This window comes from Pseudopipra pipra, chromosome 26 (genome assembly GCF_036250125.1).
Source record: "Pseudopipra pipra isolate bDixPip1 chromosome 26, bDixPip1.hap1, whole genome shotgun sequence".
Lineage (NCBI taxonomy): Eukaryota > Metazoa > Chordata > Aves > Passeriformes > Pipridae > Pseudopipra > Pseudopipra pipra.
This window is the reverse complement of record NC_087574.1, coordinates 2820186-2871965: the sequence shown is the minus strand read 5'-3', so window position 1 is coordinate 2871965 and position 51780 is coordinate 2820186. Positions and strand designations below refer to the sequence as shown.

The window sequence follows — 51780 nt, the reverse complement described above, 5'->3', positions numbered from 1 at the left end:
CCACTCCCTCTCACTTGTCCCGGGGCATCGAGACCACCCGGGATGCGGAGGGAGCCGCGTGGGCGCTCTGCGGAGGGAGCCAGCCCATCCCGGAGGGGCTGCAGGGATGCCCTGGCCAGGCTGGGCACCGCTCCTGCCACTCCCACACTTCATGCCCGGGTCCCCCTCCATCCCCAAACCCCCTCGCCCTCCCCAGGGGACTGGCACCGGCCAGTCTGGACTCTGCTTTTGCCACCCTCCGCGTTTCACCCTCAAACGCTCCCGCCCTCCTCGGGGGCCTGCAGGGATGCCCTGGCCAGGCTGGGCAACCCCCCGGCTTCACCCCCGGACCCCCCCTTCAGCCCCGGACCCCACCACCCTTCCCGAGGGTCTGCAGGGCTGCCCCGGCCAGGCTGGGCACCGCTTTTCCCACTCCCGCGGCTTCACCCCCGGACCCCCCGCCCTCCGGACGCGCTGCCGCGGGCGGAGCCCCCCCTGTCCCGGCACCCCCCGGCCGCCGCCCCCCGGTCCCGCCGTGGGCCGGGCCCCGCTGACGCAGTGTCTGAGCCCGGCCGCGCACGCTTATTTTATTTTCTTTAACTTTTCCCCCCCCTCCATCCTCCCCTCCCTCTCCCGCTCGCGTCCCTCCTCCTCCTCCTCCCCCATCCCCCGGTCCCCTCCCCGCCCCCGGCCCGGCAGGAGCGGCGCGGCCCGAGCGGAGCGGGCAGGGATGGGGATGGGGCGCGGCTCGGCGGGACCGCGGCCCCTCTGCCCCCCCCCGCGCCCCCCCCTCCGCGCCCCCCTCTGCTGCCTCCTCGGCCTCCAGCTGCTGCTCGGCGCCGCGCACCCAGGTGGGACCGCGCTCCCCTCCCTCCGCACCCCCCGAGCTCCGTTCCCGGGGGGGAAAAGGGTGGGGAGGGCTGGGGGGACCCCCCCGGCCGGGCGGGGGGCGGCGGGACCCCGGCGGGGGCGCGCAGGGCGGGGATGGGGTGGGGGGGGGTTCGCCTCGCTCCATCGCCGGTGGAATCGCTCCGGTTTGTTTCCTCGCGGGATGTTTTATTTGCTCCTGCCACGGTTCGTTTTGCTCCATCCCCCTCCGCTCGCCGTTCGCTCCGCCGCGTTTTGTTTTCTCCGCTCCGGCCGCGCCGCGTTTGTTTTCTCGCCGCGTATTTCGCTCGCTTTTTATCGCTCCGAGTGTGTAAAACTCCCCGCGCTCGGCGCCCGCCGAGCCCCGCGGAAACGCTTCCGCGGCCGCGGGAGGGGTCCGGGGAGGGCTCCGCCGACCCCCAGCCCCGCTCCGGCCCTTTGTCTCCCCGGGGAGAGCTGTTCGCGGAGCGAGAGGTCGGGAAAGGGCCGAAGGGGTTTGTTGGAGGTCTCCTCCCTCTCCCATCCTGACCCCCCTCCCCTCTCCCGACGTGTTAATCCTATGGAAAAGTGCCCCCCCGGGGCCCGAGTGCGTTTTTCCAAACTTTTCTTTCTGTAACTTCTCACGCTAAAGTCAACGGGTTGTATTTTTTTTTTTTTTAACCTTCTGAAGACACCGTGAACCAGACACCCGAGGCTCCTTAGGACTGCCCCTGGAATTGCCATTTGAGACACTTTTTATCCCGGGATAGTCTAGCCCTGAAGCAAGGAGCTGCTTTTGGGGCTTCCTTGAATTATTTCGGCCCTACTGAGAAAACTTTTAAAAATGCAAAAAAAGGCAGCAGAATTGGCTACTTCTGCCTGAAAATAACCACAGTAAACCCTTGGCCTATTTTATTAGAGCACATTTAGCAAATCCAAAGCAGATTTGGAAGCGGCAGCACAGGAGGGCACTGCTCCTCTCCTCCCCCCTTGCCCTCCCTTTCCCCTCTCCCCCCAGTCCCGCAGCGCCTGGGGCTGGAGCATCCCGAGGGGAAAACGAGGAGTCATGGACACGGTGCCGGTGGGCGGCAATCCCATGCCAGGCGAGGGATCTGTCCTGGGATCAGAGGAGAAACTGCTGGTCTGGGAGGTGGAGAAAGGAGGAGGTGATGAGGAGACCCCCATCCCCCGAGGTGCTTGGAGGAGCCGTCGACTTCCCGCAGCTGAATTCCTGTTAAACCTCCCCATAATTTACTTGAGGGCCATGAATTCCTCCTTCTGTGGGTTTTAAGGGGGCTGCTTGATTTCAGCAGGGCTTTGCTACCTCTAAGGGGCGGTTCTGGCTGTTTCATCCTAAAAAATGTCGGTGGGATCCAGGTCTGGCGATCCCGAGGACAGAGGCACCTCTGTCCTGGAGGTGAGACGGGAGAACCGACCCCGTGCAGGGGCTGGGAGAGGAACAAGGCGGCTTTCAGAGGCCTCCAGCCACGGGGCCAAGTCACTCGTGCCTCGCTGGTGCTGAGCACCCTCAGCTCGTCCCCCTCCCCATCCCCGTCCCCGCTTTTGGCTGCTCCCCCCACCATCAGCCCTGGCTCAGCCCCAGTGAGTGAAGGGGTCAGGGATGGCACCAATGGAAGTGCCACATCCAGTGCACCAAGGCTGGGTTTGCAGCTCGGGAAGGATCCTCACAGGGATTTTGGGATGGGGATGGAGTAGTCCCAAGAGTCCCTTGTTTGCAAGGACACCCCCGGCAGTGTCGGGCCCGGCCGGGCAGCGCTGCTTCCCCTGGGGAGCTCTTGCTTCCTCCAGGGGTTTGTGCCAAACTCCTGCCTCTGGGGAAAAAACTCCTCCACCAGGAGAGCTGGAGTGGTTCTTTTGGCAGGAGGTTTGGGGCTCCTTGCTGGGATATCACCTCCCACTGCCCCATCTCTGCAGCATCGTGTGGGCACCGCGGGCCTGTCCCGGGGAAACCGAGGCAGCAGCTCCTGTCCCGACGTGGCTGCAGGCAGGGCAAGGTCCCTGTGTGGATGCTGGGATTTGGTGCTGGATCATCTTCCCACCTGTCCAGTGCCCAGTGTGGGAGCTGCTGTGTGGGCTTTGCATCGAGGGAGGGGACAAAAGGGACCCGGGAAGAATTTACAACAGACAGAGCAGCCCTTGCGGGAATGTCCCTCCTCCCCGTTTTCCCCTTTCTGATGGAAATAGATTGTTGCACGGCAAATGCAGCCCCAAGAAATTATAACTCGGTCTTCTTTGGATTATTTGGGAGCAGGAAAGAGGAACAGAGGTGGTGGCTGTGCTGCTCAGAGCCTGGCAGGGGGCAGGGGACAGCGGGGACCTCGCCGGCGCCTGCAGCAGCAGCCGGGAAGCGGCAGCGGGGCCAGGGATGGTTCTTGCGCAAGAGTGACAAGAGCGAAAAGCAAAAGAGATTTATTTTAACCTTCAGTGCAAAGCTGTCCCCTTCCCCCAAAGCCACCCCGCTGGTGTGGGGGCCCTGGGAGGTTTCCCATGGGAAGGTGCTCCTGGTGGGCTCGTGCGGAGGCGTTTTCAGGCGTGAGGTCCCGGTGGTGGTTAAAGCCACGTTGCAGGTTTTTCTCTCCCTGGCTTTATTCCTGGCTGGATTTTGCACCTTTCCCTGCAGGGCAGAGGCACTCTGCTGCATTCCCTCTGCTGCATTCCCTCTTCCTTAAGTGTTTTCCAGGGAAACTTTTTGCCCCCAGATCAAAGCAAATGTCTGCTGAGGGGTATAATTCCTGTCTGCTAAAGCATCTTTTCCAGCTGATAAATCCATCACGGGAGACTCTGATCCCGGTGCCTCGGTGGGTGCTCGGAGCAGGAAGGGAAGGGTTTTGCCCAGCTCTGCTGGAGGTCCCAGCGTTGCCCAGGGGATCACTGTGCCCTGCTCAGCTCCACCAGTGTGGATGGATCTCTGGTGGGAGTGGAAGCAATGCCCTCCCACCCACCCATCCACTCACCCACTCCAGCCCATCCCGACCCAGCCTTTCTCCAAGGTTGTTTAAGCAATTTGTAGGATTTGGTTCCTCACGTGCAGCTGAGGAGCAGGATTTTAATTAATTTGAACCGTGTGGAGCCCGCGGAGCATCGACATTTTTGTCATTCCTAAGATTGCTCGGAGCCCAAAAGAGCCACACAGATGCTCTTGTTCTTAAAGGACCCATCTTTAGTTAATTAAGGATTAAAAAATGATTAGTGGATTGCCTTGCAGATTCCTGGGAGCACTGCTTAGCCCAGGAGTGCAGGGTTGGCTCTTTGCAGGGGGCACAGGGTATTTTCCAGCACCATCCCCATCCCACTGCTCAGTCCTGCACTGCTCCTTGGGATGGAAATGGGACTTTCCATGTTTGCAGGATGGTGCTGAGATGGGAGTGGGGAGATTGAGCCTTTCCCTTTCCTCCCCCCAAATCCAGACTTGGGTTCTGCAGTAACGCCCCATTTCCCCCAGTAATGCCTGGTCTGGGAGTGCTGGGCATGAGGCAAAGGATACCCAGGGGGGATTTTCATGGGAAATATCATTTCAATTAACAAACAAAGCTGTGGGACACCAAGGGCTGCCCCCTGTGGTGTGGATGTGCTTGGGTTTGGTGAAATTTGGGATCCCACTCCGGAGCAATGGCACTGCTTAGGGAAGTAATACTGGGAATGGTGCTGGAGAAACAAGGGAAGAGAAATCTATGGATCTTTTATCTGTTTTTTGCAGGGAGTTTCTTTAGTAGTTTTGAAAAATTTGGTGAGTCTTCAGCCAACTGTGCTGGAAGCACCGTGTGTATGGGGACATGTCAGGGGTGTCCTGCACCTCACCTCACACCCCTGGAGGTGGCCACCACACCAGTTTGCTGGCCAGGGGGTCTGTGGTTCTGTGGATGAGCAGATGGGGGTGGTCAGAGGAGCCAGGGCCAGAGCAGTGCCCGGTCATGGCACTGCCAGGGGTGGGTGTTTGGCCACTGTGTCCTGGGAGGGGGCCTTCACTCCTCCCCCTGTGCCCTCAGTGGGTCTGTCACACTCCTCCATCCCACCTGGAGCCTGTTGGATGCTGCTGCCTTCCTCTGCATTCCTGGGAAGTCAGCACCTCTGGATGTGTGCAGCCACCACGGGCCAAGTCTGGGGAGAAATGGGAGAAAGTTTCCATCCTTCCCCTCTTTGCTGGGTATCAGAGGGATGCTGAGCCTCCCATCTCCCTCGTCCCTGGGTGAGTCCCTTGAGCTGCCCTGGCTGAGCATCCCTCATGGAATGCATTTATCTGTGTGTGTCCCGGGCAGGGTGCAGGGAGAATGGACTTCTCAGTGTCTGCAGAGAGGCTGAAGTGAAGGCTGTGGCCCTCCTCCAAGCCCTTCCCAAGGCAGAGGGTGGTAGGTAGCCGGCGGTGGTGCAGCCAAGTGAGGAGCTCGTCTCGTCCAGCTCCCACCATATAAACAGCAGCTCCTCTCCTCGAGCCAAGAGGAGTTCCTCAGCTCCAAGTGCACATCCTGCTGCTCCATACCCCCAACCAGGCCATCAGGAGCTTCGCTTTCTTCCCCCTAACAAGAGATCTGCTCCTTATTCCTGCAGGTTTATTTTTAAAAAAACAAAAAAACAACCACCCTCCTTTATTCTGGAGCTTGGCTTGGAGCACCCAGAGCTGCCTCTGGAGGAGTCTGGCCCCAGCTGAGCCCCGGGGATGTGCTGGGCTGGGTGAATCTGTGGGATGTCAGGCAGCATCTGGTGCAAACTTCTAATTTCGGAGTGTTGGAGGTGGGAGGTTGTGTCTGCCCCGGGCTCTGGAGCAGACGGGAGCGTGGCCGGTGCCCTTCCTGAGCCAGAGGCTGCCGGCGTGTCTGGGGCTGCTGGTACAGCTGTATTTCCTTCCCTTTTATTTTCTGTTCAGTCTGAAGTTCCTCTTTAAGCAGTTCCATGGAGATACTGATGCCAAAAGCAGCTCAGGAGGGAGGTAGAGCCGTGACACCCTTCCCACGGGTGGGGATGCTCTCGTGTCCTGCGGTCCATGGCAGCAGGGGATGCTCCAGCTCTGCTGTTGGGAGCTCCCACGAGCACAGCTGCTGCTTTTGTCACTTCCCAGCCCTCAGGGGGATGCACAGGCTCCTTCCTGGGGCCAAAACTTGCTGCCCTTCATGGCAATGGCCGTGCTTTTGCTCTTCTCCACAAGGGGATGGTGTCAGCTGGACTGACAGCTGGGGGTGACACCAGGGCTTTGCTGGGAACCTCTTTCCAGAACAGGGGTTTTCATCTAGAGGAATATTTCATCCAGTAATATGGAATTGAAGATGGAGCTGGGGCTTGGTCTCTCCCCATCCCAGCAGATCTCTCCTCTCCTCAGGGCTGTGCAGGCTGGGCCTGGCAGGGGCTCTCTCAGGCAAAACCCTCCTGTGTTCAGTGAGCAACAATTATTGGTTCTTCACAGAATCCCAGAGTGGTTTGGGTTGGAAGGGACCTTAAAGACCATCCACTTCCTGCCATGGGCAGGGGCACCTCCCACCAGCCCAGGTTGCTCCAAGTCCCGTCCAACCTGGCCTTGGACACTTCCAGGGATCCAGGGGCAGCCACAGCTTCTCTGGGCAACCTGTGCCAGGGCCTCCCCACCCTCACAGGGAACAATTTCTTCCCAATATTTTTTCTAAATGTGCCCTCTGTCAGGAGAAAGGAGGAAGCCATTCCCCCTTTTCTTGTCACTCCAAGCCCTTGTCCCAAGTCCCTCTCCAGCTCTCTTGGAGCCCCTTTAGGCACTGGAAGGGGCTCTGAGGTTTTCCTGAAGCCTTTTCTGATCCAGGCTGAACAACCCCAACTCTCTCAGCCTATCTGTGGGGGTTTTTTTTTGTCTTCATTTTCTGTTGTTTTTTTATTCCAGGGGGGTTTTGCTTCTCTGTTGCTGATCATCCCCCACACTTGGTCCATCCCCATCTTGTTTACTGTGTAATGAGCTCTCACTTCCCACAGCTTTTCCTCCATCAGTGCCATGTGGGTTTTGGAGCCCTTCCTTACCCTTGGGCAGCAATAATGGGCTGAAAAGCTGGTGTTTTGGAGCAGGTGAACCTGCCCCACCTCAGTGGGGCTGAGGTGCCCTGTTTTCTGGTGGGTGAGAGCACGTGGCATGAGGAGGTTTGGGCTGAACAGGGGTTTGTTTCTGCACCATGTGAGTGAAGGGACCTGATGGGTACAACTTTTGCCTGGGCTCCCAAGTCTTTGTGGAGGTGTTATTGCTTTGCACTTCTTTCTCCACAGCTACTAATCAAACTAAAGACAAAAACCAATACAGACTATTTCCTTGAATGTTGCTCAGGGGTCTGCAGGCCCTGAGGGAGCTCCTGGAGGAGGGAGCTCGTGGGTCTTGGAGCCCTGATGGATCTGGGGCACCACGTGGGCTTTGAGGCTTTGCTGCCTGTGCTGGGTGGTTTGGAGCAAACCACATCCATGGTGTGTCTGCAGCACAGGGACCTCCAAGGAGGGGATCAGCCCCGAGGAGGGGATCACACCCCTGGGCTCTGTGTGTCCTCAGCCTCCTGCACAAGTGCCACGAGCTCCCCAAATAAAGGAGAACCCTGAGTGGAACAAGGGCAGGGAGCACCTTCTCTGGGGTGGGTACAGGAGGGGGCTGAGCCCCAGAGCTGCTCAAGGGGCTCTGCTATCACTTGGGAGCCCAGGAGCTGGCAGGGGTGTGGGCACAGAGCCTCACAACACTGCTGTGCTGGAACCAGCATTCCCCCTGGGCTGCCATGAGCCAGAGCCCTGGAGCTGCTCCAGCCTGGGATAACCAGGGCTGGGAGCCAGTCCTCTCTTAAATTTGCTGCCTGCATTTGTTGCTGGTGATGGGAGGGTGACAGATGCCCTGGGTGTCCTGGGGTGGGTGGCCAGGCTGGGAGGTGCTGGTGCTGAGGGTGCCCATCCCTGTTGTGCTGCAGGGCTTTCTATGTTTACCACCACCTCTGCCCCCTGGAGCCTCCCCAGCCCCGTGGCCTCTCTCATCTGGTGCTGCCCACATTCCCCAAAATTGCAGGTTGTGAAGCTTTCCTTATTTGCTGGGGACTGTTGTGGGGAGGGTTGAGCTGAGTTCCCTCAGTTCAGGCTTCCTGCTGGCTGAGAACTTGCTTTTTTTTGATTAAGGAGAAAGAACCCGCAGCCAGGTGTGGGGGGTAAAAGCTGCCTTGAGGGCTGCCCCAAAGGGTGGCAGCTTCTTCATCCCTGCAGCCTCCAGCCAGCAGTGCCAAGGCCAGTTTCTCCTGCTGATTTCCCACATGGAGAGTGTTCCTGCAGGCAGAGCTGGTGTCCAGCTCTTACCTCAGCTCCCCCCTGTCCCCACCATCACTCTGCCTTGTAGCACTGACTGGTTTCCATGGTCCCACCAGTAAGCCAGAAGCAGCATCCCAGTGGCTGCATGGCTGGGACAAGACCCTGTCCTTGCTGGAAGCACGTGGGTTTTCCCTTTGTTTATATTGTTCCTCCCCAGAGGAGGAAAAGGAGGAGGAGGAGGAGCAGGATGTGATGGAGCAGAGCTGCTCTGAGCAGGCCCTGCTGGAAAGATGAAGGATATAGGAGGGAGAGGCAGAGGATGCACAGGGTGCCCACCCCAGCCCTGGGAGTGATTCCAGGCAGAGCATCCAGCAGGATTGCATTTTCCAGTGCTCTCTGAACCATTCCAGAGGGCAGCTCCTATTTGGGAAGGATCTGGGGTTGCTGTGGGTGGGTTTCTGTGACTGGAGGGTGGTTGGGAAGCTCTGCCTGTGGGATTTCAGGTCTGCTGGTGGGTGCCAAAACCTGAGGAGCTGTACCATGGCTGTGGAGGGCAGGCCCTAGAAGGGATGGGGACATTCCCAGCCCCTTTGGGATGCTCCTCTGGAGCTGCCTCCTGCAAGGGTTGGGTTTGCTCTGCAGGATACCAGGTTGGACAAAGGGATTCATAAAGGGATTTACTTTATAGTAAAAGCATTTTATATTAATTTTAGCACATTTTTTAGTTATACATAGAAGGGAGATGTATATTAAAAAAACCCCACAACAACAAAAAAAGCCTGCCAAACTTGCTTCTATTATTTGTACAGCAAGAAATGGACAATTTATATCCATGTTGTATGGCATTATTACTTTTTTTCAGCCATATGTCCATCTATTTAAAAATTGCTGGCAGTGATTGCTGGCTATGAAAAATCAGAGAGCATAATTACAGTTATAAACTCATCCCATCCCCCCCAGCTCCACATCCATCCCGGGGGTCAGGGAGGCTGAACACTCCTCTCAGTGCATCAGGGACCTGTCCAAGCATCCCTGCCAATGTCGTGGACAACAGTGGGGGTCAATCAGCCCCAAATTCCCTCTAAGGAAAAGGGAAGTGTGTTTTGGGTGAAGCCCAGCTTTGCTGCCCAGTGCTGAGCTCGTGCTGGTCACCCCCCAGCTCCCCCCTGGCAGTGCACAGTGGTTTTGCAGGGGTAGAAGCTGGAAGTGCTGAGGGGGTGGATCTTTCCCATTCCTCCGTGGCCCAGGGGAGGTTGGGGACACGCTGGGTGGCCTCTGCTGCCTTCTTTGAGCCGGGGGGGGCTCGTGTTGTGCTGTGCTGAGCTGCCTGCAGCGGGCGGGGGCAGCCCGGAACCCTCACCCTGTAATTTCCTACCTCCAGCTCTTCTCTTTTTAGAGTAAAATGATATTTTGTGCCTTTCTGGCCCTGGGCCTGCCCCCTCCAGTCTGGACAGCTTCCTCTGAGCAGCGTGAGCATGGCCCTTGCCCTTGCAGGGTGCTGCCAGCCCTGACATGGCACTGGGCACCCCAGCACCATTCCTGGGCTGGCTCCAGGGCTTTTCCAAGCTGATGTTAATTTTTCTTGCAAAGCCAGGCTCACAGATAACAGAGGAGGGTGTCCCATAGCTGACCCTGGCCGTGGTGATGTTCACAGTGCTGCTGTTTGGCTCCTTGCAGAGCTCTGTGGCATCAACCTGTGCCCCAGGGAGGCCTCATCCTGCCCCAGTGCTGCTACTTGGGTCCAGTGGGTCATGGCAGTGATACTGCTTAAAGACCCCCACACACCATGTCCCCAGTGCTGGGGGGAGCTGCACCCCCCTTGCTGCAGGTGGGAAGGGGAGAGAGCTGGGCTGGGAATGCCATGGATGGTGCTGGGGAGGGGATGAGCTGCTCTCCTGCTGTCCAAGTCAGGATCAGGCCAGTTCCAGCTGGGAAAACACCAGCACCAGTTTAAGGGACCTGAGCTTCTGCCAACCAGAACCAGCCCTGCCTGCATTTTTGCTTGTTTTCCCACTTGTCCTGGTTTGAAAAATATTTTCAGTGAAATTAAATGTTTCCCTTGAATTAAATGAAGCCCTGCAAAGGGGCTTCATTGTTTGTTTATTTGACATCATCACCAATATCATCTGGGCTGGGGAAGGAGCCTTTGACATCATTCTGTCCTGGAGCCAGGTGGATGCTGGAGCTCCCAACTGCAATGGGGGTGTCTGTTTTCCTCCATTTATTTTTCCCTTTCAGACAAGGCAAGGAAGTTCTCTGAGCTGAGATGTTTGTCGCTCCAATGTGCAGGAGCCTCCTGTAACAACAGAGCTGGGGCAGGGTGAGGCTGGGGTGGGAAGTAGGAAATGAAAACCTTTTCAGCCCAAAAAATTCCTACAATGGCAAAAAACCAAAGCAAACCAGAGCTAAATATAGCGGGGCCCGTGAGCTCGCTTGGACTTCTGGTGAACGCTTGTGGTGGAAAAAAATGGGTCGTTTTAAAACAAAAAAAAAGAACAACAGAAGTGGTGGTGTTGATGTGGTGCTTTGGGCAGCTTCTTGCTGGGGCACTAGGGGAGGTCGAGGTGGTGAGGAGCCCTGGGGCAGCTTTTTACCTTAGAAACGTTCACTGGAATAAATAAAGTATCCCTTAAAAATGGCAGGTCAGCTGGAGCAGCGAGTCCCAGTGTGACGTCCGGGATTTACTGGTTTATACAGGTTTTGGGATGGGGCCTCGTGGTGGGGTGGGACAAAGGTGATGCTGGGATCAGGGAATTGCCGTGGGGATGCAGGGTTGGCCCGTGGCAGGGCCGTGGGATGTGTGTGGAGCTGGGGTTGAGCTCAGCCTGTCTCCCCTCCGTGGCTGTGTTTTATCTGCTGACAGTGATTCCCCTCGCTCAGCTCCCGCCTCCCAACGCCTGGGCTGGGATTCCAGAGGGTCCTGATGCCACGTTCTGTATGGGCTGGGGCTGTACAGGCATTTTCCAGCACAGCAAGGGAGACCTTCTCCCAGCATTGCTGTCTGCTCTGCAGCTTTCAGCAGGTCCCCAGACACGCCCGGCACTGACGGACGCGCTCCCCATGTCCCTGCTCTGTTTTCCTCAGCCTGGAGCAGATGGCTGGTGCTGAAGCCATTGGCTCCTCCAGCACTGGCACAGGCTCCTTGCAATGCCTGGGAATGCTGTGGCCAAGTGCTGCCCGTGGCAGCTCAGTTTTGAACCACTCCAATGACGTGGTGAGCGCGGGTGAGTTCTCTGCTCCGGCTCTGAGGCCCAATAGCCACACCTGGTGATGCCACCCTGGGTGCAGACACCCACCCGTGTCACCCTGCTTGGAGTCCCTCACCCAGGGACAGGCGTCAGGACAAACTCTGTGTCAGTGCTGCAGGAAGCAGGTCCCAGGGATGCACCCAAACCTTGCTGGGCGTGGAGCCAGGATGTCCTGTCGGGGCTGGAGGTGATGCCTGGCACGTGCTGAGTCCCCAACGATGCTTCATCCCTTCCCATTTGTTTCTTCCCCAGACTCCAAGGTCTTCCTCATCTACAACACGGGCTCCCAGGGCTGCCTGGAGACCAAGGACTCGCTGGTGCGACTGGCCAAGGGCTGCAACGGCAGCGCCCCGGCCCAGCAGTGGAAATGGGTCTCCCGAAACCGCCTCTTCAACGTGGGGGCCATGCAGTGCCTGGGGGTGTCGTGGCACGGGGGGAACAGCACGGTGGGGCTGCACCCCTTGGCCACCTACGAGTGCGACCGCGAGTCGGTGAACATGCGCTGGAGCTGCCGCGGGCTCGGCGAGCAGCTCTCGCAGCACCTCGGCGCCCGCCCCGCCAACGCCTCCCTGGACAGGGGGGACCAGGCACGTGGCTCGCAGTGGAGGACCTATGGCACCGAGGAGGACCTGTGCTCCGTGCCCTACTCTGGTAATGCCCCCTGGGCGCCGTGTTGTGCCGTAACCCAACCCCAAACGTGAGCGGAGGCCATGGTGCTGTGGCGGGCGGGTCCAGCTCGGTCCCGGCTCGCTGGGGCTGCAGAACCGGGCAGGGTTGGGCTGGTGGGAGCGGGGCAGCCCCCCCGGGCACCCCCTGCCCCCCACACCACCCCTCACCCCAAACCTCCCTCCAGCCCTGTAGACACGGCCTCAAGCAAGGCTCCTCTTCTCCCCCCAGAGATTTACACCATCCAGGGCAACTCCCACGGGAAGCCCTGCACCATCCCCTTCAAGTACGACAACCAGTGGTTCCATGAGTGCACCAGCACGGGGAGGGAGGACGGGCACCTCTGGTGTGCCACCACCCAGGACTATGGCAAGGACGAGCGGTGGGGCTTCTGCCCCATAAAGAGTGAGTAGGGGGGAACATTCCATGGGGAAAAGCAGGAACTCCGTGCCCATCCCTCCTGGGGGTTTTTCTTCCTCTCTCTGGACGTCCTGCCTCGTCCCTCCTCCTGCCAGCAGCCTGCAGTGCTGGAGCAGCAGGTTGTGGGGTTCATGGGGTTATTGGGGGATTTTGGGGGTGTTGGGTGCTCACCCTGCTTGTCTCCACAGGCAACGACTGCGAGACCTTTTGGGACAAGGACCATCTCACCAACAGCTGCTACCAGTTCAACTTCCAGTCGACGCTGTCGTGGCGGGAGGCCTGGAATAGCTGTGAGCAGCAAGGGGCCAACCTGCTGAGCATCACCGAGATCCACGAGCAGACCTACATCAACGGTGAGGTCGTGGCAGCCTGGCTGTGCCCTCCTCACCTGGGCAGAGCTGGTGGCACCGTGGGCATTGCCACTGCCAGGTTGCTCTGCCTGCCCCGGGTGGTTGGTTTTGAGGGGGTGACAGGCTGGGGACTGGGCTGGGGTTGGGGGGACTGATCCTGCCCCTCTGGCTGTGTCGGCTCAGGGCTCCTGACTGGGTACAGCTCCACACTCTGGATTGGGCTCAACGACCTGGACATCAATGGAGGCTGGCAGTGGTCAGACAACTCGCCCCTCAAGTACCTCAACTGGGAGAGTGGTGAGATGGGGGGTCGTGGTGGTGATGGGGGGCTGGGGAACAACCTGTGACCACCAGAGATGGCCACGTGGCAGGGGAGGTGGCCTGGGCTGCTGCAGGGTGTCCCCTCACTGCCTGAGGACAGAGAGCCCTAGGGGGCATTAGAGCAAGCTGGGACATCTGTGGAGCTGGAGGGGTGACACAGGGTGCTGAGGGGGAATTGGCCATGTGCAAACCCTTGGTGGTCCCACTGATAACCTGGGTTGACATTCCCTGTTTGGAGGGTTGCATCCCTGCTTAGTGCTGGAGTGGGGTCCCCAGCTGCAGACACCCCTCCCTAAACCTGAGGTGCTCAGGGAGCAGAAGGACCCAGAAACACCCCTGGGGACAGTGATGCCCTCGCAGGAGGTTTAGGGACAGGCAGGAGCAGTTCAGGTCTGGTATCGTGACCCCCAACTGCCACCTGGGCACGCGGGGTCACATCTTATCATAAAAAATAATGAAATAAATGGGGTTTTACTGGTACTGGAGCGGGGAGAGCTGCGTTGGTGGCTCCTCAGCAGCCTGTCCCCCCTCACCCTGCTCTCCAGACCAGCCTGACAACCCCAGCGAGGAGAACTGCGGGGTGATCCGCACCGAGTCCTCGGGGGGGTGGCAGAACCGCGACTGCGGCATCGCCCTCCCCTACGTGTGCAAGAAGAAGCCCAACGCCACGGCCGACCCCTTCCTGACGGGTGAGCAGGGCAGGAGCAGCACCGGGAACGGGCACACCGGGCGTGCTCCCACCCCGCCACGGCCAGGGGATGCTGCCCACGGAGGTGCCCGTGGTGTCCCCGGCCTGCCCTGGGTGTGCGGAGCAGGGGTTGAGCTCCTCAGGGTTCCCAAGGTTTGGGAAAAGTCATCTCTGAGAAGCACTCGGTGCCATTCCAGGTTGGGTGGTGAGGGAGGGACAGAGAGCAGCGGGTCCCCAGGGGAGGGGGTGCTCTGTGCTCTGCTCTGCCCTCACTCCTCTGCAGACAGGAGGGATTTGGTTTGTCCCCGGAGCTCTGAAGCCGCCGTTCCCTCACCTTGCCACCGCCTGTTACATTTTGGCCGTGGCTTTCCCACCGCGGCTTTGGCTTGTGCTGAGCACCCCGTGGGACTGCGGCCCCTTCCCTGCCAAGGACGGGGCTGGAGGGTTGGCAGGAGCCCTCAGGCTGCCTTGTGTCCTGCCAGACTCGTGGTCGGAGGTGAAGGTGGACTGCGAGCCCAGCTGGCAGCCCTTCCAGTCCAACTGCTACCGGCTGGTGGGAGAGAAGAAGAGCTGGCAGGAGGCAAAGAAGACCTGCCTGCGGAGTGGGGGGGACCTGGTCAGCATCCACACCCTCTCCGAGCTGGAATTCGTCACCAAGCAGATCAAGCAAGGTGAGGAGGAGCCCGCTGTGCCAGCAGCCCCCTTCCCCATCCGGTTGTGGGGCCCATGGGAATGTCTCTGGGTGTGCTGGAGGCTGCAGAGTTGACTTTGTGGCTGTGCAGGGAGTGGAGGCCCCAGGCTGGGAGGTGATGTATTCCTTGGAGGAACCCGTAACCCGGGTGCATCCCCCATCCAGCAAATGTGAAAGCTGTTCCCAGGAGCCTGCAGTGCTGAGGAAAAACTGCACAGCTGCAGCTGGGAATGGTGCTGGTCCCAGCTGGTTAGTGTAGGAAAAGATGGGGAAACAAAGTCCTGCTGGACTCGCTGGAGGAGACCAGCGATGAGCCATAGGAGGGTGGAGCAAGGAGGGGAAATGCTGGAGCCTCCAAGCTGGGAGCAGATTGGGACGGGATGGAAGGGAATGGTTGAAAACCAGTAGCTCACTGGACCTGAGCCTGCAGGTCTGGACTTTCACATTCTGCTGCTGCCAGCTGCTCTCTGAAAGCTGCTGGCAAATGTCCCTGTATTTCCCACTCTGGGGGTCCGTGTCCTTGTGTTTCCCACTCTGGGGGTCCACCCTTGCAGGCAGGAGCTGCCTTGCTGTGCCCTTTCCTGCCCGGGGTCAGAGCTGAGCCCTGCAGGGCTCGTGTCACTGGTGGGTTCTGCACAGTGTCAGCCAGGAGGAGGAACTTTCACGACTTCCCCTCCTGTCCTGGCAGATGTGGAGGAGCTCTGGATTGGCCTAAATGACCTCAAGCTGCAGATGAACTTCGAGTGGTCGGACGGGACGCCCGTGAGGTTCACGTACTGGCACCCCTTCGAGCCCAACAACTTCCGTGACAGCCTGGAGGACTGTGTCACCATCTGGGGACCGGTGAGAGCCCGGGGGGCAGGGGGCCCCAGGGGGTGTAACAGGGGGGATTCAGAGGAATTCAGGAGGGTTTTGGGGTCCCAGACGGGAAATAGGAGGGTCCTGAGGGGGGAAAGGGAGCACTGCACTATCCTCATGCCTGAGGAAAGCATTCCTCAGGGAGCACCTCCAGCTGGGTTGAACCTGGCTCATCCCAGCTGTTGGGATGGGAGGGATCCAGCACATCATCCTTAGGGATTTGGTGTAGGGAAGGAAAGTCTGTGGACCCGAGGTGGGGGTGGGTGGGCTGGGGAATTCCCCAGGCTGTCGGGATAGGCTGATTCCTGCTCCTCTCCCACCGTGCAGGAAGGGAGGTGGAATGACAGCCCCTGCAACCAGACCCTGCCGTCCATCTGCAAAAAGCCGGGTCGGGTGAGCCAGGAGAAGGAGGAGGATGACCATGGATGCCGAAAGGTGAGGGGCCCCTGGGGCTGGAGGCGGCTGCATCTCTCCAGGGCTCTCCCTGAAACCATTTTGGGGAGCCCTGATGGGCAGCACCCGGAGCTGTGGGGTCTGTGCCCGGGAGCTGCTGGTGCAGCAGAGACCCTGGGGCTGCCGAGCCCTTCGCTGCCTCCGTGGCTCCGGGAGGTCACGGGAAGAAACTGGGACACGACACACATGTGTCTGTGAACATCATCCAAGAGCCTCCTCCTCGGGCTGCCTTGGCTGCCAGCAGGGATGTTCATTTTTTTCCCTTTGCCTCTCTCCGTGCCAAAACACGGCAGCAAAGCTGCCGCACGTGGGAGCCTGGCGGGACAGAGGCGGCTGCCGGCCCCGTGCCTGGGCCTGCTGGCAGGCTGCCCTCCCTGGGCGGGGCACAGGCCTTCTGGGGACACCAAGCTGGCAGATTCTCACCCAGCCCATGCTCTGCCTCAGTTTCCCCAGCTGCCACGGGGGGCTGAGGCCGCCCCGTTCCCACGCTTTGCTGGGAAGTGGCTTTTGTGGCTCTGCGAAGTCTCCAGTTGCTGAGCCTGGCAGTGCTGCCACTCTTGAACCTCTCCCAATGTTTCAGAGCAGGCTCTCACGCTCAGACTACCAAGCAGCCACGCTGGGCCAGCTCCCAGAGGTGCTGCTGGGCTCCTCCTTGGGTCCTCATCCCGTTGCCAAACCCCAGCAGCCACTCGGCTCTGCCAGAGCTCAGGGCAGCACAGCAAGCTGCCACACCAGGCCAGATATGGGGGCTGCCAGCTGTAGCCAGAGGAGCCCCAGTGTCAACAGGTGCTGGGGATGAGGCACTTGGTGGGCAAAATTCCATCACCACCCATTTGCATGTCCCCAGAACAGTCCTGAGCTCATAGGACGTCCTGACACATAAGATGTCCCCACGGAGATTTAACTCCTCCTGCCTCCCCAGCCACAGTTTTACCCTGGCCCCGGGTGCCCAGCAGAGATGCACCCACTGAGAAACAAACTGGGAGTGGTAAATCAACCAGGGAAAGACCTTTCCCCATCCTTCTTCCCCTTCCTCATCCTCAGTGATGCCTTTTGCCACCCAGATCATCATCTTGCTCGGGGGATTTGGCCCCAGTCCTCTCCAGCCACCATGCTGGTTTTTCATGATGGCTTTGCTGCTTTTTTTTCCCTTCTCTAAACCTTCTTTAATTTTGGAACAACCTTAAAGGAACCAGTGAAGGCTGGAGGTCTGGGCAGTGGGAATGGCAGAGCTGGAGAGGGATGTGGGGACACACTGGCATTAGGAGCTGGAGGCAGCAGTTGGGATTGAGGATCCCATCCTGGCCCTCTTTTGGATCACAGGGACTGCCTGTGGTGGCCAGTGTGTGGGAGAGCATCCATGGGGTTTTTGGGGTGCTGAGGCATGGAGCTGGTTGGGGACCCTTCCAGGGACATCCAGATCCTTCTGGGGGCATCAGGAACCCACACTGTCCCAGGATGGGCCCTTTCTTTGCTGCTCAGGGGCATCCATGTTGTTCCAGAGGGACCCAGCTGGTGGGTCTGGACCTGGCTTTGCCAACTTTGGGGAAAGACTGTAGGAGCAGGAACTTGTAGGGCAAAAATGGGATTTGGGGTTGTTTTCATCTCCTAAAGCTAATCCTGCTTCCCTCCTTGCCATGCTGATGACACTACGTATGGCACGTGTCCCCCACTGTCCTTCCAGTGCCCAGGGGACCCAGAAGTAGAATCCCAGTGATACTTCCCCTTCCAGGGTGTCCCTGAGCCTGAGGCCACTTGCTGCCCCAGCTGCTCCACCCTTGGGAAGGGCGTGTGTTCCCTCTCATGGATGAGCCCCCGTGTCCCTCCCCGCTTCGCCGAGGGGCCACTGCCAGCCCCGGGGCCGCCCTGCTCCCTGCTCTGGCAGAAAACAGGCACTATTGTGTCTCCAGCCCCGGAGAGGCTCCAACATCAACAAGGCGGGGGATTAAAGCCGGCTGTGGTGGGACTCGCTCTGGACTCGGCCCCGCGGCGTGAAGAGGAGGATTGTGTTCCCCTCCCCGCGCCCCGGCCGGGCCGGACCCTGGCAGGGAGAGCCTTTTCCCCGGCTTTGAAGCTGCCTGGGTGTTTGTTTTCCCTGCAGCCCCGTCCCCTGGGGCCAGGGGCTTGTTGGATCTCAAAGCTGAGCAGGGTCAAGCTGGGGCGGCCGAGGGCAGGAGACCTCCCGGGAGAAGGCAGAGGTGGTGGCAGGGGACGTGGGACGTTGCTCCCGCGCCCTGGGATTGCTCCCATCCTTTGGGGAGGTCTGGGCGGGCAGTGCTGGATGTCCCCTGTCACCCATCCCCAGGGCTGGAAGTGGCACAGCCCATCCTGCTTCTGGCTGGGCGAGGACCGTGTCCCCTACAGCGACGCCCGCAAGATGTGCTCCGACTACGGCTCCACGCTGGTCACCATCACCAACAGGTCAGTGCCATCACCAACAGGTCAGTGCCATCACCAACAGGTCAGTGCCACACCAGCGCTGGGTTTGAGCCCCCTGAGGTGGGGAGTGACCCCACAAGGGCTGGGGCATCACAGGCCGTGTCAGCTCACAGCATCACCCCCTCTGGCCGCCCCCCAGGTTCGAGCAGGCCTATGTGAGCAGCCTCATCTACGGCTGGGACGGGGAGTATTTCTGGACAGCCCTGCAGGACATCAACGAGACGGGCGCGTTCCGCTGGCTGAGCGGGGACGAGGTGATGTACACGCACTGGAACCGTGACCAGCCCGGTAAGGGGGGCAGGGGTGGCCCGGGGACACCCCCTCCAACAGGGCGGGTGCTGGCTCTGCCCCCTGGCACAGCCCCACCCTAAGGCTGCGTCCCCTCCACTCCCGTGAGCGCTCCAGGTTACAACAAGGGCGGCTGCGTGGCCCTGGCCACCGGCAGCTCCATGGGGCTGTGGGAGGTGAAGAACTGCAGCACCTTCAAGGCCAAGTACATCTGCCGGCAGAACCTGGGCACGCCGGTGAACCCCGAGCTGCCCGGGCCCTACCCCACGCCCAGCCTCACCGCCACCTGCCCCCCGGGCTGGAGCTCCGACCCCAAACTCCGGCACTGCTACAAGGTGAGAGGTGTTCCCGTGGCTGTTTGGGGGGTGCCTGTGCCTCCTGTGGTGCAGGGGGTGAAGGAACATATTCTGGTGCAAGAGGCAGCCCAGAGCACACAAGCCTGGTTGGGGCTGGGTGTGGGGATGATGCTCTGCTCCTCTCCTGCTTCTGAGCCCCCCACGCCGCGGGTTCCTCCTCCCCCAGGTGTTCACCTTCGAAAAGCTGCACGAGAAGAAGACGTGGATCGCGGCGCAGGAGTTCTGCCGGGAGCTGGGGGCCCAGCTGCTCAGCCTGGGCAGCTACGAGGAGGAGCACTTTGTCGCCAACACCCTCAACAAGATTTTTGGGTGAGGAGCTGGTGGCACCAGCACATCCCGCTGCCAGAGGGTGCTTGGCACGAGCCTGCAGCCCTCACAGCGCTCTGGCACATGTGGATGGGGGGTTGAGGCGTGAATGGGACTCTCTGAGCGCTAACTGGTGTGCAGAAGGTGCATCAGTAGGTGTGGCTGATGTGGGAAATGTGCAGGAAAGACGGGGTGTGGGAGAAGTGCAGGAAGTTCAGTGTAATTAGAGGATGGAGCTTGGGTTTCAAACGCCTCCAGCCTTGAGCCTGTTATCCCAGCTCCTGCCTTCCAGTGTGTGGGGATGGCAGGCTTTGAAAACAAACAGAAAAAGGCCAGATTATTAATATATATTTGTGTATAAATGTAATACATATCTGTGTATATATAAATAATATATAATCGTGTATAAACAAATATATAAAATAACAATTGTATACTATATATTTGTGTATAAATATATAATTTTTTATATATATATATATATGCAATTTAATAATAGATATTTGTGTATAAATGTAAACCCTTCTGGTTTGGAGGAGGGTTGTGTTCTCACCCATCCCCCTGGCTTCCCCCAGGGAGTCGGAGCCGGAGCTCCACGAGCAGCACTGGTTCTGGATCGGCCTGAACCGGCGGGACCCTGCAGGGGACCGGAGCTGGAGGTGGAGTGATGGGCTGGGGGTGAGTCTTGGGGCGTTTGAGGTGCAGGGGGGGGCAAATCTGGTGCTGGTGGAAGTGCCCAACACCGCCCATCTCTCTCGACCCCCAGTTCTTCTACCACAACTTTGACCGCAGCAACTACGACGACGACGACATCCGGCCGTGCGCGGTGCTGGACCTGGCCTCCCTGCAGTGGATGCCGATGCAGTGCGAAGCCCAGCTGGACTGGATCTGCAAACTGCCCAAAGGTACCAGCAAAGGGGCCCCCAAGCCCCCCAGCTGTGACTGACCTGGAGGAGGATGGGCTGTGGGGCTGCAGAGCAGGTGCAGGGGAATCCTTGGGAGGTGGGAGGATGATTCCCAGTTCCGGGTCAGAGAGAGGTGCTGTTCCTCCTGGGGGGATTCGGGAGGGCATCCCAGCCTTGGAGCCCACAGGTGGTTTGCAGGGAAGCATTAGTGGGAGCATCCTAGCCCTGCATCCCGCTGACAGCCTCTCCTTGCCCTTTCTCCAGGTGCTGACGTGAAGGAGCCGGAGATCACGACCCAAGGTGTGTTGACCATGGCTGTGTGTTCGTCGGGCATAAACTGTCCTCTCTGGGCCTCTGCTGCCCCATCACAAGCACCATCCCTTCAGAGCATCCAGGCAGTGTTACCCAGAGAGGGATGGATCCTGGGCAGGGCAGTGGGAGGGCGGGGAGCCCAGGCATCCCCCCCTGCTGCACCACATGGCTGTAGGGACTGCGGCAGGGACTGGGCAGAATCAGTCCTGCCCACTGCAGGAGAGGCTCAAAACACGCGGGGACCAAGGGACAGGGTGGCCCTGGCAGGGGTGTCACGGCCTCAGCGTGACCCCAGTCCCTGCCTGCAGGCAGCAAAGAGTGGGTGAAGTACCAGGAGGCCGAGTACAAGTTCTTCGAGCACCACTCGACGTGGCTGCAGGCCCAGCGCATCTGCAGCTGGTTCCAGGCCGAGCTGGCGTCGGTGCACGGCGAGGCCGAGCTGCGCTTCCTGGGCCAGAACCTGAAGAAGGTACCAGGGGGATGGGACCCCCTGGGCTGCTCTTCCCTCTCTTCTTTCACCCTTTGCTGGAGGGATGGGGGCACGTTGTTTGGGGGCGCTGGGCTCTGCTGGGGTCACAGTGGGCTTGTGCAGTGCCTGTGAGTGGGTTTGGGGCTCAGTGAGGTGATGTGTTATGTCCTGGTGCAAGCTGAGGGCGGGGAGGGGAGGGCTGATCCCTGTGACAGCCTCTGTTGTCCCCAAATACGCCCAGTCCCTGCAGGGCACTGACATGTCCTCTTTGGGTGTGCAGTTCTCCAGGGGCCAGGAGCAGCACTGGTGGATTGGGCTGAACACCTACGAGAACGATGGGAGGTTCAAGTAAGTCACAGACAGAGCCACCATGGCCCTGCTCATCTCCACACCACCATCCCCAGCACATTCCCACACCACCATGGCCCTGCTCATCTCCACACCACCATCCCCAGCACATTCCCACACCACCATCCCCAGCACATTCCCACACCACCATCCCCAGCACATTCCCACACCACCATCCCCAGCACATTCCCACACCACCATGGCCCTGCTCGTCCCTCCACCACCATCCCCAGCTATGAGCACTGTGGCTCAGCACTTGCCATCCTGAGGTGCTGGGATGGAGATCCTCACCCAGGAGGGCAGTGGTGGGACACGCTCCCCAGTTAGGGCACACAGCTGGTCCCATTTGCCACTCAGCTCTTTTTTTGTGCTCCCACCGCTGCTTTTCCAGGTGGTCTGATGGGTCCCTCCTCAACTTCATCTCCTGGGCACCGGGCAAGCCCCGGCCCATCGGCAAGGACAGGAAGTGTGTGTACATGACGGCCAGCAGAGGTGAGGGCAGGGCCAGCCCAGGTGAGGGCAGGGCCATGAGGGGCTCGGTGAGGATTGGGGTCATGCCCAGCCTGTCCCTCCCCACAGAGGACTGGGGGGACCAGAAGTGCATGACGGCTCTGCCCTACATCTGCAAGCGGAGCAACGCGACGGCCGTGAAGCCCTCGCTCCCTCCGGCACCTGCCCCCACAGCCGGGGGCTGTCCCCGAGGATGGATGCAATTCCTCAGCAAGGTACGGCCAGAGGGAGAGGGGATGGAAGGATGGAGAGGGGAGGGCAGGAGGGAGAGGGGATGGCAGGGTGGAGAAGGGGGTGGCAGGAGAAAGAGGGGAGGGCTGGAAGGAAGAGATGGCAGGAGGGAAAGGGGGTGGCAGGAGGGAGAGAGGATGGCAGGATGGGAGAGGGAATGGTCGGATGGAGAGGGGAGAGCAGGATGGAGAGGGGATGGCAGGATGAAGAACAGGAGGGAGAGAGGGTGGCAGGAAGGACAGGAGTCAGCAGGATGGGGAGGGGATGGCAGGAGGGAGAGGTGATGGTCACCTCCTGGTCTTCCACCAGCCCTGTGGAGGCAGAGTGGGTGGCTGCGGAATGGCAGGATGAAGAGGGATTCCTGCACGTGTTTTTTAGGGAATGCTGGGGGTGCATTAACAGGGATGCTGGGAGAGGTGTGCTGTGGGGTGGGGGTGCAGGAGGGGGTGGTGAGGTGTGTGTACAGGGATGCCAGGAGAGCGGTGGGAGTGCAGGAGTGGCTGGGGGCTGGTAGATGTGAGGGCGCAAAGGGGAGAAGAGCCACCAGGACAGAGTGGGGCTGCAGAGGGTGGTTGGATGGGGAGGGTGCAGAGCTCAGGGTGGGGGGCAGCTGCCCCCCGTGGACCATCCTGTGCCGCTGCCTGTGCAGTGTTTCAGCTTCAATGGCCACAACAAAGGCGAGATAGTGAAGTGGCCGGAGGCGAAGCAGGCGTGCGAGAGCCAGGGCGCCGTCCTGGCCACCATCTCCAGCCCCCTGGAGCAGGGTAGGTCCCCGCTGCCCCCACCAACCCCACCAGCCCTGCTGACTGGGGACCTGCCAGGGGTGGTTCTCAGCCCCTCCCCTGTCCCTCGCAGCCTTCATCACGTCCATGCTGCCCAACATCTCCTTCGACCTCTGGATCGGCCTCCACGACGGGCAGAGGGAGTTCCAGTGGGTGGAGGGGGAGCCCCTGCGGCACGTGAGCTGGGCCCCCGGGGAGCCCTCGGGCTGCAGCGCCTCCAGCCCCCGCGACAAGCCGGTGAGAGAGACCCCCACAGCACCCCCAGCCCCTGGGAAGGTCTCAGTCCCCTGTGCCACCATGGGAAGGGAAGGTTTTAGCAGGGGTGGCTCTCCAAGGGCACACCAGGATCCGGCCCTGCAGGGTGGGGACCTGCCCACCAGGGGACACCCCTGGTGTGGGGGTGCCCACAGGGTGGGATGACGGTGCTAAGGGCAGTGCTGACCCCGTGGCTTGGCTCTGCAGACCAACTGTGTGGTGGTGTGGCACGGCTCACCCCCTCTCTTCACGGGACGCTGGGACGACCGGAGCTGCCTGGAGGAGAAGCACGGCTACATCTGCCAGCGGAGCATAGGTAGGGGGGGCATGAGGGGACAGCCCCCACTCTGCTGGCTGGGGACCTGCCACTGCCACCCTGGTGCCCCATGAGTGGTGGGGCCGGGAAGCTCCAAGCCGTCGACTCAGCTTGGGAGGAGCTTCTGGTGCTGGAGGAGCTCAGGGAGACAGGCTTGACTTGGGGGGTGGTCCCCCATCACAGCCATCTGTGGGACAGCCCCAAACCTGTACGTCAGCCTGGCTCAGCATGTTCCATAGGGATGTGAATCCTAGTGGACAGGCTCCAAGGTGGGGATGGTGCCAGGGTGTCACTGCTCTCATCCCTGGGGACGTCCCTCTGCCCTCCCTGGTTGCACCAGTGCAGCACTTACAGGGACAGCCGGGCCTGGGTAGGGATGGACAAGGGGGTGACCCCTCCTGGGATGCAGGAGTGCCCTCTGTGCTCTCTGACTGTGTCTCTTTGCTCCCCCAGACCCGGCCCTGAGCCCCGCGCGGACGCCGTACCCGCCCTCGCCCACCGGCGCCCTCTTTTACCACAACAGCACTTACCGCATCCTGCAGAAACCCCTCAGGTGGCACGAGGCCCTGCTGCTCTGCGAGACCCTCAATGCCACCCTGGCCACCATCCCCGACCCCTACAGCCAGGCCTTCCTCACCCAGGCCGTCAGCAGCCTGCGGGCCCCGCTCTGGATCGGCTTGGCCGACGAGGTGAGGGAAGGGGGCAGGCGCCTGGGGCAGGGTGACCCTAAGGGGGTCATGGCAGCCCCCTCAGCGTCTCCTCCCCTTGGTTCTCCTCCAGGGAGGCCGGAGCTACTCGTGGCTGACGGAGGAGAACGTGGTGTACACCAACTGGCAGGATGGGGAGCCCCAGCAGATCACGGGCTGCTCCTACATGGATGCGGACGGGAGCTGGCGCACGGCCGGCTGCGACACCAAGCTCCAGGGGGGCATCTGCCAGCTCCGAGCAGGTGCTGGCCAAGGGGGGCACAGGGTGGTCAGGTGGGGTGCCACCAATGGTTGGAGATGGCATCCCACCCAGATAGGGCTCTCTGCATGTCCCTGTGGGTCTGAGTGCCCCGACGTGCCGTGGGACCTCGGTGCCCTGTGCCCCTTCACCCCCCTCAGTGTGCCGTGTGCTCCCCAGGTGCCCCCCGCACGCACAAGTGGAGCTACAGTGGCAGCTGTCCCAAATCGCTGGAGGACTCGTCCTGGATCCCCTTCCGGGACCACTGCTACACCTTCCACATGGAGATCACCCTGGGGCAGAAGGACGCCATGAGGAGGTGCCAGAAAGGTATGAGGGGGCTGAGGTGGTAGGGGGTGAGATGCCCAGGATGTCTGTGGGTGCAGCAGAGCTCCCCTGTCCCTCTGCCCATGCCTGGCTTTGGTCAATCATCGTCTCCTTGCTGTTCCATGTGAGGGTTGCCCAACCATCAGGTGGCTCATGGGTGGTTCCTCAGCTTTGCTGCTCCTCCAGCTCCATCCTTTGAGTTCTGGGCTCTTCCATGTCGCTGTTCCCTCCACAGTTGGTGGCACAGTGTTGTCCATCCAGGACGAGATGGAGAATGTCTTCGTGTGGGAGCATCTCCAGTCGTACGAGGGCCCTTCCAAGGGGGCCTGGCTGGGCATGACCTTCAACCCCAAAGGTACAAAGGAAGGAGTGAGGTTTGAGATATTCCCCCAGGCACCCCCATGAATTCCCACCGGGTCTGCAGTGAGCAGAGGAAGCCCTTGCTGGTGGCACCAGTGAGGGGAGCTCATGCCATGGTGTGACAGGAACACCAGTTCTTCAGGCCATGCTGGACATGCCATGTATGTCCTCCTCTGGCTTGGTGGGATGGGAAGCCCAGAGCCTTCTCCAAGACACTGGAACCTGCAGATGCAGGAATGAGCCCTGTGGCCCCTGGTCCTCCCCATCACCCCATCAGACCTCCCCATCACAGAATCACAGAATCATGGGATGGTTTGGGTTGGAAGGGACCTTAAACACCATCCAGTTCCAACCCCCTGCCATGGGCAGAAACACCTTCCACTAGCCCAGGTTGCTCCAAATCCCATTGCCCCATCACACCTGCCTGTGCTTCCTGAAGTGGGACAGAGATGGGGTGTCCCCTTCAGCCTCCCCAGGCCTAACTGTCCCATTTCCCAGGTGGCACCTTGGTCTGGCATGACAACACTGCTGTGAACTACTCCAACTGGGGCCAGCACGACACGGGGCCCAGCATGCTCAGCCAGAACAGCTGCTACTGGATCCAGAGCAGCAACGGCGTGTGGCGCCTGGGCTCCTGCACCAACGTCACCATGGGGGTCATCTGCAAGATCCCCCGAGGTAGGACCCCTCTGCTGCCTGGTGGGGTGAGCTGAGGGTCTGAGCAGAGTGCTGGGGGGCAGAGCTCTGTCCTGCTGGCAGCACCAGCCATGTGTTTTGGGTAATTCCAGTGCAGGTGCTGGTGTCAGGGTTTTAGGTCCCCGCTGGGCTCAGTGGTGGGCTGTGCGTGTCTCAGTAGCTGGGTTGGCCTCTTGGGGCAGGATGAGGCTGGTGGGGCATGGGTGGAGCAGAGCAGAGGACCCCCCCAGCTGTGCAGCACCCGGTGTCCGTGGTGTGGTGCTGGGAGCAGTGGAGGGGGTGGAACCACTGGTGCTGGCACTGGGGAGAGGGGAGGGTGGCGTGGCCATGCACTCACCTGTCTGTGTTGCTGTTGCAGTGGAGGAGAGCAGCTTTTCCAGGGCAGGTGAGTGGCACTGTCAGCCTGGGCACAGTCCTGGCACTGGGAACCAGTGCTGGAGACCTGTGCTGCAGCCTGGATTGCGCAAATAACCAAAGAATGGGGTTTGTGGGTGGGAAATCCCATTCCCAAGTGGCTTTGGCCCTGGACTAGGACTCCCCAGCAGCAGGAGCCATCCTTCCATGGAGGTGTGTGTCTGGCCAGCCCCTTGCCAGGCTCTCCTGCCCTTGCCCACAGTGCCTGGCCAAGCTGGGGGATGGACACCACATCTGCTGGTGGGATCCCCAGCTTCCATCCCAGGCAGCTGCCAGATGTTCCTGCATATGACCCAGAGTGTCTGCCCAGCCCCAGGAGCTCTGCCAGGGGCAGGATGTCCCCAGAACAACAAAGCAGGTTCCTATGCTGACCCATCCTTGGGGGAACAGCAGTGAACAGGCTCCCCGGGGCAGTGGTCACAGCCCCAAGGCTCCAGAGCTCAAGGAGCGTTTGGACAACGGGGACGTGGTGCAGGGCCAGGAACTGGACTGGATGATCCTTGTGGGTCCCTTCCAGCTCAGGATATCCCCCAATTCCATGATCCTGCCCAAAACCGCGGTCTGACTGAGGCTGTGGGAGCCACCCAGCTGCCTCTCACCGGCCTCTCCTCCCGCAGCCCTGCCGGAGAACACGACGGCCATCGCGGTGGTGGTGGTGTCGGCGCTGGCGCTCTGTGCCGTGCTGGGGGTCGTGGTGTTCCTGTACCGGCGCCGGCGCAGCGCCGAGCGCGGCGCCTTCGAGAGCGCCCGCTACAGCCGCACCACCTCCAACCCCGGCGAGGCCGCCGAGAAGAACATCCTGGTGTCGGACATGGAGATGAACGAGCAGCAGGACTAACGGCAGGGGGGACGCTGGGGACGGGGCCTGGGGAGGGGGGAGGACGGGCAGCGCGGCACACGCAGCCCCCCCGGCGCGGGGCAGGGGCGGTGGGGCAGGGAGAGGGGCCGGGCTCGGGGTCGGTGGGCACGAGGAGGGAGCTGGGGTCCCTCCTGCCCCACAGGTCACCTCCGGGCTTGTCCCCAGCTGCCGTGGAGGCACTTTCAGGGCTAAAGGGTTTCAAGGAAGGTTGCCCCCCTCCAAGGTCAAGAGCTTTCCAGGCTCTGAGACACCTTCCGCTTGGGATAAGGCAAGGGCAGGTGTTCAGGGCTCTTCCCCCCAGGAACCGAGCTGGTGTCCCAGAAGACATCCATCCTCCCTGGCAAGAGGTCTCCGAAGCCGATCTACCTCCCCTCCATGTGCAGTAGCGAGGGTCCTGCCACCCCCGTCCCCACCACCGTGCCGCTCCTCTCCCCCTCCTCGGCCTCGTCCCCCCCCTCCAGCAGAAAGCAGCGGAGACGCCGCCGCAGAGATCCAAGCGTGGACCCCCCGGGATCAGCGATGGGATCCTTTCTGCTCCCTGGGATGGGATCTCCTCTCCTCTGGCCGGCAGCCACAGCTTGTCCCGTTTTCTTTGGTGTGTTCCCTGTCTCCCCAAATAAGTGCAGGGGGCAGCACCGGAGCAAACTGCTGGCCAGGGCCCTCCAGTGGGAGCACCCTCGGCATCCCCAGCAGCCCAGGCCCCGCGGGAGGAGCTGGGTGCTGTGGAACAGGGCGCTGCCAGAGAGCCGGGGCCACCCTCTGTCCCTCGCCGGGCAGGGACAGTGCGGGGCTGGGATCACCTGCCACTGGTGCCTTGCTGGGGCCAGAAGGCCGAGGGTCAGGGCTGTAGGGTGGGGAGGATTTGGAAGCCTTGGTGGCTGTTTTGAAGCTCGGTGGTCTGTTGGTTTTTTAAGGGAACGATGGTAGCTTCTGTTGCTAAACTGTACTGAGTGCGTGCTGAATATATACGTTCTTTCACACAGCTGGCTGGGGTGTGTGTGGTTGCCTGTTTCCCATGTAGGGTGTAGCAGAGGAGAAGGAGGAGGAGGAGGAGGAAGGCAGTGTGTAGCTAAGCCCCTGCCTGGCTTTTAAGCTGTGCAAGAAGGAGCAGGAGTGCCCTGGGCTGAGCCATCCTCCTCCATCAGCTGCCGGCAGCAGCAGCCCCAGGACAGGATGCCTGGAGACAGCGAGAGTTGTTTGGGCCCCAAGGGGGGTTCCCTGCTGGGAATGGGACCCAAAGAGCCCCTTGGACCTCTGAAGTGGAGTGGCACAGCCCTACAGGAGATGTTGCCTTTAGCCCTCTGCCTCCAAGGCTCAAGTTGGGGTTGGTTTTGCTGCAGCAACAGGAACAAGCGAATTTTTGTAACTCTCTTTTTTGACACCTGCGCGGATTTTAAAATCTGTTGATTTCACTTAAGCTGGACATTAAGTGTTTAAGAAACTGTTGGGGGTGGGATGGGGGAACAAGGGACCATTGGGATTTTGTTTACTTTTTGGCAATGTTCAAAAGCTGCCACGACATTTCAGGGTGAGGAAGAATCTGGAGCTCACGGAGCTGCCCCAGCTCTGTTTCTCTCTCAGCTTTCTTTGCATTTATTTCCTGAGGTCCTCTCTGTTTTGGAGCTGTTGGTTCTGTCCACTGGCCCGTGGCTTCTTGATGTGAGTGCTAGATCCTGAAAAGCTGAGCATGAATCCTTCCTCATCCCCAGCATAGCCAGCATTCCTGCTGCTGGGATGCTTGGAATAGCAGGAGGAATGCTGAGCTTGAAGCTGTGCTGTTGCTGGGGATGGAGGTCCAGGATGAACTCCTCCTGGATGGGCAGAGGTGTTAAGAAGTCCTAAAGAATAAAGGTTGAGGTCAGGATTGGTGGGCAGGAGAGAGTGAGGAGCGGTGCTGAGGTCAGGGCAGGGTTGGGCTCATTTGGAGAAGTGATGAGACCCTGGGCAGGGTGGGAACACAGGAGGTGTGGCTGGGATGGTGGGGAATTATCCATGCTAGAGGAAAATCCGTGCCCTGGAGAGGCAAGGAGTGCCAGGGCTGGGAAGGAGGTCCCCCAGCCATGCAGGAGGTGTCACCCCTGGCTCTCCCACGGCCCAACCTGGAACACCTCGCTTTAGAGAGTTTCTTTTTTTTTTTTCTTGATTAATTTGTTTTCTTCTCCTTTGCTTTCAAGAAAAGGAATCTGTACAGTCTAGGTGAAATGTTGTCTGAGAAGAGTTTTGTCAGCTGTTGGCAGTGATCAGGATTACAGGAAAACACATATATGGTTACGTGGTATCTCCTATCACCATTAGATAATGTGAAGAATTGCTTAAAAGGACCCTGTCAATTATATATATATATAATATATATATATAGTTTTGCATTTTTTTTTACTCTCTGTGGTTTGTAAGATCCTTTTAGAAGCTTGGAAATAAAATTTCCTTCCCCACTTATTTTCTACCTTTTTTTTTTTTCCTTTTATTTGGGAAAAACAAAAGTTGTCTTTCCCTGTGTCCCTGACAAGTAGCAAACAAAGCTGAAATGACACTTAACCTGCCTCCAGCAGGGGAGACTCCAAGGCTGCCCAGGTAAGGGGGATGTTGTATTGACTCCTTGTGGTTTTTGGATACGATGGCTTTGCTCTGCTGGTTGTTTGGAAGAGTTGGCTGGAGGGAGAAGGGGAAGGAGAATGGGCAACATTTATTTGTCTGTGACTCCTGAGCTCAGTGAAGGGGTCAGGTGGAGCAGGGTCCTTGGGAAAGCACTGGAGTTTCTGTTTGATAAAATCCTAGAATGGTTTGGGTTCAGAGAGACCTTAAAGCTCATCCAGTCCCACCCCCTGCCATGGGCAGGGACACCTTCCTCTATCCCAGGTTGCTCCAAGCCCCATCCAGCCTGGCCTTGGACACTTCCAGGGATGGGGCAGCCACAGCTTCTCTGGGCAACCTTTGCCAGGGCCTCCCCACCCTCCCAGAGAACAATTTTTTCCTAAAGAAACTTCTCACTGAGGACTGGGAGATGGGGCTGCAGTCCAGCAGAGCCTGTTCCATCCCACAGCTCACGGAGCATCTCTCCTGGAGCAGCGAGGCCGCAGCACCCTCCTGGCCCAGGGCACGGGGCATCCATCAGGGCACTGCCACTCCTGCACTCCAGGCTTCCCCTGCTCACACCAGGGGCCCTCAGGGTGCTGTTCTCTCACCTCTCTCTGCTTTGGGGCTTCCCCACATCCAGCACTCCCCTCCCTGGGCTCGGAGCCGGCGCCCCCCACGCTCGCCCACACTGAGATCTCACTGGGAGAGATGAGATTTCGTTAATTGTGGAATCACAGAATCATTTGGGTTGGACAAAGACCTTCAAGCTCCTCAAGTCCAACTGTTTCCACAGCACTGCCAAGCCCACCACTAACCCCTGTCCCCAAGTGCCACATCCACACAGCTTTTAAATCTCAACCAGGTTTCTCTTGGGTTTGCCGGGGCCGCTCGGTTTTGCCTTTGGTTGGGTGAAGGGCACAGGGCAGACACAACTAGAGCAGAAGATGCTTTGAAGAAACATGATTTTTCTCTTCTTTTGTTTTTCCCCTGAAAGATGAGAGGAGCTCAGGGGGGGCTGCTCCCTTTAGCTGCAAACAGCAGTGGAAATAACACCAGTGACCCCACAGTGTAGCAGGGAAAGGACACTGGAGTCATCCTCCTTCTGGAGCTTAAACGCTCTCAGGGTGACCTGACCTGAGTTCAGGTATGTGGTTTCTCTTCAAAGGAACCCCAGTGAAACTTGCACTGCTGGTGTGAGACAGTGAAGCTCAGAATGTGCTTTATTTATTTACTTTTTAATCTGAAAGAAATCCGGCCCCTGGGGCAAATAGCAGCAGCTTGTAGCAACCAAAGGCCCTTTCTCACTTAGATGAAGAGTCTCCACCTTTTATCTACTCTTCTGAACTTGAATTGAGCACACCCATTTTAAGGGAGTTACTAGAAAATTCCATGAGGTCTGGTTCAGGCTGGGTTCATCTGGAGAAGGATACAAAATAGCCTCGTTATTTTAATCCCCTTTAATTTCCCTACTGAATACTGAGGGATCAGACAGAGGGAAGGCAACGAGGACACTCTAAAATTAGTCACTGGCAGGTGAGCTGCCCATCAGCCCCTGGATCACAGGCTGGTGTGAGGGCTTGGAAGGGAAACAGCCCCTTTATTTTCAGAAGTTTATTTTCAGAAATTTATTTTATTTTTATTGTAGTTTGTAGCATGAGTGCAGCACACCACACCCAGACCTCGGGGTGGGCTTCATCTGCTAAACCTGAGTCACTCAGTGCTGGCACAGCCTGAGGCTCCAATTGTGTCAGCTCTGATGCACTCTCTGGGCACTGCCAGGTCTAAACTGGGTCAGGTGAGCAGTGACCTAAAGTGCCCTGTTCTGAATAAAACCAGAAGACTGGGGCAGCTGAAGGAGCTGCAGTGTCCACATCACACCTGCTGGCGGGTGAGCAGAATCCTGCCCTCAGAGGCTGATTCCCTCCATTTTGATAGGTAAAACCAGACCTAAGCTGTTTAGGACTTGCTCATCATCTGCACTGAGACAGTCCTGGTATCCCCAGAGTGTGGGAAGCACTCCAGGACTTTGGGACCTCGTGGCACGGGCGGTGCAGAATCCTCTGCTGCAGACACACGGCTGCTTTGTCTGCGAGCTGTAGAGAGTGAGGAGCCTGCTGGGCTGAGCTGCTCTTTGCCTCCTTGTGAGGGTGAGAATTCGGTGTTAAATGCTCAGGAACAAGAACAGCTCAGGGGCAGCAAAGATCAGGGCTCTGCAGAGCCTCGGACGTGCCCGGGCTGTGACCAGGGGCCGAGGTTTTGAAGCAAATTGCACTTGGCAGCTGTTTTCATTTCACCCCGTGGTAAAAAACCACCACTCTGAAAACAACCAGTTTGTGCAAAACGAGTCACCACAAGATCTTTGTTTCCTCGTTCCCAGAAGCCAGGCCTAAGTCTGACTCAGAAGTTATTAATCTGTGCTGGATAAAGGAGGAATGCAACGTTCTGTGTGTGCAGTGCCTGCTTAGTGAGGAATTTTGTTCAGGAATAATCTCAGATATACCAGATGCTCCTCACTTGAGATGGTTATTGGTCAAATTATCATGTAGAGTTCATGTTTAACAGTCATCTCTTATTTCATGCAGTCAATACAAAGTTTCTAAGGCCCAGTGTGGAGACCAGTGAGTGCAGCCACCAGTGTGGATCAGGTTTCCAGTGACAGACAATAACCAGCACACTGTTAACCAGCAGCACAGGGGATATTAAGTCACTTAAAGTTTACAAAATTATACCCTCTCATCACACACAGCAAAAAGAATTATAATGCATTAAGTAATATATTTCAGGTTCATGTGGAATCGAGAAGATAGGAAATGTAATCAGACAAGAATTCAGAAGGTTCAGAAGAAGCCTGGCCTAGAAGAATTTTTACAGCAAATTTGTACTCATCAATCCAGTTTTTTTGCTGAGGTACAAATATCTGTACAGTACAGTGAAGCCTTCAGGCTCTTTCCTAGTTTTGCTTCCAAACAACAGCAGTATTTTCTGGTTGCTTTGCGTGGATTCAACTCTGTGTGTCAGCATTCAAGTCAAGATCTGAGTAACTGCTTTCCTTCTGCTTTCTAAAACAAAGGAAAATCCCCTCTTTGCTGAGGCCACGTGAGTTGTTAGAGAATGTCAAATACAAGAACTTTGCTGAAAAGTTCATCCCACTCCAGCTGAGGCAAAACACCCGATGGTTGTTGTCACACATGTTCAGCCCCAGAATTAAAAGCGTGCTCTGGCCCCCTTGGCTGGGAGCTGTGGGCAGGATCACGTCACTTCAGAAGCACAAAACTCTAATCAGAAGAAACCTCAGAAGCAAAGAATGTCGGTGTTCTGTGAGACTCCAAACACACAGTAAAGGGGCCACAGGCATCTCCATAGCTTGTGATTTTCGGGGTTAGAGGAGTTCAGTTCAAACCCCAACTCAGTGACTGTTTCCAATTAGGTGAGGCACTTTTGGGACATAATCAATAGAAATGCCAAGTTGGCTTCACTGCCGGTTACCTTGACCTGTGGTCTTTGAAAGTAATTAGCTGCCAGTGTTTGGACTTTTAAAGACAACAGTAGGACTACAAAAAGGACTGTGTGATGTAAACACACTTGTTTGGGCTTTAATTAAAGTAGGAGAAAAGTAGGAGTATTAAAAAAACAATGGAAAAGGTACTTGATACAAAGGGTTCCTGGTGGAATTCCAAGGTCATGAGAGTTTTAACTGTTTCCCTCAGAGTCAGGATCTGTAAATGAAGAACCAAGGGTGGTTCAGAATTCCTTCCTTCATCAACAGGGACAAACCTAACCCGAGTTAACAAGATGAAAAGCCGTTGCTTTCTCTTAAGCTTGGAAGGGGAGAACGATCACGGAATAATTATTTTGATTGCCAATTATCTGCAGTGCCAGCCTGCTGTTCTGCTCTCGGAGCCACCTGCACAGCCCCTCCTGAACTGGGTTCTGCTGCCCAGCTGAAGGTCCAACAGCTTCCTCAGCGCTCAGAGGCTCTTTGGGAATTGATGTGGCCTTCGTTTGTACAGTTGGAATTACTGTGGGAAAGTAGGAGGTGGAAATATGGCCTTCTCAACACACATAAACTTCTAAACACTCCAGTGCCTCGGTGTCTTTTTGCCTAAAATGGGAATTTTGTAGTCCTTACAGTACTGTTGGGAAGTTTTAATATGTGGAAAACTTTTTCGAGTCACTGGTTGCAAATCACACAAAACTTGCAGAGTCCTGCTTGCTTAGATATTATTTACAATACAGATATTGTAAACACAGCTATAACAATACAGTTATAATGTTATACAGTACTATACCATACAGTTATTAATTACAGCTATTATACAGTTATAATATTGTACAGTATTATACAATACAGTTATTAATTACAATACATCTATTATACAGTTATATTATACAGTATTATAAAATACAGTTATTAATTACATATACAGTTATAATATACAGTATTATACAATGCAGTTATTAATTACAATACAGCTATTATACAGTTATAATATACTGTATTACACAATACAGTTATCAATTACAATACAGGTATTATACAGTTATAATATTATGCAGTATTATAACATACAGTTATTAATTACAGGTATTATACAGTATTATAAAATACAATTATTAATTACAATACAGGTATTATACAGTTATAATATTATACTGTATTATAACATACAGTTATTAATTACAGATATTATACAGTTATATTATACAGTATTATACAATGCAGTTAATAATTACAATACAGCTATTATACAGTTATAATATTATACTGTATTATAACATACAGTTATTACAGATATTATACAGTTATAATATTATACAGTATTATACAAAAGTTATTAATTACAATACAGATATTATACAGTTATAATATTCTACAGTATTATAAAATACAGTTATTAATTCCATATATTATACAGTTATAATATACAGTATTATACAATGCAGTTATTAATTACAATACAGCTATTATACAGTTATAATATTATACTGTATTACACAATACAGTTATCAATTACAATACAGGTATTATACAGTTATAATATTATACAGTATTATACAAAAGTTATTAATTACAGTACAGGTATTATACAGTTATAATATTATACTGTATTATAACATACAGTTATTAATTACAGATATTATACAGTTGTATTATACAGTATTTTACAATACAGCTATCATACAGTTATAATATTATACAGTATTATACAATACAGTTATTAATTACAATACAGCTATTATACAGTATTGTACAATACAGTTATTATTTACAATACAGTTATTATTTACAACACAGAAAAAAGCTGTTTTCTTTTTGCTGGGCTTGTCAGCTCCATAGCATTATTAACTCTTAAATAAGAAGTAAACGTAGTCTGTACAGTAACAGCTGGAGTTCTTCTGGGGAATGACCTGCTGGCACAGTGGGATAATGTCAGATGTGGAAAGCAGAAGTGACACTATCACTGATTAATTAAAATCTCCGATTCAAAGCAAGGAATTTTATATTTTAAGGAGCTATATTTTAAGGAGTGTGGCGGCATGAGAAAGTCGCTGTCTCTCGGTGCTCAGCCCGTTCAGCCCCGAGCCCTGGAAGGCTGGAAAAGCCGAGTCCCGCTGGGGATGAGGAATTCCGCCCTGCCGGAGCTGTCGGGCTGGAGCCCGGGCTGTAATGAGGCGGCCAGTTCCTAGGTGTCACTGCAGCCCAGCCGACAGAACCCGAGGAGCAAAAACCCAAGGTTTTTCCTTGGCCAAAAACCCCTGGAAAGGGCAGCACGTCCAACAAAGGGACGAGAGTCCTCCAGCTCCCAGGGCACGAGCTGCGTTCTGCACACGGGAGCTGGAGCCTTGCTCCAGGGTGAAACAACTCCCTCGGCGTTTAACTTCGTTCCCAGCCATCAAAATCCTGGTTTTACGGGGTGTTTTTCCCGTGACTGGCAACCTTTCTTAGTCTCGGAGCTCATCCTCAGCCCCTCGGTAAATGGAGCTGCGAGATAACAAATACCTGTCAGTCGCTGGGGAAATGTCCATTTAAAATATGCATTCTCATTTTTTTCTGTTCACTGATGGGTTGGAATAGAACCTAGAAGGTGAAGGAAAAGCAGCTGGTTTGGCCAAAGGAGGCAAATTCACACTCTGGAGAATATTATCATTCTGCGGGTAATAAATGATTTATTAGAGAGAAAGTTTCCTTACCCTTTTATTTCCATTTTATTTCAACCTTTGAGGGAAATACAAGCCCTGCTGCTGGCTGAGGGACAGGAGTCCCTGTTCTGTAACACAATTCAGCAGCGTTTCCATCAGGAATGGGGAGTTAATCTCTTTTTAGCCAATAATCATTGTCTACGCAACTTATCTAAATATGAAGTTTACTTTGGTTAAACACCCATTACAAAATCAGAGCTGGGACAAAGAAAATTATCTTTGCAATGGAAAATAGATAAAATATCCGGGCAATGGGTAGTTTAACTTGAAAGTCAAAGTGAAGGTTGTGGGCAGGAACTTTGGAGGCAGCAGATTTACAAGGCAAAGAACAAATATAAACTGAGTTGTGCTCAGCCGTGGAAGTGAGTGATGCCTGACTCAGGTGATAGAAGTGAGCATCAATAAGCAAATAAGTTCAAATAAATATCATAACTACCTTTCAAATTTTTTCTTTCCTTCTCATTAATTCATTTTAAACCCCCCATTGTTCACAGAACATAGTCCAGGGTAGGTAATTAAGAACTTGGAAGCACTGTAGGGTTGAAGATATTTTATGTATCCTGACTAATGGTCACGTTCAGGAAAATCTGAGAGGCAAAAGGGGGTTTGAAGGGAGGGAGAAGGGGGCACAGACAGAAACTACTGAAGAACAAAGACTGGTTCAGGCTGCTGAAGACAGATTTTTTTAATCAGTAGTACCAGCACCTCTTTAAAATTCCCTTCTGGAATCTGAGGTAAAAGAAATTAAAATTACAACTGGGGATTTTATTCTTTTTTTTTTTTAGTAGGAGTCCCAACATCCTTCTGAGCAGACACCTAAAAATCCAGTGGCTTAGTGGGGTTCTAGATTTTGAACCTTGAGAGGAGAAACAACCCCAGGAAGTTTCCTCGAAGGATGAGGCTTCTCTTGCTGTTTGCTCAGCCCTGAACCTGGTGTGGAGAAGAGCTTGGGGCTCCTCCTGGGTGTTTGATGGACTCTGCTCTCTGACACCACAGGGCCCAGCTGGGAGTAAGTGCTCCCTTTTCTAACCCACAGGATCCAAAACCACCTTGCAAGTGAAAGCAAAGCATTTTTTTCCTTGCAGTCTGTGATTACATCTCAAAAAATAACCCAGCTCCTTGCCCTGGTTTGAGAATGTCAATGCCTTGCTCTGTTAAACTGGATGGGGATGGAGAATTTCCTGATCGGCTCAAAGGAAAGAAAACACAGTGACTTTGTTAAAACAGAATTAGACGAGAACAAAAGCCTTATTAAATGAATAAAGTCTTTAACAAGATGCCAGCCTTCTTCTTAGATCTTCCAGAAAAAGCTCATAAATGCTGGTAAAGGCAATTTAACATCTTATTGAATCGAATAATCAGGGGAGGGCCAGAACACCAAACCCGTAACCAATCGAGTTTTACTGCAATAGACTTTTAAAGAATTAAAGGACTGAAGCCCAACAGCCAGAACTTGTACACTGTGGGGGGTTTCTTTTTTTCCTCTTCACTGCTCATTGTTTTTGTGGAGAACGTCAGTTAAATATCTTTACTGTACACTTGATATCATGTAAATTTTCCTAATTTCTGAAACTTGCATTTCCTGCATTTTTTCCTCCCCCTGTTTTTGATGTTTAATGTGTTTCTTTTATATCCGTGTCCCTCTTGCCAATTCATGAGATGGTGCATATTTAATGAGAACAATTAAACAAGAATTTTGTAGAAATGAGTTCTAAGCTCCAAAGCTGACTTTCATTTTCCTCTGCTTCAGGCTGCCTTGAGCACTCGGAGAAAGGCAACCAGGATTAATAAAGCTTTCCCATTTTAACACTGATTAGACACACGATTTAATAGAGCTGGAAAAAGCAAAGAGAATGCTTTGTAAAAAGAATGAAAGCATGGAAATGCTTAAAAAACTGGACAAGTGAGGAAATACTTAAGATACAACACAGCTTTGGATTACTCTTAATAGCAAAATGACTCGTAAACTGGTTTGCCATTAAATTTTACTCATCTATTACTTTATATTCAAAAGACTTGTTTCATTTAAGCAGCTGGTGTTAAGACAAATCTAAGGTTGTAATTTACTTCAGGATCTTTTTTTAAAGCTGTTTGCTTCTAAAATAAAATTTATACGTAGGGGGAAATGGCCAGAACCTCGGAGATTTATATGGATTTAATAATGATTTTGTGCTAGCAACACTTGAACTTTCAGGAGGATAATTGAACTCAGGAGTACAACTGAGTCAAACCTGGGGGTACAACTGAACTTAGACGAGGAGTAAGTATGAGATCCATGGGAGATGGGGCACCTGCTCTTGGGATTTGGCATTTCCAAGCCCAATCCAAGCTGAGACTGAAGGAGGAGAGATGCACAAAGGTGACATTTCTGGGTGGTCCTTTCAGCTCAGGGTCTTTTCCCTCTCCCTCACCTGGAGCACGAGGGAGCCTCTGTGACCCCTCTGGACTTTGGCTGCTGTGAGGGGGTGCACAGGGTTCTTTTCAAAGCCCAAAGGTCTCCTGTAGCCAGAGGCTCCTGCAGTTCACTCCCTGTCCCCATCCAAGCCACGGGAACAGGGACCTGCGTGGGTGGAAGGTTAAAGGATGCAAAGAGCAGAAGAGCACCGAGGGTAAACTTTTACAAACACAGGATCAGAGCCTCCTTATTGCCCCTGCAGCTCTGAGCAGCTCCACCTTTGGGGCCACTGCTCCTTTAGTTCTCCTCCTGGGATCTGTTTCCATGCAGTGGACTGACTCATCCATCCGGAGGCACAATTCCTGCAAAACTGAATGTACACGGTGCTGTATCAAAGGATCTGAATGACCAGCTAATGAATGATTGTGAAAAGCGGCACCAACTCCCCCGTGGCTCCGTGTTTTAATTCCCCATTCTCTCTGAAGTGTTTGTTTGGAAGTGCTTTCTCTTTCCTGCTGCCTGAGGAGAGTTTTCCACCAGGCCATCTGGAACCTCTGGCTGCAGCCTCGTGTTGTTTGACATTAAAGCTGTCACTTCAATCCCTGATTTTTTTTTTTTTTTTTTTAAGGAAAATGATGTCAAATCAAAATTTCCAGCGTTTTGGTGCCGTTCCTCCTGCTTGCAGTAAACCTTCCACGTGGATGAGCTGGGCTTTTATCAACAGGAGAGGGAGTTGGGCTAATTTAGAGCATATTTGACCATGTATTGTTGGGTTGTTTACAGATAAATGAGGTTGCTCATTCTGGCTGTAATTCTGTCCTGTGCCTACCCAGGAAAGCAGATTCCACATCTAATCATCTCACCTCTTCCTTGGCATCTCACACCCCAACCCAACTTTTCCAAAGGTGTTTATGGATTACCTACTTATGCCATTAAAAAGACAAGAGGCTCTGTAATGAGGCTCCTGGGACCAGTTTAAGTCACTTTTTGCAAGGTGAGATGAGCCACATCTAGAACAGAATATTTGTCTCTCAGACTTGCCTTCTTGTCTACACAGACCTTAAAAAAATCGTGGCCAGCTGATGTTGGCTTTGTAGTGGGCATGTCTCAAACAAGCAGAGATTAATCCTCCTTCTCCTGCCTGATTTTTGGAAGTGTTGAATTAATCACTGACTTCAGCTGGCACTGGAGCTGCACTCACCCTTCTGAATGGCAGATGGAAAGGTTTTTAAATTATTTATTACAAAGGACAATCAAAATGAGAGTTAAAGTTGTGGAACTGGCAGGTCCTGAGGCACCACAGGTGGTTCATGTGCTACATCTGAAAGGATTACTTTACTTTTTGTTTTCTCATCTGGACTGGTGGCTTCTCAGGAGAAAACTGAGAGGTTCTTTGGGGTTTTTTTGAGTTGTTTTGTCTTGTTTTTAATGATGTCCAGCCATAATGAAGCCAGAAATACCCACTAATTGTAAGGGTACACATACAACAACAACAACAAAAGAAAAGGAATTATTCTTATCACCATGTCAGTATTATTTTAAACCGGATATTTCAAAATGGCAAGACTAGAAAGGAATCATGAGAGTCCAGCATCTCATAGCCTGGGTTCTAATTAAAATCCCTTCCAACCTCGAGACAGTCAGGACTGGAAATCACCATCCCTGCAGTTTCTGGATGACTGATGAAAGACTCCAGACAAACCACAAGCAGCCACTGGCTCAGCTGATGGGACCTTTTTTTAGAGCAGCTCAACTGCAGCTCTAATTCTCCAGCAGAAAGGACGGTCTTATGAATTTAAAACCATCCAAAATGTCATTGCAGAGAGCCTGGCAAGGTCCAGAACACGGCCCCAGTTCCGTGAGGAGCTGGCCTGTCAATTAACTGGGAAGTTTCGTCTGCAGCTTCGCAGTTTGTAACAAGGCAAGACAAGACAAGGGAAATGGGGTTTAATTTGACATGTCCAGAGTGCTGCCCCTCTGACTTGGTCACATCTGACAGCACCACAGATGGGTTCTGACTCTCCCTGCCTGCACGCCTGAAATGAGTGGGATAATGAAGGATCTCTCTGGATGATGGAAATTGTGTTCACCAAGCCAAGGAAAGCCTTCACGAGGGTTGGGATCCTCACCATAAGGAGGAGGGCTGGCAAAAAGCCTCATCAAACCCCTCATTTTCACCCTTAGTTTAATTAAGATTCCCTAATTCAACCCTGCCAAAACTCCTGAAAGGAGTGGGTGACTTGTTAGCAGTGACCAGGGAAGCTGGAAGGGATTCTGTCTGTCCTCATTTCAATTATCACAGTCAAAAAAGTCCTTGTGGGTCTCATTCCTCAGTCATTCCAGGTGCATTTTCCAGGCATACAATCCCAAAAGTCACCTGGGCTCTCTCCTAAAAAAAACTTCCAATGCTGTGACTGGTGAGCAGTGTGAGCACAGGTGACTTTGGTGAAGCTGCCACTGTGAAGGGAATTTAAATAAGTGAGAAGACAACAGGGCCATGAAGTGCCTGGCACTGGGATGTGGAGAAGGGGGTGAGGATCAGGTGTGATTTCAGATACACCTGTAAGGAAGCTGCACAAACAAGTTCACTGGCTGGTTTCTGAAGAGGAGGGTCTGCTTGGGAATGCTTTGCTGGTTCTGTGTGGGTTGAAGAGCTTGACAGCAAAAGAGGAACAGTGAATTGCTGTAACTCAGCTGGAAATTCTGTATTTCTGCTTCTTTTTTTACCTTTTTTTCTGATAATCAGCCTGCAGCTCAGTCTCAGAGTTCACCAAATTTTTAAAGGTGATGCAGTCCATGTTAAAGACCTGAACCTGTTAGTTGGTGCTGTGCCTGTATGGAAACCCTAAATCTGTGGTTTCCCCTTGAGCTGAATTACAGGAGGATGCCAGAACTAACTGCAGCCTTAGAGAAAGCTGTCTCGTGGCTGTACAGAGATTTATCCCTGCATTTCATTGACATTTCTCATATTAAATGACTAAAAAGCAGCTGCCCCGTGGTTACACACTGAGCAGAAGGAGGGCAGAGCTGCCTGAGTGGCCTCTGGCATGGCTGGAAAAGCACAACCCCCATGAACCAGAGCTGGTGAGGGGCACGAGTGACACTTATTTATGGACTCCTGTGTGTGCTCCTGTCACAGCTCAGCACCCAGGACAGGATTTTACATTCTGTGTGCAGCACTGGAGTGGGGTTGGAGCCTCAACAAAGAGGCTGGGACAGAGGGGGACCAGAATAACCTCATGTGGCTGTTCCTGTCTGAATGTCTGATTTACTGAATGTCTGATTTACTGAATGCAATTCACTTATCAGCTCCCAATTACTTTCACAATTAATGTTCTGTGTGATACTACAAGACTCACAACTGCTGGTCCATTGGGAGGGTTCAGCACCCTCAGGAGGGAGGGAGGGAGGATGTTGAGGGTGGGAGGGAGGATGTGGAGGGTGTTCTCTTAAATTTTGAGTCCTGGCCCCCAAAAATGCAAAGTTACCAGTTCTACTGAGACAATGCCCTTACAAAAAGGAAAGAAGGAAGGTTTTGAACACAGGTAACTGAAAGATTAACGTTTTGTTTGGCCTTGGGTATAAAACAGAGCAATGGGATGTAACAAAGCCTGTCCAGAATGGAACTTGGCAAGTCCCAGCAGAGAAATGTGTCTGTCCCAGTGAATATTAGTGAAGATCAGGAAGAAAGCAAGTGTCAAATACTGATTAAACAGGAGCAGTGGCAACTACCAAGCAGCACTTAACAGGAATAAAGTGATGGTGCAATTAAAACCACAGCTGTAAAATGCAGAACTGTGTGTGTGAGGATTTTGGAAGGAGGTGGCTGCTTCCTTTTTTTTTTAATCTGGATCAACTGCAGCGTAGATAATAATCACTAGTATGAAAAACAAGGAGTGGATTTCCTGCATTCCTCGATGGAAGGTCTCGAGGGAAAATCCTGGGGAGCTGTGGGGAACCAGGTGCAGAAGGAGATGGTGTGAAGATTTCCTAAAACAGATCGTGAAAGAGGGATGAGCTGCCTCTAAAAGTGTCAGTTCTCAGGGAGATGCAGCCAGAGATCTTGACCACCTGTGGGTACTGAAGATTTCATGCCACTGGGAACTGTCACAAAATAAAAGGCAGCATCCTGGCTCTGTTCCACCGGGAAAATTGATTTTGCCTCCCCAAATTTCCACTCCATGGGTCTAATTGAGCACTTTTTTTAAAAATAGTGAATCCAATCAACCCTCGGGACAAAACATTTATTTTGCCTCGCTCTTGACAAACGAGTGTTTTGTTTGCATTTGCCTCTGCAATTAAAGTGCCAGCTGCCAATAATGAAACTATAGAAATTAATAATTATTTCCCCCCTGTAAATGCACTGTACAATATTGCTGGCGTGGAAAAGTAGCCCTCATTCCAAGATGGAGAGGGCTCCATCCCACTGATTAGAGACAGAAAATACGTGTATAAAGTGCATTTGTGTGCGTGGGGAGAGGGTCAATGGCTGAGGGGAGGGATTTTTGTACATGTGCTCCTCCAGAATGCACACACTGGATGCTGAACGTAAATCCAAGCTGGATAAAGCTGCCTTAAGGCTACTAATGGTGTTTCTGGGAATTACCATAATCCTTTTAAAAACTGTAAGTAGGAAGAGGCAGGGCCAGGCAGCCTCTGAATAGAAGCAGCATCACCCTTAGCCTTGAATTTATCCCACTTTGATCAAAACACCTTTTATTTTTGCTCAGCTGGTTTGGGGGGTGCTGGTGTGTCCCCTCTGATAGGAGAGGTTGGAGCTGGGTTGGTGTATCCTTTGTGCTGTAATTCTGTGTTTAAATGTCTTTATAAATTCTCCTCAAACTGTTCTTTGTTGTTGCCTCTTTCTCCACCCTTTCCCCCTAAATTCCCGTGTTCCTCTTGTGCCTCTCAAGCCCTGATGATGTTCTTCCTCCAGCCTTTCAATGAGTCACTGCCAATCTGAGCCTAAGTAAGAGGCTTTCTGTTCCTGTGTATTTTACAGCATAGTGGCAAATCAATCATCTAGAAAATAGTTTGCTGGCTCTGTCAGGGCACCCTGGGAAATAATTTACTTTTTTTCTGTGAGTAAGCAAGGCCTGAAGGCATCAGATAGAGAATGTTCACTGTTTACTGCAAATAATTCGAGAAAGACACTTCCACCAGATTGTGCAGCTTCTCCTGGTTGATAGGAAGGACTCTGGCACATTGAATTATTTATTTAGATGAGCAGAAATGCCGAAAAGGGCACCTAGCCATATGTTTTAGAAGCTTCTGGCATCACTGGGAAGGCATCACAAATAATACCCTAAAAGTACAGCAGCATGGGATAAAACACCTCAAGAAAGAAACACAACTTAGTCTTAATTACTCTAAATACTCCAGTAATTATTCATCTCTGTGCTTCATCCTGGTCCTAAAATGCCTGTGGGGAGGGAAGGAGCTTTGCAGCTTCTCCTGGTGTGGAAATGTGTGAGCAGGATGCTCTGCATTATAAAACTGGACTTGAATTCGGGCGTCAGTTTAAATTCCAAGCTTCAAACCCAAACTGTGGGCACGTGGCTCACCTGCAAACCCTGTTACTTGGCTGCTTGTGCCAGGAGGAGTGTGTAGAAGTGGGCACTCAAACCCCTACCAAGCACTCCAAGGGAAGCCAAGAGGTTTGCATGGCTCTGGAGAAGCCAACTTCTATTGCAACGTGCTAAAATACCTTCTTTTAGTACTTATTTACCTACAGCTTGCAGAGCAGGGTCCTGCCCAGGGCTTGAACTGCCCCTTGGGTCATGGAATCTTGGCAATGAAAGAACAGAATTTGTGCATTAAAATGCAAGAATAACGGGTTGAAATCTTTGTAAGGAGGCTTTTTTTCGGTTGTTGAGCATGTCCATCTCTTCCTTCACACCATCATCACCTTGTAGTGAAATCAATACATCTGGCTTTGGAAGGGTTAATCTCTCAGAAAACAGGGTATTTGCAGCTATAATTTAAAAAGGAGGCTCTTGGTTTCAATACTTTGGTCCCTCATTCCCACATTTCTTTCTTTTTTTTTTTAAAAAGAACATCGAATTTTAAATTAAAAACCTCACCCTAATGGGAAGATGTTCTGTTCTGCTGGTGCTCAGCCTGCTCAGTTCTGCTGTGAAGGACAAACAATGAAATCCTTGGCTGCTCTCCCTTCATCTGCCCAACAAACAGGAGTGTTTTCCCCATTGCCACACTTAATTACAGGTTTTCTCCATGCAAAGCCCCCAGATCTTGGGCAGTTCCGTGAAATGCTCTGGGATTACACAAGGAATAAAACCTGCAGGAGTGAGGATATCTCTTCCTGGCAGTTTAGCAGGTTCCAGTCAATGCTGACATTTCCCTGCACGTGGAAATATTGCAAGGCAGCAAGATCAAAATAGGATTATGGGCTTTTATCCCAAGACAGGCAGTTTCTTCCCCGTGCCTGTGGTGATTTTGGTTTTTTTTTTTTTGCAATTCACATTCACTTTGTCCACACCAAGGCTCAGCTCGTGCTTGGGAAGTTCTGGAGTCTTCTCAGCTCCTGTAGAAAGGCAAAAAAAATCAAGTCTTCAGCCTCAAACTTCATCCTGCCTGTTGTAAAACTGGAAGGAGGAAATGTTTGATTTTAAAGCTGACTTCTTTTTATTGGAGTTCTCCTCAATCATCTGAAACCACGGCATTTTTTACACCAAACTCATGTAATAGTAGGGATAAGGAATTTTTTAATACTAAACTCGTGCAATAGCAGGGATAATTGGAATAGGGATAGTTGGAATAGTCCTCTATTAAATTCAGAGTGATTTATGGCTGTGCTGGAGTTTTTGTTTGCTTTCAAATGACAAAATCTGTAGCTTTTATGGAATAAAACTGGAGGGACCATGAGCCACAGTGATGTAAAATGCTATAATGACTCTATCCATAAACCCCTGTCTGAGGCCTTGTCAGTCCCAAGGAAGCCAAGGAATTGCCTGGAATTGTTTACTCACATCTCCCCCTTGGTGTTTTTAAGACAACGACGAATTTCCTTTCAGTGCCATCAAATAAATGGGTAAGCTCTTACCCTACAAATTGATTCTCTTCTTCTAAAGGAAGATGTGGAACAAAAGCTTCCAAAGAGGCAAAAGCCCAGTTTTCCACATGCATGGAAAAGAAAAAACCACCCAAACTAAGGCAAAACTCCGAGAGCCTCCCCACACACTTCAGGACCAAGGAGCCAAAGTTCTGTTGATAAAATTGCCACCTCCTCACACCTGGGCCAAGGTTCCACTGAGTTCTTCCACTGCTTGATGTCCCATCACCTCTTTCTGTCCTGGCTCCCAAAGTGCTGCAGGAACTGTGGCTGGATGAGATCCCTGAGGGGAAACGGAGATGATTCCGCAAGGACGGGATTTGGGGAAGGTTTGGGAAATGTGAATCACTCCCCCGAGCTGGGGGCAGGCCAGGAATTTAAATGAACAAGGCCTGGCAGGGCCCCAAGTACACAGGATTTCACTGATAAATTATCTGCCTTTAAAGACTGGGGGAACAAAACTGGCATCAGCTGCTCTCTGCCTGGGTACAGGACTGGCATTTTACACAGCCTACACTGGGTTGGGGTGTGTATATCACAGACCTACTTATATCCTCTCTGGGGGTTCATGTTCATGTTATTATCTGATGGTGGGTTGGTTTAATTTGTATTTTTAAGTGCTCGCTTGCAAGGAGTAAGTTGAAAAATTATACAACTCACTCAGGAGCCTCAGAAGCCACAGTGCACCAAAGTGTTTAACAACCACTGCAGAATGGGTCTGGAAATAAATAAAACCCCCCAAACCAAGTCTTGTTGTGATTACCTTCAATCTCTTGATAAAGGAAGGGGCCATATTGTGAAAATGCACTTAAAACCCAAGCTTACAGTGGTATAACATCACTGATAATCTTCATTTAGAATGAACTAGAATTGGCACAGCAAGAGTAGTGCTTAAGGAAAAAAAAAAGGGGAAAAAAGCATGCTGGCATAAGTGAGGGTGAAATCAAAGAATAATCAGAATAATCAGCACGACTGTTCTTTAGCTCTAGGGTTTCACCTTCCTGAATGCTAAAATTCATCCTGCTCATATTTCTCCTCCCCTCCCCGTTTGAATTCTTGCAAGAGTTTCATCTCCTTTTATGTTTGGGTTGGTTTTGATCACTGAGTCATTTCTCTTACCTGTTAGTCCTACCTGTGCAGTTCATGTGCCCTGCAAAATTCGACGTTCACCTGCTAATTGCTGTGGGTTGGCTCGTTAAATCTTTCAGCTCTTAACAGCAAAGATCTTGTTTTAATCCCAACCAAACACTAGAAAATTATGTCTTTTCCAACCTGTGATATTTGCATGGGCAGGTACTGATGGGACAAGGGGGGGATGGCTTCCCATTGACAGAGGGCAGGGTTAGATGGGATATTGGGAAGGAATCCTTCCCTGGGAGGGTGGTAAGGCCCTGGCACAGGTTGCCCAGAGAAGTTGTGGCTGCCCCTGGATCCCTGGAAGTGTCCAAGGCCAGGTTGGACGGGGTTTGGAGTAACCTGGGCTGGTGGAAGGTGTCCCTGCCTGTGGAAAGGGATTGGAACTGGATGATCTTTAAGGTCCCTTCCAACTCAAACCATTCTGTGACTCTGTGCAGTAACAGGAGGCCCCTTTACCTGCAGCCCTTTGAGTTTCTCTCCGGTCTACCCTTGGGTTTTCTCCTGTGTTCTGGCATGTGTCCCCCTAAATCTCTTGGCCAGAACAGATACCATCACTAACTCCACCTCATGTCATCAGGAACTGAGGAGACTCAAGAGAAAGGAGCCTTCCCGTTGCCACAGCAGGAATGATGCACATCCAGAAACCTCCAGATGTTCCTTCTGTCACCTCCAGGCAACGTGACACCCCCAGCCCTGACCTCCCTTACGTTCTGAAGACAAAAGTTTCCATCTGAAACTTCTCTTCAGCTGCCTGCCCTGTCCCCTGGGACTGCTGACAAACACTGAAATGCAGACAGTTGGTTTATTTGCAGCAAAGCTGGGAGCAGAGATGTTTTTCCTGATACAATCTCGGGATCTAATTGCTGAAGCAGTTTCTTGAGACAGAGGGAGCAGCTTGTTGATTACAGAGAGCAGCAGGGAAACCCATTGCTCCTCCATTCTGCCTCTGCTTGAAAGCCACAGAAATGACTGCATTTAGATCAGAGACAGAAAATAGGACAAGCAAACCATTAAAAATAACTTTGACAAAGCTGTGTCTCTTCACATGAACTTCTGATTATGTCTGGAATATATAAAGAAGCTGAGCTTAAAGGCCTCAGTGCTGGTTTAATGGGATCTATCCCAAAGGGAAGCCTTGTGAGGGGATGAAAGGGCAAGTCCTGTGACTCTGCTGTCAGCCATGGGTAGCAGTGCCCAGGAACACACTGGTGGGTTGTGGTGGACTCTGTCATGCTGAGCAATCTATTGTTTTGCCTCCAAGTCTGCAACAATAAACCCCACAAACCTCCCTCTGCCCAAGAAAGCTGGTTAAAGCCTCCGTGGTGTTTATTAATGTTCAGGGATGAAGCAGCTGAGTGTGTGACTTGGAGAAGTATCAGGATGCAGTCACCATCTGCCTCTTGAGTGGTTTGCAGTGTCTCTTGTAGAACCAGCTGAAAGCCACCTGTGAGTGATGAAGGTGTAGAGAGAAGGGCTGTTAACTTTCCTCTGTGCTTCCAGTTGCATAAAAAACTTGAAACAGAAAAAATTGTAGCCCTTTCTTTAACAGACAAGTCAGATACCAAAGCAAGCTATGATGAAAATAGAACTTGGAAACGTGCACAGTTTGTCACTTTGCTGTAGCACAGTTTCTTACTCCTAATGATCCAGCCACCAAGCAGCTTTGGGATAGATGAATGACTTGGCCTGTCTTCACATTCAGAATGATCTGCATCTTCCTGACAGTTCCCATCTGGAGGGGGTGATTTGTCACTGTCCTTAGGCTCTTCTGCTGTAGTTCTATGACAGTGACCATCACTCTGTGCTCTCTTAAAGCCAAGGGGAAGATTAACCCCCTCTTGATGATGGTTTTTTGTCATTTCCACCTTCTTCCAAGTCTCTCACCTCGTGCTAAATGTATCCCACTGAATTTGTTCCTGTGTCACAGAACAGTGGGAACCTGGCTCATGCTCAGGGGAGGACTTTCCTTAAACTGGTTGGTGTGGCCACTGTCTTCCACGGTTAAACACTGAATGGAACAAAAGCTTTTCCCTCTGGACCTAAAAGGGGCCCTTCCACGGTGCAGAAGGGATGAACCACTCAATTTGTTTCCTCTAAAGGAGCCAGTAGTTCCCTGGGAGATCCATGTGGATCAATGGGATTGAAAGGTGGCTGAGCTTGAGCCCGGCCTGGAATAATTCCTATTTTGTTTTTTGTCCCAAGGCCTCTGTGATCTGGACTGAGATGAGAGCACTGTGTTCAAACTCCTTCTCCTTTGAGATCTCTTCCTGTTCTCGAATGCAGCTTCACTTGATTTTCTGGCACGACCCTTGCTGGATGCCAAGGTCTGCGTGCGAAATTAAGGGGGAAAAAAACCTGCCAACAACCTGTCAAAATCCTGTTTGACTTTTGTATTGAGTGTTTAGCACAGGTTTGGAGTGGCTTAAGAGTATTAGCCTGGTATCGATGTAATGGCACAGCCAGTTATTGGCAATTCTAATTCCAGGAGGTTTCTTGTTAACAATATGAATTTATTCATGAGCGTCTCTGGCGCAGAGACAGCAAATCAATCCAGCTCGTCTGGTAGGATGTGTGTAAGGACATGTGAGGAACACTAATAGATATTACTAACTGCTGCAGAGGCACCTAGAAAGCCAATTAATATTTCCCTCCTTCCTGGAATGAGTTCTGACCCACCTGGCCCCTGCTTTGGTGAATTTGTAGCTCCAGGAGGACCCACCTCTGTGCAACCAAGAGCCACTGCTTTGCCAGCTTGTCTGAGGGGGTTTCATTATGGAGAGCAAGAAAAGGCATTTTCAGTTTTAAGGATTTTTATCTCACTTGCTTATTACCCAGTAATGTGAACTCGGAGGGAGCACTTTGATCTGCCCCAGTTTGGATGTGGAGCTGAGCTGATTTTTTAATACAGACTCTGGGGGAGGTCTGAGGCTTGTTCTAATCCTCCAGGGCACCCTGCAACAAGCTCACTGCATGTTAACATTTATACACAAACCATATGTTCTGGAAACACACACACACAAAAAAAAAAGGAGAAGTTTTAGAGATTCTTGTTATTGTGTTACAAAAAATGTCTCATAAAACATTAGGAAATGTGATAAATCTCGGGAGATGACTGCACAAATTATTGGCTTTCAGCTGAAAGACAGTGGGTTTAGATGGGATTTGGGGAAGAAATTTTTCCCTGTGAGGGTGGGGAGGCATTAAAATGGATTTCCCAGAGAAGCTGTGGCTGCCCCTGGATCCCTGGAAGTGTCCAAGGCCAGGTTGGACGGGGCTTGGAGCAACCTGGGATAGAGGAAGGTGTCCCTGCTCATGTCAAGGGGTGGAACTGGATGAGCTTTCAGGTCCCTCCCAACCCAAACCATTCTGGGATTCCATGAAATTCTGTCTTGTTTAGTGCAGAATACAAATTGCCTGGGTGGAACCACCCTGCTCGTGCTCCAGGACAGATCCCTGACTGCTCAGCAAGTGAGAGGCAGCCCCTTCTTGTGCCTTCTTCTGGAACTGCCTCATGCACTACAACCTTTGATCCACAGGGAATAACACATTGTCCAGGCAGAGAAACCAATCCCTCTCACAGCCTGATTTATTTCTGGGCAGATCACTCAGCTCAAACCCCCCAGGTGGAGGCTGTTGCTGTTCCTGCAGTGTGGAATTGCAGCCAGTGGGATTCTCCCAGCCCTGCTCCATCCCTTGGCTGCTCAGTGTGTGTTTGCCTTTCATCCCAAGGAGATATTTGGACTCCAGTTCTGCTCATTCACACAGCAGACCTTTAAATTGCCCGGGGCTGCTTTATCATGTTTCTTCTTGCTCCATGGGTGCACTTGAACGTATTTATTTCCAATTTCCAATTGTGATGCAGTTTTTAAAATGCCTGCTCTCTCCATGATTACTGTCCCATGTTTTACTGGGGGTTATGTCCTCTCTGCTGGGTCAAGTAAACTGCTTTTACTGTGAGAAACCTCATAGAAACTTAAGAATTCACTAAGACATGGTGCAGAAGGCAACATTTCCTGTTACATTTAGTTTTTCTTGTACTTCTTTTGGTCTAATATACACTAAAATATGATCTAGATGATAAATATTTTACTTCTAACTCCAAGGCATCATAAAAAAATAATAGTGTAAGAGTAAACTGGGGCTGCAGCAATCTCATTGGCCTGGAGAAGTTTGAGGTTTGCTTTCTCTTCTTCAAAACATGATGTTCACTCTCAAGATGGCAATTTGAGAGTTCCTGAAGTCAATGAAAGTGGTAATTCCAAGGTGGTGACAGCAAAGGAAGAAAAATAGCTGTGTTATTTCTCACAGTTGCCTCATTGCCTGTGGCCCCAGCAGGAACAGAGCTGTCCCAGCCTCAAACACGTTTGGAATGGAAAATAAAACCAGCACTTGGGACCCTCATGTGGAAGATAAGAAGGCTGGATTCGGCTTTGTCTGCTCAAACTCATCCTTCCTGAATCAATTCTGTGCCTGAGCTGCTCATTCCCATGCAAATGAGCCCCCGGGTGCCCCAAAGACAAAGTCCTTGGGAAGGTGGAGGAGAGTGAGGAACAGCTTGTGAGGGGCAGAGAGGAGTGGGAAATACTCAGGGAGAGGAAGAAAAGGTGAAGGCAGAATATATATTAGGAATGTGATGGATAAATCCTCAGTCTATCCCTGGAAGTGTCCAAGGCCAGGTTGGACAAGGCTTGGAGCAGCCTGGGCTGGTGGGAGGTGGCCCTGCCCATGGCAGGGGGTGGCACTGGATGATCTTTAAGGTCCCTTCCAACCCAAACCATCCTGTGATTCCATGATGATGCAGCAGGAAAAGAACAGGGAGGTCACAGGGATGGACCTTTAAGATAATCTTTCCTTTGAACTACTTCTTGCTGATAAATTAAAGGCAGAGTGACATTTTTCCCTTCGGACAAACACGGTTCCATCCAGCCCAGCCCACAGTAATATTGAGTTTTGCTTTATTTTCATGCTGCTCTCTATTTGTTCCCTGGTCTGGAAGGACAGGGAAAGACAACTGATCCTCTCTGCAGAGGACTGTGGGACTGAGGAGAGGAGTCCTGGGCTCGGGAGACTCCGGGTTGATGTCAGGGAAGCTTTGAATGGAAACAAGATTTTGTCCTTACACGGTTACAAGATCAGGGCACTGGTTAATTTTGACTGTACTTTTTCCCCAAATACCTGAGGCCTATTTTCTGTTCTAAATTAAGTCAAAGACATGAAATAACGCTGATGTAAGTGGGATTACCTCAGACCTACACCAATGCACCCTTAAAGGGGTTTTAACCTTAATTTAAAAATAATTATTTCTGCTGAATGGCGCTGGGTTTGAGTTGGTGGAATGCAAACATCCAGCAAAGGAGAGTTAGAAAAGGACCTTTTCCGTTTCCTCTCTGAAACTTTAAAAGTACAACACCTGAGTCTTGACTGTTCAGTGACATTCCTGATGTGTGGAGAGCCCCAGTTTAATTACACACATCAAACCCAGCATCAGAGCAGTTCTGTGTTTGTGCAGCTATTCCCACAGTGA

The 51780-nt window shown here is 53.1% G+C and overlaps 1 protein-coding gene across 1 annotated transcript; it reads left to right on the top strand.

Moving 5' to 3' along the window:
- The first annotated feature begins 652 nt into the window (after nucleotides 1–652).
- On the top strand, nucleotides 653–29313 carry MRC2 (mannose receptor C-type 2). The gene is made up of 30 exons (XM_064636821.1): nucleotides 653–830; nucleotides 11565–11963; nucleotides 12210–12383; nucleotides 12587–12751; nucleotides 12932–13045; nucleotides 13615–13758; nucleotides 14240–14428; nucleotides 15137–15291; nucleotides 15634–15741; nucleotides 18065–18180; nucleotides 18338–18486; nucleotides 18604–18821; nucleotides 19009–19151; nucleotides 19724–19826; nucleotides 19915–20053; nucleotides 20318–20353; nucleotides 20674–20834; nucleotides 21115–21182; nucleotides 21574–21674; nucleotides 21762–21907; nucleotides 22573–22687; nucleotides 22779–22942; nucleotides 23168–23276; nucleotides 23730–23965; nucleotides 24057–24225; nucleotides 24402–24551; nucleotides 24784–24903; nucleotides 25407–25586; nucleotides 25963–25989; nucleotides 26636–29313. The coding sequence occupies exons 1-30, from the start codon at nucleotides 710–712 to the stop codon at nucleotides 26854–26856; spliced, it is 4440 nt and encodes a 1479-aa protein (XP_064492891.1). The 5' UTR covers nucleotides 653–709; the 3' UTR covers nucleotides 26857–29313.
- Nucleotides 29314–51780: the final 22467 nt, after the last annotated feature.

Coding starts and splice junctions, on each gene's coding strand:
- MRC2 (XM_064636821.1), top strand. CDS start 710: ATGGGGATGGGGCGCGGCTCGGCGGGACCGCGGCCCCTCTGCCCCCCC. Junction 21,675..21,761: donor GTACATGACGGCCAGCAGAG/GTGAGGGCAGGG, acceptor CCCTCCCCACAG/AGGACTGGGGGGACCAGAAG. Junction 22,943..23,167: donor CCAGCCCCCGCGACAAGCCG/GTGAGAGAGACC, acceptor TTGGCTCTGCAG/ACCAACTGTGTGGTGGTGTG.